Raw genomic sequence first — 72,089 nt, forward strand, 5'->3', positions numbered from 1 at the left:
GTGCGTTGTGGCTTCATAATAGTATCTAAGGATCTGATGCAGAAGATATACTAAAATGGAAGAGATATTTTTGGAAAAGATATTTTTGGAAAAGATATACAAAAAAGAAAAGAAAAATCAAAATAAATTTTGAACTCTTCAATAGGTTTTAAGTTAAACGGTTCAAAGCTAGGGCAACTGAAATAGCAATAAAAAATGAATCCTCAAAAAAAATAAAAGAAAAAGACCGAAAATTTTGTCAGAAGCCAGAAGAGATGTCTCAACTGTTTATCAAGACAAAACAAAACAGCATGTTTACAAGCAATCCCAATGAAGGCACCATATGAACACTAGCAAGTAGCAAGTTAATACTTGTGGATGACTTTAAGAAGCTATATAGCTCGAAATAAAATTAGAAGCAGCAAAAGGGTCCGACGTTAAATCACAACGTTAGAGAAACAAACACAACTTTGAATCACCAATTAACTGCAGAGCATCAAAAAAGTATACTGTATAACTCAGAGCTAGAAGTAGTCCGTCCAAGTAGAAGGATCTATGAAGACGGAATGAACTTAACCTTTCAAATTTTAGCAGACTTCACAGGGAAATTGCTCCGCAAGGTACGGAACATCAGATAAAAATTTACGTAAAACAAGAAATTCCAGTAAATAACTCTAGATTTCATTCAGTGTGCAGTCTCCAGTATAAAAAATCAAATTAAGTGCAAAAAAGAAAAGGATGATTCCTATATATCTGGGGAAAAGATTATCAGATCTACAGAACAGGAATTGCAAGCTGGACAACAAAATATTCGCTAACTCAAACAAAGACAGGAAAATGAAAATTTCAGGATAGTTGATACCTCCGTTGCAGTAAGTAATTTCTGAAACAGGAGCCTTAAAACTGGTAACTGAAAGGTCAGGATAAATGTCTCTCCGTGAGTGTACATCTACAGATGATTTGATTTCAGATGTCCTTTTGTCTGGGTATACCACATGGACTGGCTCAACCTCATATTTCCTTTCACAATACTCTGAAAACATTGTTACCTAATGAATTGACAATAGTTATGATCAAATATTGTAGACTAGGAGGTGAAACCAAACATAGAAAATAACAAGAAAGTAGCACATCTCTACACCTACCATTGTATTTAATACAATTTTTGCCTTTGTCAAGTCAGTGGCTGTGCATTCAATGAAAACATTTTTTGTCTTCAGATTGATTGCAGAATGTGCACCATTAATTATTGGAGGCAATGATAGAACGGTTCTACACTCAAAAGAACCAACGGTAAATAAAGACAAATAAGGATACAAAAGAAAGAGAACGCTCAAAAATTATATCTTTAACAATAGAACAGTTTTGCATAAAAACAAAGCCATACAACCAAAAATGAAATTCATGTAGTTCAAGAATCTGACTGACTAGTTAAAGATAGTAGTAGCAAAATACATTATCTCCTTTACAGACCTTGCAAAAAATTTTGCACAAACAAGATTTACTGAGAATACGATAAAATGTAACAATAGAAAAGTTTTGCATAAAAACAAATTCGTCCAAAGAAAAATGAACCTCATGTAGTGCAAGAACATGACAGACTAATTAAAGATAATAGCAGCAAAATACATTATCTCCTTCACAGACATTGCAAAAAAGTTTGCGCATGCAAGATTTACTGAACATACAAATAAAACGTAAGAGCATCAATTAAGTAAACTTCCAAGAAGTAAAAGAAATACACCAGTAAAAAGAAATTATTTTAAAAAGAAAAACGAAAAGCAAACCAAAAGATCACCTAGAAAAATATTTTAGAAAAAATAAAAAGGATACCAAAATATCACCTTTTGAACAAATAGCCAAAATATATAGCAATCAGAAAAGGAAAAAAAAAAGTATTTTCAGACTGAGAAACTACCATACCTGTTGCTATCATAAATAACTGGATAGACAGGGGAATCTTCAATTATATGCAAGAATTTCTTCAATTTCAAGTCAGACTGCATAAGAAAGTGTGAGAATTTAACATCATTTAATTTCATAAATATTAAATGGAAGGGGAATCTAGTAGGCTGTATAAACAAAGAATAGTGCTAAAAATGGCATTACCTCCATAAAGATAAAATAAAAACAAGAAAATAAAAGGGTGTCATCTCCAAATGAGCTAGAACTTATATGGGGTATGCTCAAAAGGAAAAGGAAAATAAAAATAACAAGAGAAGATATGATGACTTATCGTAGCATACTTTGTAAAATTCCATTAGCTCATCAGCTCTGAATTTTTTAACCTAGAGAAAAGGAAAAGGCAGACAAAGATGCCAGTTAATTGAAACAGTTATATTAAGTAGAAACAACTAGTGTTTGTTATTTTATCAATGGATTTGAGTATTTACAAAAAGATGGTTCCAGAATTACCACAAAAATCACTCAAGAAGAATTTATCTTCCCAAATATTAAAAAATATAAGGCAAAAGCATTCACTAACCTGCTTCAAAGGTACAAAATTTATCTCTGAAGGAGGCAAGGCCTGTGGAAGAAAAGTACACATAATACAAGGATATAATTCAGATCAACAATGATAAAATCTAAACTTCACATTGTATAGGCATCATAACTATAGTTCAAACAGCTATAAGAACAAAAACAAAATGTTGATAATCTCCCATGTATCAATGCACAAAGTACTACAGAGCCATGATCCTACTTGCAACAAACTGACGGTGAGACAATGTCACAAACCAAAGCAATTATTAAAAGAAGGATAGAGGCATAAAACTGCTAAACCATGGAAACTAATGTAAGGCTATCAACAACAACATACCTTTGGATGCATCAATCAGTTTTTTCACTTTACAACATAGGATTATCAACAGTTAATTCTCTTTTGTGTGATTTACAGGTCTGTTCTCTGAAACTGTTTTAAGTCATTTATTTCTCAGATACACCTTGAATGTGCTGGTGGACAGCAGCAGGCCTTTCAACGTTCTCATATGGGTCCATTTGTGATTTTGTTGCCTTTTTCGCCTGACAAGGATAACTACAACGGTGCTAGCCTTAGCTCTATTCTACTGTGTGTCAGAAAGCAGTGATACCTTCACATTATACATGGCTGTCGAGTGTCCTAGCATTTAATATGACTGAAAGATCGACTTGTAAACAGCAGGACAGAGAGACTGAACATGTGTATGTGTACCCATGCATGCATGTGTGGTAGTAAGGAGGGTAATTTGATAAACCAAAATTCAGATTCAGATTTTCCGAATGCTAAAATTCTGTATAAACGTATAACATGCAAGACAATCCATTGTTGTTGCTATTAAGTTGGAAGCTTTTACCAAAATGCTTCTAGGAAAAAATTGTTGGAGAGGTAGAAATGGAGGTGAAGGTTTCTACTAGCCACCGATGAAGCTTCCCAGAGTTTCAATCGAGAATTCTTTCTGGGCCTTTCTATATTTAAAAACGATAATTCTTTTTTCTTTTTTCCTTATTTCATGATAGAATACAGATTTGTCCAAGTGTTAAGAATGCCAGAATCTGACATAAAAAGAATTTGCAAAAGGATTATCTTGGAAATACTACCTGGAAGGCTAAGCAGCCTCCAATTCATGTCACCCAAAAGCACTAGGCATATTGACCAAGAAGATTAGTTCTTGCACACAAGGGACTCTTCTCATCAACTGGATTCAATCCCATTGCAGCAAGTGCTTCCCCACAACACCACCCGACCCCCAATCTCCATTTGTCAGTCCCATCTAACAGCTCACAAAATGTTGTCAGTCACTAGACTAATTATGAGTACTTGATGTTTTCTGGGGTATACAATAGAAGGCCACCAAATGTCATCTGGACCAGGTTCAACCTTGTCTAGCCTAAAGTATCTCCTATTCAAACAGACAAATGATGCTGCATTCTCCCTAATATCTGAGTAATGAAGCACTCTGTGTTCCTGATACTATATTTTATGGTTTTATCTCAAAAAACTGCAAGTTCCCATGAAAGCACACCTTTCCTCCAAACAAAACTTGCAAGGACGAATTTGACACACAACTGTGACAAAAATGCTTGCGGTGAAATGTGAACACAATAAACTACCAGCAAGGATGCTTCTATTAGGAAGGTAAGATTTTTCACAATAACTATGGCATGGAACTATACATTACTTGACAACAACGGATTCCGAAGACTAAAATCAACTGAACAATCAAATAACTATATAATTAGGTTTCTTCAGTAGGTACAAGTAAAACCTAGAATTAGTTCTAAGATCTACATTAGAACTTCAAACATAGTTTGGATATCGCTTACTAATCATAATTTATTGGCTAACTAGGTCTCGAGACTTTAATATTAAATACATGTAGTAAAATAGTGGAATGCATCCACTTTTTAGATCAAAGCAATATATAACTTCTTAGATCAAAGCTGTATAAAGCAAGTAAGCCGCTAGAGGTGGAACTTTAAGTAATAATTCACCTTATACAAGAAAAGGGTCAGAATTTATTTAGACAAAACAAACATAACTTATTAGCCATGGATTTTAGTATTTAGCTTCTTGCAAATAATATATGAGCCAGTGCAGTTGTTTTAAATATTACATTCAATTTAAACCACATTATTTCAGATGATGGCAGTAAAATAGCGCAGACCATTTAGATCATGATACAAATAAATCAAGGAAGTAATAAGAGTATGCTTTAATATAATGTTTTCACCTCATATGAGAAAGGAGCCTGAAGTGTGTCCAAATCATGAGTGCCAATAGCCACCAGAGTTCTCTTTCTGTAAAAGGAGAAATCCATGAGACCTCCAACAGAAAGATAAGGCACATCAAAGACACAGTTTTTGAAAAACATGACGAAACTGTACCGGCATATGTTTTGATGCAGCTTGTCTTGAAGGTCGATGAAGCTGTTGTAACTTGCTTCATTGAAAGTTATTCCTCTTAATACGGCACAAACAACAAACGGCCGAATCAGATTCGTCTGTTAAAACCAGCCCCGATTAGACATTAAAGTTTTTTACCCAATAGTAAAGAACTATAGCCTGTCCACCTGCCAGACAAATTGCTCAAGTCACAAAACAAAAATATTTTTTTTTATTCATATCACCTCGGGTTTAACATGCATTTTGAGCATAGATTCGATTGGAATATCAACGCATCTATAGACAGGTATCTTTTCCTTCCCGATAAAGATACGAAGGGCGCGTGCAATACCCTCAAGACAGAGCAAGTCATATCTACAAGATTAAACATAGGACTTTTATTGAACTTTTAAGCTACTCATCACTACTAACTTCTAAGCAGATCATCGTAAATTACATGTTAATCTTTCTCCTTTCTTATTACCTGTTAGCTGGAACCTCGATTTTGTAAATAATCTCCTCTCCATCTTCATCACCATTCTCCTCGCTCTGCAAATGCTTCTCCTTTCTAATTATCGCCTTTTCAGTGGTCTACAAACAAATTCATCGCAGATCTCATATAAAATTCAAGCAGCACAAACTATACAGAGCGATCAAATCAAAGGAGTCAAAATACTTACCACATCATCAAGTTCGATTCCGAACTCGAAGCAGAGCTCATCGAATTCCTCCTGCGCTGGAGATTTAACAAGAGAAAAAAAATGAGATCTTTTTACAAATTTTTGGAGAGGGAGGAATTAGGGTTTTCTTACTGTAGGCTTTGCCTAGGGCTTCGAAGAGGCGATCTCTTCCCACGCTGACCGTCGGCATTGCGGTGGCCAACGGAGGTAGAGGTGGCTGGTTTTGGCGGCGGCGGCGATGACCAAGAGAAGGGTTTTATGTATAAAACCTAGCTAGACACAGAGAGATGAATCGGGCGCTTTTTTTTTATTTTTTTTTTGAGTAACGGGTCGGGTGTAGATGCTTTTGGACTAGATTCGTATCCGGATCTAGAAAATAGGGCAACGCTGCAAATGTTTAGAAAATAATCAGAATACAAAATCAATATCAAATAATAAAAACTAAACAAATAATAAAAACTAAGCAAGACTTAACATTGAACCAATTTGAGTTAACAAACAAGACTTAACACTGAATAGGTTAGGCTTCATAATCTTCCTATTAGACTTAAGATTGAACTTATTAGACTTAAGACTACTTTCATTACAATTAACATTCTTTTAATTAAACTAAAACATCTTCAAATTAGCCTTAACTATCAACCGAGTAGACTTAATATTCAACTTTATAGATTTAACATTCAATCAATTATAATTAATAACACATAAATTAGACTTAACATACCACGCTTTAGACTTAACATGTAACTACTTACAGTTAACATACTACAAATTAGACTTAACATACAACGCTTTAGATTTAACATATAACGACTTGCAGTTAACATTCTAGAAATTAGACGTAACATATAATCTATTAACTTAACATTCTACCTTTAGACTTATTATTTAACCCAAATGACTTAACATAAAAGCTCTTAGACTTAACTTTCAACTCATTAGACTTAACATCATAATATTGAACTTAACATCAAAAATTGTCAACCAGAAATCACATTTGGCCGGTATTTCTTTAAATATTCCTTTTTCAACAATGTCCAAACAGGAATTATAAATTTCTTTTGAAAAAAGTCTGATAACTTACAAGTCTTATGAAGCTTGCTTGTTGTTATGTAAAGGCAAATCCTCTGTTTTTAGAAAAGCTTTCAAGTGAATTTCTTTATATCCAATATTGCATCGATGCTCCACCATAGACAACGGATCATTTTTGTTCTCAGTGGAAAAATAAAGTTGTCATTTGTTTCATCTTCATATGCCAACAATAAAGAATCGTATGGAAGTTTTAACCTCACCGACACATCAAATTTTTGTTCCATCATGGTGGTTGAAGGGTTAATTTTTAAGAAAACTGTTTTATCGCTGAAGGAGACCATGCAGATGATAGCCTTCTCAGTCATTAATGAAGGAATGGTAGAAGGAGTAATGGAGAGAATTTTAGGACGAGAGGAGTATTGAAGAGCAAAAACCTTAACAATTACGTAGAGAGTTATTACTCGTGATAGAGAAAAATGGGGGGTTGGGGGGATTTCCTCCAATTCCTCCATTAGATCACCATTAATGGAATCTGACGTTTGCGCATAGTTTGAATTGATGGGGGCGCTGCATCCGGGGAAGGAGAAGGGCATTTTAGGGTTTATTTGAAAATACAGTACATTTTCTCTATACAGGTGAAGTGGAGGGGCCCGAATGCATATAATGACTTTTTTTAAATCTGATCTACAATGGGAAAAGGTGGAAGGGTATGGTCACATAGCATTCTTTATATTGGGGCATTGACATAATTTTCCCTTAAATTTAAATTCCTCAGCATGTGGTGGTTTCCATAAATTCACCCCATCGATCTGCCTTCTCGATCCCTCACCAATCTCCCTTAAAATAGCTCTACATAGTTTATCAAGAAACTCAACTGATCTTGCTCACACATAATCTAAAGCTGGCAGACTGTGTTCACGAAGTAAGAACTTGTTACGATGGTTCCAAAGTAACTAACCGACTACACACAGAGTTGCAAATGAGAAGTGTTAGAATTAAGTATTGGGTTATCGGGTTAAGACCCAATAACCTATTATCTATTTGTACTCCTATATATATGTATCCATGAGGAGAAACCCTAAGTAAAGAATTCTGATTTACCATTTCAACATGGTATCAGAGCCGGCCCTAACCTTGATTCCCCAACCCTAGACGCCAAAAAAAAAAAAACTAACCCTAATTAGGGTCGGATTGCTCTCATCTTCTTCTTCGCGAGCGAGCTCAGAGATGACGGTGGAGGAAACCCCAACCCTAGCCACCAAAAAAAAACTAATCCTAATTCCTGCCGGATCCAGTGAGGATCGGACTGCTCTCATCTTCTTCTTCGCGAGCGAGCTCAGAGATGACGGTGGAGGAAACCCCAACCCTAGCCGCCAAAAAAAACTAATCCTAATTCCTGTCGGATCCAGTGAGGATCGGATTGCTCTCATCTTCTTCTTCGCGAGCGAGCTCAGAGATGACGGTGGAGGAAACCCCAACCCTAGCCACCAAAAAAAAACTAATCCTAATTCCTGCCGGATCCAGTGAGGATCGGACTGCTCTCATCTTCTTCTTCGCGAGCGAGCTCAGAGATGACGGTGGAGGAAACCCCAACCCTAGCCACCAAAAAAAAACTAATCCTAATTCCTGCCGGATCCAGTGAGGATCGGACTGCTGCCCCGATCTCTTCTTCACTTGAGCTGAACGAGAGGAGAGTTTTGGACTTGTTATTTTTTCACTGGGTTGGCCTACGGGTTTTATTGTGTTGTGTTGCCTTTTTCCGTTCTATTTGAAATTGTTGTTCAGCTGCTACTGATGTTGTTTTATCTCTTTGTTTATGTTTGGGCCTTCTGTTGTTAGGCCCGGTAGTTAGATTTTGAGTGTAGAGAGGTATGTATGCTTGTCTGATTTGTTCTCTTTCTTGACGAAAGAGTCTAGAGAAATTTAAACACACCAAAAAAAAACTAAAAACAAAAACAAAAAAAGAGGACAAAAAAAATCGGATTCCATGTTAACCTTCGGGTTTTCATTCTAACCTTTGGGTTCTAACCCGGGTTCTAATCTTCGGTTTCTATTCTAACCTTCGGGATTCTGTTTTAACCCTTTGGTTTCTATTCTAACCTTCAGGTTTCTGCTTTAAACCTTCAGCTTTTATACTAGAAGATTGTGATCCTCTTGCTACTATACTATCCTATTCTGTAACAATGACAGGATCTGACATCTCTTCTGCTGCAATTACTACCCCTACTATTGCTGATATTTCTGGCCCTAAAGTTGTATTGGGGACCACTGTGAAATTAAATGGCACAAATTATCTCCTCTGGGCACAGGCATTTCGCATCTTCATTGGAACTCAAAACAAATTGGCTCATCTTCTGGCCCCTCCGCCTTCTTCTACAGATCCTACGTATCCCGCATGGATCTCTGCTGACTGTTGTGTGATGACTTGGCTTCTTAATAGCATGGAAGTCCAGATTAGTAGCAGTGTTATGTTCTCAAACACTGCTAAGGAGATGTGCGATAATTTAAAAATTATGTACGGGAATGAGAAAAATATATCCCGTGTGTTCGAGTTGTATGAACGCCTTTTCTCTCTTCAACAGGGCGATCGCGATGTACCTAAATACTTTGATGAGCTGAAGAGTCTAATCGATGAATTAGAGATGCATCAGCCTATCGTTATGGATGCACCAACTCTGTTGGGATATCGTTGGATATCGTTGGGACCTTGCAGTCTCCAAGTTCTTATCAAGATTGAGCCCTACTTTGCAGTCTCATATACGAGGCCAAATACTCGGGGGTGATATTATCCCTTCCTTGACTGCTACATTCTCTAGAGTTATGCAGGTAACCCCTGGAGTGACTACTACATCTCCCACACTGACCGCTCCATCACTTGATCAGTCTATTATGTTCTCTGAACGTGGCAGAGGACGTGGTCATGGTCGAGGACGTGGCCGCGACACAGGGGGAGGACGTGGCACCTTTAGGAGACAGCTTGATTCAGATAAGACTATGCGTCCATGCAGACATTGTGGGAGGACTAATCATATCTCTGAAAAGTGTTGGGAGAAGTTTGGTCGTCCTGCATAGGCACAAGTTGCTGATATTACACCTACCTCTATTGATTCTCCGACTACTTCTGCTCCCTCCACTGTTCAAATTTCGCAAGATGAGTATGACCGGTTGCGTCAACTCGAGCCCTCTTAGAATAGTTATTATGCTACTTATGTATCCTCTTCAGGTATGGATGCCTACATTGTCTCTCCTCACAAGCCATGGGTATTAAATTCTGGTGCCTCTTCTCATATGACAGGTATAAAGGATCACTTTGTTTCTTTAAAACTGTCTGACAAGTTTCCATCGGTCCGTATTGCTGATAGTACATACTCTTCAGTTCTTGGTGATGGAGTAGTACATGCTACTTCATCACTAACCCTTACTGACGTCTTATATCTTCCAAAATTTCCTGTCAGTTTATTGTCTATCAGTCAGTTCACCAAACACAACAACTGTAAAGTAACATTCTTTCCTTCTTATTGTATTTTTCAAGACCTAGCAACTGGGATGACGATTGGTTCGGGGCATGAGAGAGGAGGCATGTACTATTTGGACGATAATATGCCCGCTACTAGTCTTGTTTCAAGCAAATATGATCATCCTTTACTATAGCATCAACATCTTGGTCATCCCTCATTATCGAAGCTTAGATCTATTCTTCCTATCTCATCCTCTATTTCTTCTTTAGGTTGTGAGTCTTGTAAACTGGGTAAGCACCATCGTGCTACCTATCCGAGTCGTATTGATAAACACAATAGTTCTGTATTTGAGTTAGTCCATTCTGATGTTTGGGGTCCTTGTCGTATACCTTCAGTGAAAGGTTACAAATATTTCATTGTCTTTATTGATGACTTCTCTCGCATGACTTGGCTTTATCTATTAAAAGAGAGATCTGAGGTTTCGACTATTTTTGAAATCTTTTACAAAGAAATCAAAAACCAATTTTCCACCTCTATTTGTATGCTTTATACCGATAATGCGTTGGAATACATGAAAAATGACATATCTTGTTTTTGTGCAAATATTGGTATTATCCATCAAACTTCATGTTCTCACACTTCACAACAAAATGGGGTTGCTGAGAGGAAGCATAGACACATTTTAGATGTTGCTAGAACCCTGATAATACATATGCATATTCCAAAGTATTTGTCGTCTGATGTTGTTCTCAGTGCATGTTTCCTGATTAATAGGATCTCTTCTCCTGTTTTTAATGGTACAATACCGTTTACCTGCATTTATCCTGACAAAAAACCTTTTCCTGTGATTCCTCGTGTTTTTGGATGTACTTATTTTGTTCAGGATTTATCTCCAAGACTGGATAAAATATCTCCTCGGTCTATTAAGTGTGTCTTTGTAGGCTACTCGCGTACTCAAAAAGGTTATTGGTGTTATCACCCTTCCACCAGGAGATATTTTGTGTCAGCAAATGTAACTTTTTTTTAGTCTGTTCCATACTTCTCCTCGACTGGTTCATCTCCACCTGTCAATCCATCTGTGCCTACTCCGTTTATTGCTCCTACTACTGTTCCATCACCCGCTTTCGTTCCTTCAGCTAATGGATCTTCTCTAGGACTACAAAATGCCTCTACTGTGCCATCTGCACCACCGTCACTACTGACGTATTGTCGCCGTCCAAAAATTTATGTTTCTCTCTCTGCTCTAACCGAACAGTCATCTCTCGTTGCAGGTCTGTCTCCTTCTAATATTTCTAACTCCTCTGATCTGGACATTCCAATTGCTCATCGGAAAGGTAAACGGTCTTGTACTAATCATCCTATATCTGATTTTGTTTCTTATGACCGTCTTACTCCCTCTTCTCGTCAGTTTGCTTTGTCCTTGTCCTCTATATCTCTACCCAGCTCCTATGAGGAGGCCATGTTAGTTCCTGCTCGGAAACAAGCCATGGATGAGGAGATGGATGCACTTGTTTCTAGAAGAACTTAGGATCTTGTATCTTTTTCCGACGGGTGCTACTGTGGTTGGCTGTCGGTGAGTTTATACTTTGAAGTATCGCACAGATGGTTCGATTGATCGATATAAAGCTCGTCCTGTCGCTAAGGGTTATATTCAAACCTATGGGGGTATACTATCTTGAGACGTTCTCTCCCGTAACCCATGTTAACTCCATTCGCCTACTTTTCTATATGGCCGTTAATCTGGACTGGACAATATTTCAGCTGGATGTTAAAAATGCCTTCTTGTATGGTGACTTGCAGGAGGAAGTCTATATGGAGCAACCTCCGGGGTATGTTGCTCAGGGGAAGAATATTGTCTGCAAGCTTAAAAAGGCTATTTATGGTCTCAAACAGAGTCCACGGACATGGTTTAAGAAATTTAGTACTACTATATCTGGTGTCGATTTCAAATGATATCAGTCTGATCACTCCGTCTTTATCCGACACACTACATCTGGTCTAGTGATTCTGACAATATATGTTGATGACATCTTGCTAACTGGGAGTGACTTTGCTGCCTTAGCAGAGACTAAGGAGTAACTTTCACGTTACTTTGTGACCAAAGATATAGGAAAACCCAAATACTTTCTTGGGATTGAGATTGCATATCAAAAGGACAATTTGCTTCTATCTCAAAGGAAATATGTATTGGATTTATTAGAAGAGATAGGCCTTTTGGGGGTGTAAGCCAGCAAACACCCCCATGGAGGTGAATGTGGATTTGTGGCGTGATAATAGTCCTCTCCTAGATGATGCAAGCCGATATAGGAGATTGATTGGCAAGTTGATCTATCTTACTGTAACTAGACCTGATATTACCTTTATAGTAGGAGTACTGAGCAGGTTTATGCATAAACCTAGAGAGGTTCACTAGACTGCTGCTCTGAGAATTTTAGGTTATGTTAAAAGCTGTCCGGGAAAAGGATTGATGTATAAAAAACATGGATATTTACACATCTATGCCTATTCTGATGCTGGGTATGCGGGAGATATTGGAGATAGAAAGTCTACTTCTGGATTTTGCACATTTATTGGAGGAAATATGATTACCTGGAGGAGCAATAAACAATATGTAGTATATCGATCTAGTGCAGAGATAGAATACAGAGCTATGGCTCATACTGTTTGTGAGATGATATGGTTACAGAAGCTGCTGATCGAGCTTGGTTTTACTCAGTCTGAATCTATGCCTATGCATTGTGATAATCAATCTGCTATCCATATTGCAAAGAATCTAGTGTTTCATGAGAGAACTAAGCACATTGAAGTTGATTGTAATTTTGTCAGAGATGCTTGGGAAAGAAAGTGATCTCTCTTCAGTTCACTTCGTCTTCAGAACAGTTAGCTGATATTTTCACTAAAGCTACTTCACCTAAGGTGTTTTCCATTCTGTGTAACAAGCTGGGCATGATTGATATATATGCTCCAGCTTGAGGGGGAGTGTTAGAATTAAGTATTGAGTTATCGGGTTAAGACCCAATAACCTATTACCCATTTGTACTCCTATATATATGTATCCATGAGGAGAAACCCTAAGTGAGAAATTCTGATTTACCATTTTAACAAGAAGCATCCAATCCATTCACGCATCAAAGAAAATAGTCACGGAAATATTCATATCAACCAATATGTAGGTGAGCATATCCGGATCCATCCCTCATTTCCTGGTTAAGAACACATGAATAGAGCGTGTTCTATAGTTTCGACCTCCTCATTGCACTAAAAGCACTATAGATTTATTAGAACATGACGAGAACTTATATTAGCAACCACCAGAAGAATCTCATGCCATGCACGATACAAAAAAACTCTTAATTTTATATGGCATTGAGAGGCTAAGGCCGAATGGATTTCTCCATATTACTACATTCTCCTCCACCATCTCGAGCCCTTTCTTGTTTAATATCTATAGCAGCGTGACATCCTAACTTTATTGAGAAAACTCTTGAACTTGTAAAATGCCTTATGATGTGGATTTTGTACAAGTTTGTCAAACATTTATTTTGTAAAAAGATAAAATTAAAAGTCTAAAACAAATGCATTGTAAAAATGTACTGTTCATGCACTTTCAAAAACTACACACACACATTCACAGCACATATGACTACTAGTCACATGTGCCTTTTCCCGAAAACTAACTGTAAAATGCACGAGACTACTAATCTGTGCGCTTTACAGCTAGCTTCAAAACTATTGTGTTTTATTTTTATTTGTTAAATGAAAAATTGTACAAGTTATAGAATTTTGTAAAGAAGAAGAAAAAAGAATTCATAGGCTCCATAGATTTGCAACAAATAATCATATTGATCCATTGAAAAAAAAAAATGAACAAGCTACAAATCTACACCAAGCATTTAGATATTTTCATACAAGCTAAAACAATTTTAACTAAGCATTCTTATTGATCCATTAGGGGAAAAAGTCATTCATGAAAAATAAGGACATAAAACTCTATACATTTCTATTGCATTTCCTTCAGAAAAATTACAAACCATCACATCCAAAGTTTTATTGATCTCTATTTCTCATTCCTTCCAAAACCATTCATAAGACACATCACAACCAAAACAATTAGAAAAAGCTTTAATAAACTACAACATGTACCTCCCATCCTCATTATTTGTATATCTTTCTTTCAATTGTAAATTCTCATCTTTAAATATTTTGTTCTCAAATGCCATCCTCTTTCTTTCTTCTTCCAATTCGACATACATCTAATCTTCTTCTCAAATATGATCATATTTATCATCACTTTTGGCCTACCGACGATCTCATCAAAACATTGCACAAAAAAGTCACATCTTTTGGTACTCATTGAATAATCATAGAAATGATAGCTATAAAATCTTCTTCTATGCTTTGTTTCATACACGGGAATGAGTGAGAATGGAATGTAATTCCTACTTCTCATTCATGCATAGTAAACATGATGTGTTTTTGGATACCAGAAATGTCATTCTCACTTCTCCTCTATTGCCACTTATTATGGAAACTGTTATTCCCAATGAGTTATCAAGAAATTGATATTCCCACTAAATAAAAATAATAAAATAAATTCTAGATATACCATTCTCAAAGATATTTCCACTTAATTCTTTAATTGCATCCAAACATGAGAATGAGAATGTGCATTCCATTCCCACATCAATTTCGTTCTATTTCTACATTCATTCCATTCTCATTTGACTCTGTTCCCATGTGTCAAACAAGGCACTAGGGTTAGCTTCAATTTGAGAAATTAGCAAAGCAGCCTTAAATTTGCTTTTGCAATGCACCTGAATGAAGTTCCACGAGAAGAAGACTAACCACTAGTAAAAATATCTTAGGAGAGTGAATTATCTGACATCTCTCTTCAACTTGTAGATAAAACCCAAAAATTTGCTATTATTTCTTCTTATTAGGAGAGAAATTTGTAGGATCTGATCCAATCACACTAAAACACTAGAGGGGGTGAATAGTGTTCTATTAAAAATTAATGCAAAGAAGATTATAATTTGCAAAGAAATAGCACAATCATAGAAAATAACAATCACAAACACAGAATTTTATACTGGTTCCACCTTCCATGTGTACATCCAGTCCCCAAGCAAATCCCGCTTGAGAGTTCCACTATGATTTTGAAAAACTTACAAAATCAAAACATCAAACCTGACCAATTTGCAAGTCCCTGCAAATTGCACCTAATCTCTTCACTAAGAGATTGCACCTCTCACACCCGAGAGAACACTTGTCTTGATACAACTTGATTCCTATAACCCTTGATAGTATTGTGATGTGTACCAGTGGCTAGGAATGTTTTGAATCTCTGAAAATTGCCTATCTTGATTGTATATTGAATGAGGATCAAAGACAAAATCAGAAAATGATTTTTCTCAACACTTAGTGAAAATCTGGAAATTTTTCTTTTGAAAGATGCACAAAACTTAAATCTTATGTATATGAATTCGTGACCCAAAATTCTGAACATATAACATATTTATAGCCTTGAAAAGACAGGTTTTCAAACCCTCAAAACATACACAAAACGACTATAAACTGTTATAAATTTGAATTCTAATATGTCAGAAAACTGTCTTAGTAGTCGACTATAATAATTATTAGTCGACTACTCTGTAACACAGAAAGTCTGGAATTCAAAAATCGAAGCTAAGTAGTCGACTACTCTGTAAAACAGAAGTTCTGGAATTCAAAATTCAAAATTCAAAGCTCAGTAGTCGACTATAATCAGTTGTAGTCGACTACTCTGTAAAACAAAAGTTCTAGAAATCAAAATTCAATACTGAGTAGTCGACTATAATCAGTTATAGTCGACTACTCTATAATTTTACAGAAACTTATATTTTGATCTTAGACTTCAATAGTCGACTACTAATCTAATTAGTCGACTACTAAGGGGTGAAAATGTCATGTATGAAATATTTTAGACTCAATGGTTAACTAAAAACTCTAATGATTAACATAGGGGATTTCTATTATTAACCAACATATTAAGCCTGTGTTAATGTATTCTAATATCTATGTGTGTGTATGTGTGAGTGATCAAGGCTTATACAGTATTTCTAAGTAAACAAAATGTAAAAAATTACATTGATATATAAGCTCTTCATCTTATTTATTTCTTGATGCCTTGAACTCATCTTGTATTTGTTCATGTTGATAACTACATTGAAATGTTAGTACATACACATAGTGATCGACATTATGAATAAATTGTTATCATCAAAAGTATATCATGGGAACATGATATCCAACAAAATTAATGGATCTAGGGTTTAGTAGTTGGGAAAATATGAATCCAGGGTTTGAGTTAAAAGGACGAATGATTTTTTTTTTTACTTCAAGAGAAGTGCAAAAAAATTGTTTTTTTTAAACTTTTCTCCATCTCTAACAAAATATTTTGCAAGTGAGTTCCATTTTAACTGGTTTGGTTGGGGGAGGTCACATGCAAAACACGTGAGCTCTAATGAGGATATTCTTAGAATTTGAGGAAAAACGTGGGATGAGGTAGTTGATTGGAACAAAAAGATAAATAGCAAGCGGTTTTGATAGAAATTGAAAACATAAGATAGTTATGGTGAGTTTACCCTAAACATAAAATGGTTTCGTGGAACCCCCCCATAAAATAAGACATGATATTATCTAAACAAATTACACATGCTTTTCGTTCATCCAAAATTATCCTACACTACTTAATGAAGATACCCAATGTTAAAAACCATCGTCCCACCAAATTACCCTACCAAACTATCCCCCTTCAAAAAATTATCCACCGTTAATCCACACTCATCCCATCAATTTAACCTACTCTCAGGAAATTATCCCGCTTCAACTATTATCCCATTGCTACATGAAAAGGGACAAATTTTCAAAACCAACCTATTTACAAATTTAATCGCAGAAAACAACCTATTTTAGATTTAATTGCAAAAACCGACCTGGTTTTAGCCTTGGAGCTGAAATCAGGTCGGTTTTTGAAAATTTTTATCCGAAACTTCACGGGAGTTGAACTCCCGCGAAGTTTCGTAGTTCAATTTTTTTTTTGTACTGGGAAACTTCACGGGAGTTCAACTCCCGTGAAGTTTCGAAAGTTTTTTCACAAAAACCGACCTGGTTTCAGCGCCAAGGCTGAAACCAGGTCGGTTTTTGCAATTAAATCTGAAGTGGGTTGTTTTCTGCGATTAAATTTGTAAATAGGTTGGTTTTGAAAATTTGTCCACTTGAAAAGTTTCCACTTGACTGACCCCAAAAGCTGGGCCGGACCTAGCCCCCTGAACCGTCACCCGGTACCCGCATGACTACTCCCCTACTCAAACTACCCCCTAAAACCCAACGCTCCCCGTGAAGTCTTTTCATGGCGTCATAACCCGAGATCGATCGAATCCCGTCTACCAACCACCCGAATAAAAATGCACCGCCGTCTCCTCCCCCTCCTCCCCCTCCTTGCTCTCCTCACCCCTCCACCACCGCTGGAAGAAAGGACGAGTTCCTGCACTGCAACAAACCCCCTCTCGCAAGCGCTCCCGCCACCGCCCGCCCCACTCCTCCCCCTCTCTCCGCCTCCGACGTCTCCATCTCCGACGGCCTCGTCACGCCCGCCTCCTCCCCTCCCGCCCTCAACCTCTCCCAGGTCACCGACCCGGCCCAGAGCCCGAGCCGACGCCCGCCCGAGCCCTAATCCTCCAGCTCTCCGTCTACACCCCCGGGTCCTCCGCCTCAAGAATCGAGACGGACTACTCCGATTCCCCCGTCCCTAAGCGCCGATTCGAGGTCCCCGACGTCCTCCTCCCGACTCGACGCCGGCCGCCTCTACCTCTCCCGGTTCCGCTCTGCGGACCAGTCCTCGTCGGTCTTCTTTCTCTCTGATGGATTTGAGGCCGTGATCAAGCACGACCCGTTCGAGCTCGTGGTTAGGTCCTCGGACGGGGCGAAAGATCCGATCTTGTCGCTGAATTCGTACGGGTTGTTTGATTTCGAGACGCTTAGGGTTAGGAAAGAGGGGGAGGATTGGGAGGAGAGGTTTAGGTCGCATACGGATACGAGGCCGCACGGTCCACAGTCGATTAGCTTTGATGTGTCTTTCCATGGGGCTGAGTTTGTGTATGGGATCCCGGAGCATGGGTCGGATTCACTGGCGTTGAAGTACACTAGAGGTCCAGGGGTGGAGGAGTCAGAGCCTTATAGGTTGTTTAATCTTGATGTGTTTGAGTATCTGCATGATTCGCCGTTTGGGATTTATGGGTCGATTCCTTATATGATTTCACATGGAACGAAATCGTCAGCTGGGTTCTTTTGGCTCAATGCTGCAGAGATGCAGATAGATGTTCTTGGTCCTGGGTGGAGTGGGGATGATCAGAGTGGGAAGAAGAGAGTTGATACTCTTTGGATGACTGAAGCTGGGATTGTGGATGCATTCTTCATGGTTGGCCCGGGACCAAAGGATGTGATGAGGCAATATGCGAGCCTCACTGGGACTCAGGCGATGCCGCAGGAGTTTGCGATAGCGTACCACCAGTGCCGATGGAATTATAGAGATGAGGAGGATGTGGCTAATGTAGATAGTGGGTTTGATGAGCATGATATTCCTTATGATGTGTTGTGGCTTGATATAGAGCATACTGATGCAAAGAAGTACTTTACTTGGGATAGAGTGTTGTTCCCTAACCCGGAGGAGATGCAGAAGAAGCTGGCGGCAAAGGGGAGGCGCATGGTTACGATTGTTGATCCTCATATTAAGAGGGATGATTCGTATTATATTCATAAGGAGGCGACGGAGAAGGGTCACTATGTAAAGGATGCATCAGGGAAGGATTTTGATGGGTGGTGTTGGCCTGGATCATCATCGTATCTTGATATGCTAAGTCCGGAGATAAGGGAGTGGTGGGCGGAGAAGTTTTCATTGGAGAATTACAAGGGTTCTACTCGCTCGTTGTATATATGGAATGATATGAATGAACCTTCAGTGTTTAATGGCCCTGAGGTATTTGATTTTGTGGTTTCACTATTCTTTGTACCTATTTTTATTATGACTTGTGATTACAACTTACCACAACTTTTTAAACTTACCAAATCAATAAGCAAGGAAAAGTTTACATTTGGATACTGTTGACTTGCTAGCCTGGAACTCGTATGTAAAACAAAATTGACATCAATGCTTGTCTAGGTATTAACTGCATATTGTATCTGCACAAACACGAATAGTGAGAGCTAACCTTGAGCTATAATATATTTGCTTGAGGAACATAAGGTCACAGTGATGCCAAATAGAGGTGATTCCGGGACTTGTACTAGGCTTAAGTTCACCACAAATAAAATCTGGTCAATGGGTCTTTTTTTCATCATAGAAACCATTGAGATGGTTTACTAGACTATATGATCTGCTGCTTTACTGTTAGAAAGAAGATTTCCTGTCCTTGTCCTTCATACTTAAGTTAACTGGCTTTATTGTTTGTCGCAATTGGAGTTATTTGTTCCATTATTTGTTCTCTCTGTCACCTCCCACTTAGAATTTTGGACTTATTTCTCTTTTTCCACATTTGTCATTTCGTATTATATTATATGTATTGAATAAAGCCACATTTCAATAGTAAAAAACAAGGGTTTAGTGACTCCATTTTTAATTTGCTTAACATCTTTAATAGGTAACTATGCCTAGAGATGCTATCCATTATGGAGGCGTGGAGCACAGGGAGGTACATAATGCCTATGGATACTACTTTCATATGGCAACATCTAATGGGCTATTAAAACGAGGTGATGGAAAGGACAGGCCTTTTGTTTTGTCACGGGCTTTCTTTGCAGGAAGCCAACGGTATGGTGCAGTCTGGACAGGAGATAATTCTGCAGATTGGGACCATCTCAAAGCTTCAGTCCCAATGGTTTTAACCCTTGGACTTACCGGCATCTCATTCTCTGGTGAGAATCCTTAGTACACCTTATGCCATCAATACTTCCTCTCTTTTTTTTGACTTATTCTGATGTATAAATGTCATGCAGGAGCTGATGTTGGTGGTTTCTTTGGGAACGTAGAAACTGATTTGTTAGTGCGTTGGTACCAATTAGGAGCTTATTATCCTTTCTTTAGGGCCCATGCCCATCATGATACAAGGAGACGAGAACCATGGCTATTCGGGTATTCTTTCTTGTGTCTCATTGCTCAATATCAATTCGGGTTGTCTCTCTTTAGCAGATTGCTTTTATACTTGGACATTAATTTTCAGTCTGTATCAATTATTTGTATTAAACAATTTTGTATCGAGTGTGTCAGTTCCCTTATCCTCTCACCTTTGCTTGTGCTCCCTCTTCTTGACACTCTTTGCTCCGTTATTCATTATAAGACGGTTCGAGTTCAGTTCAAGATTCGTATGACACAATTTTATATCCATGATTGCCAGCTCCCTTATTTGCTCATGTTTGCTTGTCCACCCTCTTCTTGATGCTATTCTTTATTGCTGCTTTATTCATTTTAAGATAGTTATAATTCAATTGCCCACATATTCTACTTGGTTTACCAATTACCATTAAAAGGTTCCTATTATTTGCTAGTTAATGTGTAATCAAACATACACCATTATTGGGCTTTTAAATTTCTAAATGTTGTCCTGGTTATTCTTAAAACTCATTTATCTTATATTCATAGCTTCTTTTTTTTTGAAACCATTTATGCGTATTTTTCAGTTGGCAGCTAATTGTTTACGCTATCGTTTTAGTTTCACAAAAATAAAGAAAAATAGATTACAACCACAGATAATTTGATGCATCCCTATAGCTGTCTAGTTCGTCAAGTGTATAACAGTCTAAGTGCAACTGATAAGTGATAATAATGTTTATTAAGAAGTTTTGTTGACAATCAACATACTAATTTGGAGGAAGGAAAATTCAAGATAAAATATAAACGCCAGGAAATGGCATTGTGAGTTCTTTTACACCTCCAACATAATGCAAGGGCCTGCGGTTCCATTCACATGTATTGCATTGGTAGATGGTGTATTTTCCTCACCTGTTTAAGAAATAGACCATGAGTTAACTAGCTTTTTATTGTTAGAAGGAAGACTTTCTTTACACCACCATTGGTTGTGGGACTATACGAAGATAATTAAGGTTAACTTGCTTTTTATTAGATTAGGCTAAGAGCTAAACAGGGAGGTGGATGCCGTGGCTATAATATTACATTAAGACTCAGGCCAGATATTTTTGTCAAGAATTGCGGTTATGGCTATGTTATACAATACGAGGTGTGTTCATGCTGAAATAAATTGTATTATTTATAGTGTATTTAGGCATACATGCATGGTATGCTTTGAATGCACCGCATTCTTGAACCAATGTTTTAAAAAGCCTCTGTCTAGCCCACCTAGGCGGTACCTGGGCAGCATGCCTAGCATATAGGCGGTAACTAGGCTGCAGCCAACCTAGATTTTGGGAGTGCCTAGAGGAGTGTGGTCTGCTTACTTAGACTGCACCCTTTAGGCCTTAGTCGTGATTTCGTCTGTTGCATTCTCCACATCCTCCAACCTCTTCCAAACTCCTCCAGCCTCCAAGTATGACCACCACTTAAACGAAGGAGGAAAAAAATCCACCCAGACGCTAGTTTGGCGCCTAAGCTTTCTATAACATTGGCATTTACTATCAATTATTGTAATTAGAAAATAAAAAATAGAAAAACTGCCTAGGCCCCGCCTAGGCTCTAGGTGTGGGGTTCAATGCCGAGGCCGCCTAATGCTTTCTGTAACCTTGGCTTGAGCATATAAACATTTTGTAGATATATGCATGATATTCTTACATCATCAGTTTTTGGATTAGAATAAAGAGGTTAAGTTTACAAGTATTTTATATGGAGGAGCTACATAGAGAGGTGGGAGCCATGGCTTTTAGGACCCATAGCAGATAAGTCTGCATTACTCTGGTATGCAAACAGTTGGAACACTTTCTTGGATCACTTATATTGTAGCTTCTGTAGTATACATGTTTATGCATACAAGCATTGGGTGCTTGTACATATAGATATTTTATCCTCACATACACAACCAGAATTGGAGAGGAAGAGAGGAATGCAACCGAATGTATGATTATATATCTCCATGTGCACGTGCATGAACACATAAGAATATACATAATTTGACTAGATTCCTACCGATAGGGATTTTGATATTTGGATCATATCAAATGGAAATATTTTTTAGCATCAAAATTTATACCCATCTAGTTTCCTTTAATTGCATTCTGATTATTGTGCAAGCTAATCCAAAGTTTTATTATGGGGTCTGTATGATTATTTGAATTGAATTTTTTGTTTGATTCATTTTGTAAAGTAGAATTGCAAGTCCAATTCATGCTATTTGGTTACTTGAAATTGAGATACTGATGCCTTCTAGTTCCAATTTGTATCGTGTTTTTAAATGTATTCAGAATCTTATCTTTGCTATAGATAGATGCAACTTTAAAAAAGATAGAATTTGAGTTCATGCATATCATATTGAATTCCGACCCAATAGAAGGCTTGAGTTGCATAACATAATTGGAAATACCAGTGAGGTAAGAGACCAAGATATCTACATTTCCCTTAAATCTTGAAATTAAAATTCTGGACTTCTAACTACTGATAACCTGCTGTGCACTAATACATCTTAGATTTATTTTATTATCTCATCCTTTTTAATGTAGAAAGTCTGTAAGGCAGGTAACGTTGGTAGTCTGTAAGGCAGGTAACGTTGGTTGAACATAGTTATTTATTCTGATAATGATGAATCCCATCTTTCTTGATGCATTTATGCAGAGAAAAGAACACCGCTTTGATGAGAGAGGCTATACATATTCGATATTCACTGCTACCATATTATTATACCTTGTTTAGAGAGGCTAGTTTGAGCGGTATCCCTATAATGCGTCCTTTATGGTTGGAGTTCCCTGATGATAAGGAAACATTTAACAATGGTGATGCCTTCATGGTTGGTCCAAGCATATTAGTCCAGGGGATTTATCAAGAGGTATTATCTAATGGCTAAATAACACTTAAATACCTTATAGTTTCACTCATTTAGTACTTATATACCCTCAATTATTTTTTTAGCAACTATTTACCTTAAGTTGCTTAAAATTGGCACATTAGTACCCTTTATTATGCAAACATGTAAATTTTCACATGTTAATTTTAGAGCTTTTTAATCATTAATACTTGTTAAATTTACAATTAACCCTACCCAAATTCTAATTTAAATGTATACCAATTCTATTTTAAAAATAGAATTTGGATAGATTTAACAGTAAATTCAACAAATTTAATAGTTAGAAAGTTATAAAATTAGCACATGAATGTTATATGAGAACCTTTGGACAAAAGTTTTCATGTTTGCATAACGGAGGGTGCTAATGTGCTGATTTTAAACAACTGAGGGTTTGTAATGCTATGAAAAACAATTGAGGGTATATAAGTGCTATGCGAATGAAACTCTTAAGGTATTTAAGTGCTATTTAGCCTTGTATAATTCATTTTTATTGTATATCACATTGTGTGCCATCAGCTTTAATTGTATGTGAGTTGACCTTTTCTTTTGGCTTTTCTTTTAATGTTTGACAGGGGCAAAAATCTGTATCAGTTTATCTACCTGGCAAAGAGTCTTGGTATAATCTGAGAAATGGCCTTTCTTTTGCTGGAGGTGTAACCCACAAACTTGAAGTTTTAGAAGACAGCATACCTAGTTTCCAGAGAGCAGGTACAATTGTACCAAGAAGAGAGAGATTCCGGAGAAGTTCAACTCAAATGGTGAATGACCCCTACACTCTGGTATGTTCTTATGCTTCAGCAGCTTTCTTTTCCTGCTCAATCTCCATTCTTTACTTTAAGTAGGGGCTGAGGTTGAATGAGTTGTTATCAAATTGTTCCTTAATTGTTTGTGTGGTTATATATTGACATTTGATTCAGATGTTTATTTTCATGAAAACAAATAGTTTTTAGTACATGTGTTCAATTCTTTTTCTTATTGAATTATTTGGTCAGGACATATGTATGTAACCCCTTAAAACTCTAATGTGTTGCACACTTCACATATTCTGTGCATGTGCACATTCTAACCCCTTATATTTCCTAGTCAATAGTCAAATCTAATCATCTCATCTTTTTTATATTATTGAATAGTTATTTAATACGTATATATTCTACCTTGTGAAGTTTATTTTTATCACATATATTCAAGGGTTTAAATGTCGGCCGACATGTCGGACATGTCGGCCGACATATCGGTTTGAGGGCTTGACCGACACGACATGGACGTTTTCAACTCGTATGTCAGTTTTCAGGGCCAAATCAGAAATATCAGGGTCATATCGGGCATATCAGTCTATTTTTTAGCTTTGAAAAATCGACCGATATAGTATTTTTTTTTAAGATCTGTTTTTTGTTATCGGGTTTGGGTTTAGTGATAAATACCCAAACTCGTTTGACTCGTTCTCATGTTTAAGGGTTTCTTATGAACCCGATAGAAAGAATTTATGAACCTAAATCCATATATTATTTACTTTTTTATATGTTTAGTCTATAGAATTTATAAAGTATGCTTATATTGAATTTATGAATGCTTAGATTATATTTAGGACATGATATAATACATATGCACACTACCCGATATGACAATCTGATATTTAGTCAATGTTCCCCGATATATCCCCGATTTCCGCTATCTGACATGGATTTCCATCCGACATGAACCCGACATCCGACATTTAAAGCCTTGCATATATTAATATTATAATGCTGTGCCGAAAATCACGTGAAAATATCAAAACAAGATGAAACGGATAATTACTGGTTCAAAATTGTGATCAGGTTTTCAAACTATGTTCATTACATAATACCCAGAAATAAATAATTTTGACTACAAGGTGAAACGCATAATTACTGGTTCAAAAGTTGTTATCAATTTGTCAAACTATGTACATTACATTATAGCCGGAAATAAATGATTACTTCGAGAAAATATCAAAACAAGGTGAAACGATTAATTACTGAGTTCAAAAGTTTTGGACAAAATTTCAAACTATGCACATTACATCATACCCAAAAGTTAATAATTTCTGACTACAATTTCAATACTATCAATAGAATTGGAGTCTTTAGTCAAATTGAAACAATTCTATAGCTGAGTAATTTTGAACCACTTGAAAATTGAATCAAGTCATAAAAATACATTTTAGCATTCAAGAAAGATGAGTTTGCTTGGAATTTGTGGGAAAGGAAATTCCAACTTGGATCTGGGATCTGGATCCTGGAGCAAACTCAGATTTTGAACTGAGAACTTTTAGGCAAATTCAAATACGATCACCTTAGTATTCAGTTCAATTTCAACCTAAATTTTAAGTTTCTCTTTGTGCATGTATCATTTAATTCAGCAGATATGAGATTCTGATCTGCAAATTATATAGCCAATTGCGTAGCTATGGAATCATGGTTTAAAGCTTTATATTTTATACAGCAAGGAATGTAACCTCTCACACTAATAAATCAGATGCTAGATCGGGAACTATATAGTATTTTAAGTTAAATTTTTGTGTTTCCATTCATACAAGGAAAAAAGAATCACCCTGTTCAGCAGCCCACCCTCTCCCTGCTTGTTACTTTTATTTGTCGATCAATGTACACAGGATTTATGGATCGGTACGCGGTGCTTTGGATTGGATGTACTTAGATGCTTGATAGCTAGCTGTTAGTTACACTACAAAACTTGCATTTGAGGTGCTTTCTTTAAACTAGAAACAAATACGTAAGGCCACTACTTGCATTGTGTGGCACATCTTTTCTACAAATATAAAAGCAGTCTTTCATATCGATGCACCTACTCTGTAAGTCTGTATCTTAGTTGTGAAACTGTCAAACTAAGTTTTTTCATGGCCCACCTGAAAATCTTCTGCCTGTGGACAGGTTATTGCTTTAAACAGTTCTCTTGCTGCCGAAGGTGAGCTGTATATTGATGATGGCAAAAGCTATGACTTTGAACATGGGGCATACATCCATCGCCGCTTTACTTTCTCAAATGGCAAGCTGACATCATCAAGTTTAAGGCCTAGCAATCTTGATATGGAGTTCTCTTCAAACTGCGTTATTGAGAGGATTATACTTCTGGGATTACCTGCCGGAGCTAAAAAAGCAGTAACTGAACCAGGAAATCATGAAATTGAGATAGAACCAGGCCCACTTATGCTACGAGGTGGGGCAAGCTCAGTAGCCCTTGTAGTTCGCAAGCCAAATCTCCGCATCTCGGATGATTGGACCCTGAGGATTTTGTAGAACTTCCCTCTCTTAAATGAGATATTCTGAACCAATGAGCGGATATATGTTAGCTTATTCGGGTTCGTCGTGTAATGGATGGGAATTAGGCCATCATTCAACTTTTAGATAATTATGACTTTGTTAGATTCTTCGATTTTTGGTACATGTATAAGCACTGCACACCGAGAAAACCTCCATTGTGCTATCTATGATGAAGTGATGTGTTCCTCGCCTACATGTTTTATTTGGGATTGTTGGTCTTGGGACATGACAATGATTGAAGCTCTCTGCTTGCAGGTGTATGATATATGCTCATAATTTTGGGGGGAAATTGTTCCCAGGACTGTTGGTTGAAAAGGTTGGCATGTATAATAATCTGTCAGAAAACTGACTTCCGCTGAACGACCATCCTTTGATCTTTTGCTATCTGCTGCTGAGTTTCGAACCAACTGATGTTTCTTGTGGTTGGTTTCGATGTGTACTTTATGTTACGCCTTAGTCAACAAAGGTCCGCTATGCTAAAATCTTTTTCGTAATCTGACCATTCAAATCTTTCTTGTTTCTTTCTTTAATCTTTAATTATCAAATCTTGTTTCAAGATTGTTCATATTTTTCCAGTACTTGAGGCCCAAGAAAAACGATCTCATGTATCTATTACGCTGACACAAGATAGTTCTCCGCTGTCATAGGATGCTTGCTGAAACCAACTTCAGTCTTATTTCCTGCAGACTAGTCTGAAGTCTTAAAACTGATCAATCATTCAAATCAGGGAGTTTCTGGGTACAAACAGCCTGTGTTTTTAGAGTGTTTCCAATGAAGTTTTCCTTACAATTTCTGTACATGTTGGCCTCAGATTCTCAAGCCCCAGAAACTTAAATTTTAATATTGCAGTGAGTATTCCTCCAAAAAAAAAAAAAAAAAAAAAAGGCAGAGGNAAAAAAGGCAGTGAGCATTATTATACTCCTCTAATTAATTGGAAACCTCATACAATATGAAATTATGGAAAAAATTGTGTGCCACAAAGTGGGACTGTTAGATGTGACTTTGACTACAAATGCAAGTCATTGTAATGCTAGTTGCAGTTAATGAACCTTTTTCTTCTTCTAGAGGTATCTGGTTCTGAATTGAGGCTCTCTTGCTGTCCACTAGATATTTAAAGATAGTGGGTTGATGCGATTTGTTTACCATCTTTTCACCTTTTAATTACCAGTATTTTCTAATAACTTGTTATCAATATTAATCCTTCTAATTAGTTTTGGTTTTCAAATATTCTGATAACATTGTTTTTGGGAAAAAGGCTTCCTCCCCCCCAAAATCAAAAGGCAAATTCTCCTCACCCCTAAGACATGGTCAACAAGTCAAAAGCCCCTTAAATCAACTTTTTTTTTGGCTTCTAACCCCCAAATCTAGTGTCATCTAAGCAATACTTTCCCATTCTCAACTACTCCCCTTATCCCATGTGGGCTGCTCTCTTTTCTCATCATCATCATCATCTCCCCCATCTCTTCTCTTTTCTCTCTCCAACTCCATGGCCATTACCAATAAGCTCTCATCATCTCATCTCTTTTTTCTCTCGCCATTGCATGGCTGTTACCAACAATCTGTCTCTCCCCCCTCCCTCTGACTTCATATTTCTATATTCCCTCCACTACGCGCCCTCTCCTTTCCACCCCTCCTACCTTGTTAGCTTCCTCATCTCCTATGCTTGGGCCCACCACCCCATCATCACGCTCAAACTCGTCCCCACCAAGTTCCTTTCTTCTCCATCTTAATCTCCTTCGAGCCCACCACTATACATCCACCTCTTATCTTTCCTCCATTCCCTCATTCTCTTCCAGCAGCATCATACATCCATGACATACCTCCCATCCCTTCCCTCCTCCTCCTCCTCTAACAACCCTACGTCGGCTTCTTCGGGCCCATTATTATACATCTACCCCCTATCTCCTTTGACAACCTCTATCTCGGCTTCTTTAGGCCCACCATCATACACCTACCCCCTATATATCTCCTCTCCCTTTCCTTCTCCTCTGACTTCAAATCTCTGCATCCCGTCTGTTGCGTGTCGGCGGAAGCGTGCGCACGAACCAAACGAGTCGGCGAACAAGAGAGAAGAACAATCAACGAGTGCAATTCATAAAAGAACGACAAAAACCAATCACAAACACAGATATTTATGTGGTTCGGCAAATTGCCTACGTTCACGAGGAGAGGATTGTGAGTTTTTACTATATGGAGGAGAAATAATAGGTTACAACTCTCAAACACTCAAAATAACCATCACCAAAAGATCTCAACTCACCTCTCAGAAATCTCTCTCTCAAAGTGCTCAAAACAACCTCTCTTTCTCTCTACTAAAACGTTCTATATATATTGAAACCCTAAAACCAAAACAGACTAGGAATCCAACAATTCTAAAACTAAAATCAAAACAGACTAGGAATCCTAATAATTCTAAAACCAAAACCAAAACAGACTAGAAATCCTGTTTGGCCTAATAACTTGCTATCCAAAAATTCTTCACCTCGGCAAAGTGTTTCTAAAATTGAGCCGACACCAACAAGAGCATCAATGTGTCGTCTCTCCAATTCCGGCTGTACCAATGTGGTTGCCTGCATACCCCCTCTCCTAAGGGATCAAGCCATCCGTAGTTCATCCAAATGGTCTCGAAAGGCCTCAACAAGCATAAATCCGCAATAAGTTTCTGCAATGATCGAACTTATTGATCGGGACCACCTTGTGAGCATATTTGCTGGATTGTCTTTTGTGTGGACCTTCACGAGCTCCACATCCTCATCTTCAAGAACATCCGGGACGAAGTGATAACGAACGTCAATGTGCTTCGTCCGCGCATGAAAAACCTTATTTTTCACCAAATAGATAGCACTCATGCTATCACAATGAATAGTGACGGATCACTGCGAAACACCAAGATCCTCCAAAAGACCTTGAAGCTAAATCGCTTCTTTAACAGCCTCCGTAATAGCCATATACTTTGCCTCTGTCGTTGACAAAGTCACCATAGACTGCAAGGTGCATCTTCAACATACCGACGCACAAGTCAAAGTAAACACATATCCCGTCGTCGACCGGCGCTTATCCAAACCTCTAGCATAGTCCGAATCTACGTATTCAATACATAGCTGTCCATCACTAGTGTCCCGCTCAAACACCAAACCAACATCGAGAGTACCTCGAATGTACCTCAAAATCTACTCCACGACATCCCAATGACCCGGACCCGAGTTGTGTATGTATCGTGAAACCATGCTAACTGCCTATGACAAATCCGACCTCGTACAAACCATGGCATACATCAAGCTTTCCATTACGCTCGCATATGGAGTCTTCGATATCAACTCTTTATCTTTAATTGTCTTCGGTGAAAGGTTAGCTAAAATCTTCAAATGGGTTCCCAAATGTACACTGACTGGCTTCATCTCCATGCTCACATTGAATCGCTGTAAAATCTTCTTCAAATAAGCTACCTGTGTCAAACTAATTCTACCCTTATCTCTGTCTCTGTTGATATTCATCCCCAAAATACGATTTGCTTCACCCAAATTCTTCATCTCAAACTCGCTCGAAAGCTGAATCTTTAATCTATCTATGACGGATCTGAAAATAGAAGCAACTAATATGTCATCGACATAAAGCAATAGGTAAATGTACGTACCTCCATACAACTTACGATAGTACACGCAAGGATCAAAATGGCTCCTAATATATGAATGGCTGATCATGAACCCATCAAATCACCTATACCACTGTCTCGGAGATTGCGTCAACCCGTATAGCGATTTTTTAATCTACACACCAATTTCTCCTTTCCAGCAGTTTGAAACCCCAATGGCTGAGTCATATAAATTTTTTCATCAAGATCACCAAGAAGAAAAACTATTTTCACATCCAACTGATCCAATTTTAAATCATACTGTGCCACCAAAGCTAGCAAGATCCAAATTGAAAAGTGCTTCACCACCGGAGAAAAGACTTTATTGCAGTCAATGCCTTCTTCCTGTGCATAACCCTTCACAACTAATCTAGCCTTAAACCTCATAGGAGTGCCCTGAATGCCCTCCTTCATATACACCCATTTACAACCAATAGGCTTCCTCCCCTTTGGAAGCTCAACAAGCTCCTATGTGTCATTCCTGTGAAGAGACTCCATCTCCTCTTGCATAGCCTCCTGTCACAAATAGTCTCTGAACTCTGCTCAAACTCTCTAAATATAGTAGGAACCATCTCGTTGACACTCTCCACTGAAAGTGCATATGCAATGACTGTGTCTGTATATCTCGCTGGCAACCGTATGTCTCTCCTCGGTCTACGAACTACAATCGAATCCTGAACCTGAGTCATCAGTCCCTGATCCTGCTCTGTCATACATGTATCCTCCAAATCATCACCGTGCTCGTCTGACGTCACCTCAATCAGCACTCTAATGGATATGGTCCCATCTGGACTCTATGGAGCTACATCAATCTCCACCACCTGCGATATCTCCTCTGTCGGGGTGCTCTCCACCTGATAAGAGCTGGTAGGCTTTAAGAGCGAAGCCTCATCGAATGTGACATCTCTACTCAGCATAATTTTTTTCTCAACTGGATCCCAAAGCTTGTATCATTTCACACCACGCTTGAATCCCACAAATATGGTCTTCCTAGCTCGAAGTTCTAATTTATCAGTTCTGACATGATAAAATACAGGGCATCCAAATACCTTGAGCTGATCATAGTTGTGTGCTGGCTCTCCCGACCACATCTCCATAGGGGTTTTTCCCTCAATCACAGATGAAAACAGCCTATTAATGAGGTGACTTGCATATGAAAGTGCATCAGCCCAAAAGATCTTCTCCAAACCACTCTGCGATAACAAACATCGAACATTCTCCAGTAAAGATCAATTCAACCTCTCTGTCACCCCATTGTGCTACGGTGTATGACTAACTGTGAAGTACCTCTATGCCCTCATCTTGATATAGTTGCTAAAAGGGGTCTGAAGTGTACTTATCACCGTTGTCAGATCTCAACGTCTTGATCTTTCTTCATGTCTGCAGTTCTAATCTTCTCTTCTACTCCACAAATATCTCTAGGACTTTACTCTTCTTCGCCATATTGTACACCAACAACTCCTAGAATAGTCATCTACAAACATGACAAACTAATATCGGCCACCAAGTGATGTCACCATGGTGGGACCCCAAACATCCGTGTGCATATAGTCCAAGATGCCTATCGTCCTATGAAATGGTTGTCCCGAACTTTACTTTAGTCTTCTTGCTAAGAACACAGTGCTCACAGAATTTAATATTCCCACTCTTGACTCCCTTTAATAGCCCCTGCTTGCACAACGCCTATAGTGACTTTTTACCTGTGTGCCCTAATCTGTAGTGTCAAAGTCTGCTCGTGTTCACCTCTGAAACTGCTGAAGCTACCTGACCAATCTCGGTACTTCCCTTCAGATAATATAGATTCCTACTGTGGATTCCCTTCATCACTACTAAAGATCCCTTAGTAACTTTTGCTACAACGCTCTCAAAAGTCACATTGAATCCTTTTGCCTCCAAAACTCCAATGGAAATAAAATTCTTCTTTAGCTGAGGAACAAATCTTACTTCATTCAACTCACGAATAACTCCGTTGTGCATCCGAATCCTGACAGTACCTATCCCACAAATACCACATGACTGATCGTTTCCCATGACCACCACACCCCCATCGAGCTTCTCGAAAGATGCAAATCAATCTCGTCGGTGGGTCACATGATAAGTAGCATCAGAATTAAATATCCAATCCGTTGCATCAGCATAGTTAACCTCTGGAGTAATCAATAGAGAAAAACATGAATCATATGAATTGTTATCACTCTTAGCAACATTCACCTAGCAAGCCTTCGAGCCATTCTTCTTGCTATTCTCCTTCTCTCTGAGCTTCGAGCAATCTCTCTTTTAATGTCCTTGCTCTTTGCAGAAAGCACACTGGTTCTTTGTTAATTGATAATGGCATCTTGACTTTGTCCTACCTCTGTTACCACCTCTCGGATAGGGACTCCTACCTCTCGTCGACAAGGCCTCTCCTGAAGTGCTAGATCTGAAAAATTCTTTATCATTCCTCCTCAAGTCAAAATTCGTCAACGCATTAGTCACTTCACTATAGGTGATGGAAGATCTACCATTCAACAAAGTGAGCACAAATGTATCATACTCCTCATCGGGTAAGAAGCCTAATAAAATAATCGTATTGTACTCATCCGATATCTTCTCATCCACATTCGCCAAGTCCGACAATAACTTTGTGTAGTTGTTCACATGAGCTGCAAGTGAGGTACCCCTGGACATTTGGAATCTAAACAATATTTGTAGCAAGTACAATCGGTTCTCAACACTCTTCGTAAGATATTTATTATTGAGAATCTCCCACATCTTCATCGCAGATGTCACACCGATTACATCGTACTTCAACTCTTGTTCCAAACAAGATCTTATTACCCCACAAGTGTTTTTGATTCATCTTGTCCCATATAGCCTTATCATACTTTGGTGACCTCTCATGGATCATGATGGTCTCCTCTAAGTTCTGAGCATTCAAAGCATACTGCACATCACTCATTCACAACCCAAAGTTGATCTTGCCGTCATACTTCACAACACTGATCTTCGTATTCTGAAGTGTAACATGAACTGTACTTGCCATAGCCTTGCTGCTTTCACCACTATCTTCTGCCTGCTTGCTAACTCTAAATTGTTGAGAAAATTTGAACAACTGATAGAATTAAGAAATTACCCAACTTGAAACCTAGATTGGATTCCAACACGAACTCCCAACCACATGAGGAAGGCGAGATCTCCAACTGGCAACTCCGCAATGCTATCTCCACTGAAGCCTAGATCTCCAAGATCCAAGCTTCCAATAACGAATTTTCCTCCACCCAAAATAAACCCTATGTCTGAAACCTTAGAGCTCTGACACCAATTGTTGAGCGTCGGTGGAAGCGTGCGTACGAACCGAACAAGTCGGCGAACAAGAGAGAAGAACAATCAACGAGTGAAATACATAAAAGAACGATACAAACCAATCACAAACATAGAGATTTACGTAGTTCGGCAAATTGCCTATGTCAACAGGGAGAGGATGGGGACTTTTCACTATATGGAGGAGAAAAATAATGTGTTACAACTCTTAAATACTCAAAACAACCCTCACCAAAAGATCTCAACTCACATATCAGAAATCTTCCTCTCAAAGTGCTCAAAACAACCTATCATTCTCTCACTAAAACGTTCTATATATATAGAAATCCTAAAACCAAAACAGACGAGTAATCCAACAATTCTAAAACCAAAACCAAAACAGACTAGGAATCCCAATAATTCTAAAACCAAAACCAAAATAGACTAGGAATCCTGTTTGGCCGAATAACCTGCTATCCAACACCATCCCCTACATCCTCTCCCGTCCACCCATTCCTGCCCCGTCACCTCCCTCATCTTCTCTGCCTAGGCCCATCATTCCTCATCACCCTCAAATTTGTTGCCATAATTTTCTTAATTTTCCTCTTAATCACTCAAAAATTGAATACATGGATGTCTACAGCACGACTTAATAACAAAGACATAAAGTTAACAACTAACGAGATAAGCTTAACACCAATAGCTATGCTAAACAACCGATGAATAAGCTTAACAACAAACACATAAGCTTAACAACCAACACATAAGCTTAACAACTAATACAAATTTTTACAAGCAATGCATAAGCTTAACAACAGACAAAAATTCTTACAAAAATCATATAAGCTTAACAACTAATAAAAAACTAACAACCAACCTATAAGCTTAACAAATAAGGATAAAACTTAACAACTAACATATAATCTTAACAACCAACATAGAAGCTTAACAACTAACACATAGTCTTAACAACTGACGAAAAAGCTTAATAAATGCATAAAACCTAACAACTAATGTATAAGCTTAACAACTGATAAAAAACTTAATAACAATAAGTTTAACAACTGGCACATAAACTTATGTAATTGACGAGTGCTGGTTGTTAAACTTACATGGTTGCTGAAGACCACAATCTCCTACACTACCACCCTCCCCTCCCCTAATGACGGGTTCTATATTGATAGGAGCAAGAGCACACTGGACCTCCACCAGTGATGGCTATGAACTAGGCCCATGAATTTTAGAGGTAGGGTCAATGAGGGAATCGAGGGCCCACTTGGTCATCTTCAGCTTACATAACTAACGAGCATTGGTCATCTTCAGCAACCACATAAATTTAACAACCATGCTCATGCATTGGTTGTTAAGCTTATATGCTTATTATTAAGTTTTTTTTGTCTTTAAGCTATATAAGTTCATGAGTTGGTTGTTAAACTTATGTGTTTATTATTAATTTTTTCATCGATTGTTAAGTTTATATGTTAGTTGTTAAGCTTATGTGTTGGTAGTTAAGCTTATGCATTGGTTGTTAATTATGCGTTTGTTAAGCTTTTCCATTAGTTATTGAACTTATGAATTTGTTGTTAAGCTTTTTTGTTAGTTGTTAAGCTTATATATTGGTTTTTAAGCTTTTCTATTAGTTGTTAAGTTTATACATTGGTTGTTAAGCTTAGCTTTGTTGTTAAGGTTTTTAGTCTGTTGTTAAGCTTATACATTAGTTATTAAAGCTTATGGGTTTGTTGAACTTTCCGTCAGCTATTATGCGTTGGTTGTTAAGCTTAAGCATTTGTTATTAAGCTTTTTCATTAGTTGTTTAACATAGGTATTAGTTGTTAAGCTTATCTTGTTAATTGTTAATTTTATATATTTGTTGTTAAATTGAGCCGTTGCTATCCCTGTACCCTAGTTTTGAGAGATTAAGAGGAAAATTAATAAAATTCTAGGGACAAGTTTGAAGGCTGTGTGGGATGGTAGGAGAGGGTGGATGTGAGGTGGTGTAGGGGAAGGGATGCAGAGATTTAAAGGATGTCGAGGAGAGGAGAGAAGGGAGAGGAGATTGGGGAGTGCTTGTCTGATAGTGGGCCAAAGAAGCTGAGGTAGGTGTTGCCGGAGAAGGAGAAAGAGGGAAGGGAGGGGAGGTGAATGTATGGTGTTGCCAGAGGAGGAGCGACGGAAGGAAATATAGGTGGTGGGTGTATGATAGTGATATTCCAAAGAAGATTAAGAGAGAGAAGAAAGAAACTTGTGAGGATGAGTTTGAGGGTGGTGTAGAGATGGTGGGCCCAGTGGGGGAGAATGAAAGGAGGTGATAATGTAGATGGGGTGGACGGAGAGACGTTGGGGATGGGATACCAGAGAATGAAGTTTTGAGGGTGGGGGGGTGGTGGGGGGAGTGGGGGGAGGACGGGCGGGGGGGCGGGGCGTGGAGGGGGAGCGGGTTGGTTGGTAGTGGCCACAAGAGTGTTGCGAGAGAAAAAAGAAAAGGGAGGATGAGAGCTCATTGGTAATGGCCATGGAGTGAGAGAGAGAAAAGAGGAGAGTATGAGAGCTTGTTCGTAATGACTATGGTGTAGGGAGAGAGAAAAGAGAAGAGAGGAGGGAGATGATGATGAGGGAAGAGAGAGGGAGAGCGAGAGAGGAGCTCACATGGACATTAATTAGGGGTATACTGAGGAATGAAAAAGTATTGCTTAGGTGGTACTAGATTTTGGGGTTAGATGCCAAAAAGATTGATTTAAGGGGTTTTTGACTTCTTGACTAAGTCTTTTGGGTGTGGGATATTTGCTTTTTGATTTTAGGGGATGGAACCATTTTCCCCTTTTTTGTTTTCTTTCTATATTAGTCTTTCAAATGTTCCCGAAAAGCACATTTAAAATAGAGTTATTCTACAGAAACTATCTTTGATTGTCAATTTATACACGAACTATTTTTAAGCAATTTTTTGTTGTAATCAACCGCAAGGACTCACCTTTAAGTCAAGTTTTTTGATTTTACTATGATCATTAGTTGTTTAATTCCAAGTATATTAGAGAGATTATTCTTAATGTAGGTTAGGTGGGATCAATAACTGAGAAAAATTAACCGAAAAGTGAGCCCAGGTGGTTGATTGCATCAAAAAAATACTTTAAAGATGGTTTATGCATATAAATTAGAAGTCGAAGGTGGTTTTTATAGAATGATAATAGTTTAAAGGCGGCTTCTATGAAAAAACCCTTCAAATTATCCAAACTGCATCAACAACTAAAGAAGCAATACAAAATATCAGATAAAATATATTAAAAATATATATCATTAGGACCTTGTTACGTATTAATCTTATTTCTTCCGTCTAAAACCAACCAATCTTTTTTCCCCCTATAAATATCATTTTAAACATAAATTGTACCTCTATCTTCAAATTGGAAGCTTCTATGTATCAAATCACATTGCTGAACTATGTCTTTAGTGACAAAAAATGTGATACATAACGACACAAGCAACTGGTGGACGAGCAGAAGAAAAGTCACTTGGGTTACTTTTTTTTCCTCCTCCTTCTTTAAAGCGTTCATAATGTGATTCACAAACATTTATTAGAGAAACCAGATATAAATATTATGTGAAAGGCTACAACAAATAGTTACGGTCCCATAGAAGAATTCTACTGCAACTTTTGAGGCTTTTGAGGTTCTTGTAATAAACTAGGTGTTGAAGCCATTAAGGCTTACTGAGGACAGGCTACAACAGAGCCAGGTTCTTCTCATGTTTTCTTCTGCAGGCTTATTTGCACCTCCTTAGCTGGTTAGTGTGTCCTCACCCAAACACTCCCAACTGTACTTTTGATGCTTTGCTATAGAGATAGAAACAAGTACAAGTAAACCTCTCTCTCTCTCTCTCTCTCTCTCTCTCTTGTTTGGCATCTTGAGGAGAGAGAAAGCAGAATTAGTTCAAAGGTGGTGGTGATTCTTTATTCTTGTCTGTTCATCTGATTCTAGTGTAACTGCAGTTGTAATTTGCTAGGAATTTCAAGCTGGGCTTGATGGAGGATATCCAGTGATCATGGCTGCCTTGGATGAGTCGTTAGTTCCCAGTTCTTTATTGATGTCTAAAGAGCAGTCATCATCCCCTCTTCAAGTTTTCTTCAAAGATGCAAGGTACCCATTGATCAAAAATTGATTCTGTTCTTTAAAAATATAATTTGGGTTTTTTTAATCATTATTCTTACTGAACAAGACTTGGGTTTTGTGGTTTTGTGTATAGGAATGTGTTTAAGCTGGATGAATTGGGGTTGGAGATTGCAGAGATTGCGTTTCCTGCAGCACTTGCTCTTACTGCTGATCCTGTTGCTTCCCTCGTTGATACTGCCTTCATTGGACAGATAGGTTTGGTTCTTTAGGTCCTTTTCATTTTTATATTAGAATTTTTGTGATTTTCATAGAACGTTGGTTTCTTAATTGTTATGATTTTATCGGATCGATTGCCTATATGTATTGTAATGAGTTTTTTTTTATAATTTTTTTTTATCATGGGGGTGTTGATCAAGAGAAGTCAGTTGAAAATTGTGGTATTTTTATGAATTTTTTTCCATGATCTCAATTTCTTTGTTCCTGAGTGCAAATAGGCCTGGAATTAGTGGTTGATCTATAATAAAATCAAGCCTTGTGTCCTTATTGTTGTGGTTGGTTGTGTGAATAGTTTACTCTACCCTTCTTTGTGGTAAATTAGTATTTTCTTTTTTTGGTTTGACGAGGGAACCTCTCCATGATCCTTCGGATCATGGGTATCAAACTCCTGAGCGTGGCTAAGGGGCACCTCCGATGCACGTTTTTGGGTATTCTAAAAAAATTAAATTCTTGTGGGTGCTCCCCAGGAGAGTCGGACCTGAGACATTTGAGCGCTACTCATAGGCAGCTTATCAACACGGCTAGGCCCTCTTGGGTGATATTTCTTGTGGTTATCTATTCGGCATGAATTAAACAGCGAGAGATACAAACAACTTAAATAGCATAATTAAGCATATAAAGATATTCATACCACATTCAATTCACTTAAAAATGATGGTCCAATTACCAATATAAAGATCTAATCAATTACTAGGGAAAAAGCCCTTTCCATGTGCACTTTTATGAAGGAGCAGAGAAGCGATGAAAAAAAGTCCATTAAAATATATTCAACAATCCGTGTCCTGCATTTTCTTTAGCCAACGAATAGATTGATAATCTTTGTTCATCAATTGCAGGCCCAGTTGAGCTTGCAGCTGTTGGTGTGTCTATTGCAGTATTCAACCAGGTATCAAGGATTGCAATATTTCCACTTGTTAGTGTCACAACCTCCTTCGTTGCTGAGGACGATGCCGCTTCAAAAATGGCTACTGAGCTTGAAAGTGGAGATTCAGAAAGGTGTTCTTCTGAAAACAGTGAATTAAAAGAATTAATTCCGACGAATGGTATGAACAATTCTAAACACATTTTACTTGCAGTTAACTTGGACGGTTAATGTTTCTTTGAACTATTTTTGCAATTGGCTGATTAGATACCGAGAAGGGAGAAAACCACTCATCATTTTCCTCCGATAATGTAACAACTGTGGCCAAACTTGAGTCTGAGCGAAAACATATTCCATCGGTTTCGTCAGCATTAGTAATTGGTGGAGTACTTGGCCTTCTCCAAGCCCTTTTTCTTATCTCTGGAGCGATACCTATATTGGCTTTCATGGGAGTTAAATCTGTGAGTATACTGCAATCCCTTAATCGCAGGGTCTCTGTTACTTAAACTTCCTCGCATCTTGGAGGATGCATCTTAAATAACGTGTCTTTTTGTCTCAATAGGATTCACCTATGCTGACCCCAGCACGTCAATATTTAACATTAAGGTCCCTCGGCGCTCCTGCTGTTCTCCTCTCTTTGGCCATGCAAGGGGTCTTTCGAGGTCTCAAGGACACCAAAACGCCATTATATGCAACCGGTAAGGAAACAAAACTATATATTGTGGGAAAATGTTTTGTTTTCTTCTGATAGAATCAGATTCTTATGTTTTCATCTCAGTAAATTATATAGCATTGTCTAACAGAATATATTTTTATTTGATAAATCAGTGGCTGGAGATGCAACCAATATAATTTTGGATCCGATCTTTATGTTTGTTTTCCATTTAGGCGTCAGTGGTGCAGCAATTGCGCATGTAATTTCTCAGTAAGTTGTACTTCTCTTACGACCACATCTTAATGTCTTTATGATGCAGTCATAAGTAATTACTGTATTGTTCGCAATCCTAACATTAACAACATTGTCTGCAGATACTTGATTGCATTAATTCTACTATGGAGATTATTGAGACAAGTTGACGTGCTACCTCCTACTATTAAAGATCTGCAACTTGGCCGCTTCCTTAAAAATGGTACTTGTTACTACTTCATTTAAACGTGATGGAACTATTATGCAGCGAAATTCGCACTTTCATCAGTGAAGATGTACTCACTGATTTTATCCTTTTTATATTTCAGGTTTCCTCTTACTAATGAGGGTGGTAGCTGTAACTTTTTGTGTGACACTTGCAGCATCAATGGCAGCAAGACAAGGTTCAATTCCGATGGCTGCTTTCCAAATCTGCTTGCAGGTTTGGTTGGCAACATCTCTTCTCGCTGATGGATTAGCTGTTGCTGGACAGGTTCTAACATTTCTCTCTCTGTTGATTGGTGAAATACCATCATCTTAATGGATCAAGACATATTTAAGAGAATTGATCTCATTTGGGTTCACATAACTGATTCTGACCTATCTCAACTTAGGTAAAAAATAAAAAGAAATTGTAATGATCACATGGTTGTACAAGTACCTCAAGGAATTCCTGTCTTCGGACTTTTATTTCTCTTTCTATAGTGTCATTGGTTCCAAGTGTTAGAGCATAAGCATTATAAACCACAACCCTACCTGCAACTTTTGAGTTTTAGTGCAGTGTCAGGGTCCTTTGACATTGTATCGAAGTAATCCAGGTTTAATGCCCATCGGCCACAAATTTAAATTGGATTTTAGAAAAGGACACTGCCTTGTGATCCAGTTTTTGGCCTAAACAAAGGGGTGCAGGGGCATGTTAGAGTATAAATATTTTAACCCTTAACCCTAGCCACACTTTGGAGTTTGGTGCGGCGGAAGGGTGTCCTTTGACACCAAGCATTTGCATAGTTGTATCTTATTTGGGTAATGAAATAGGCCATCTTTAGAAATACCCATTCCCTGGATCTTCTCCTTTCACTTTGCCAGCACATGCTGGCTTTGCCCATAAAATGCACATCTCAACTTGTCTAAATATTTTCGTTACTAAAACTGTTGTCTATTTTCATGAATTTTTTATTTTGAAGTCCAACACCACACAACTGGAAGCATTTAACCTGCACACATGCATGCTTGAAATCTGAATGCACACACAAAATATCATCCTGACGCAGCGGCGAAAACAGAAGAGCCTTGCCACGAGGACTTCTTCCACAAACTCAATAAAACACACCAATACTTTTTTCAGGAGAAGTTTTATTTAATTCCAAGATATTCATCTTCGGGTTACATGACTCATCTTAAATAGAAAAACAAACAAGACTCCTAGTAAGACTAGAATTACAAAGTAAAAAAAAGTATCAAATCCTACCCTAAAAAGACTCCCTATAATAGAGGAAACAAATCATGAATCAAAATTGAATCTCTTTCCTAATCTAATTTGACTCTAGCATTGAATTTATTTCCTAAATTGACTCTAACTCGGAGACTTTGATTTTTCGAACCTACATAGCTTTTTGTCCTACATCACATCCTCACTCTCTTTTCTAACCTTGTATATCTAGCTGCGCTTTGTTTAGTTCATTGCAATGTCAATGTCCTGTCTTAGCAAAATCTTGCATATTAATGTGTCTTGCCACCGGTCCGCTCATGATAACTAAAATAAAGTACTAATTTAATACATTTTCCATATTTTTCTTGCATATGTTAATTAATTTCAGGTTCATTGTAGGCAATACTGGCAAGTGCGTTCGCTAGAAAAGAACACCACAGGGCAACAGCCGCTGCATCCCGTGTTTTACAGGTTTGTATCCAGCCGTGAGATCATTTATATTTGAATATTCATATTTTAAATTTTATTTATTTTCTTTTCAATTAAGAAAGTTTTCATGAACTTTGTTTCACAGTGGGGTATGGTTCTGGGGTTGGTCCTTTGTGCTGTACTTGGAATTGGTTTGCAGTTTGCATCAAGACTATTTACCAAGGATGTTGACGTGCTGCATCTCATTCACATTGGAATCCCGGTACTTTCTCATTTTGGCAAATTACAAATATAATGCTTATGTCAAATAATGAGCGAAGAGCAACCTATAGTCCTAAATTGAGGAGTCACAGTTTCACGGTGACTAATTTTTATTCTGTACTTCCAGTTTGTGGCGCTCACTCAACCAATTAACGCTTTAGCCTTTGTTTTTGACGGCATCAATTTTGGAGCATCAGACTTTGCATATTCGGCATATTCAATGGCAAGTTAAAGAACTCCGTATTCTTAGATTATACAAAAAAAAAAGAGTTGAATTATGATTCTCATGTGAATTACTGACGTGCTTCTCCATCCAGGTCCTTGTGGCCATTATTAGCATCATTTGCTTAGTTATCCTCTCTTCAAGTCATGGCTTCATTGGACTTTGGGTGGCTTTATCGATCTACATGAGCCTAAGAATGTTGGCTGGTTTTTGGAGGTAATTTAAATTGCAATCGTAGTTTTTCTTCTTCTTCTTCTCTATTTTAAGTAAAATCATAGAAGTAATTTGTTGCATGGTGATTAGCACCAAAATAAAACTCTACTCTGATAGTCTCAGTCCTTGGCCTAGATGAAGAACAGCTATCTACAACTCACCCCAAAAATTTGGGATAAAGGCTTGTTATCGTTGTTGTGTGATAGTGTTATGTTATACAACTTCTTTCTTTGTCTCGATGTTGATGTGGTTATGCGACTAAATATTGTCTTTGCAGGATAGGGACAGCAAGGGGGCCATGGACATTCCTTCGAAATCAATTCTAATTTTCCATTTGGGTTATGTCCTAGAGTGTGTTTCGGAAGTTCATAGTTTCAAATTGCAGCAACAATTGTATTAATTGGCATCTCCTGGCTTAGGTGTGCTGTACATAATTACAATTCACAGTCACCTTCCATGAGTACGAGGTCTATATATTTGTATCCATAAAAGCCTTCTTGAGCTGGATGGTTGCTTCTTGAGCTGGATGGTTGCTTATGTTATTTCATTGGAGGCGGTTGCGATGTATATGATAGTGAAAGAGCGAGTCAACTTTTCGTCATCGCATAAGAGTACTTGCATCTGTTGAGATTTTGCCTAGAAGGATTGTAGAAAATGTAACGACTTTGATTTATTATTATTGCGGATATGTAGCTAATTAATGTCTGCAGTTTTGGTGTATTTCCTCTGTTTAGTGTTGGCAAGTTTGGTTATTTTCCAAAGTACTTCATGTTGAACGCACAATATTTGAACCCAGTGCAGGATTCAAGCCGATAAATATTGTTAGACAAGAAGCCTTTATGATCTAATCGATTCTATCATCGGCTGAACCCCACATACCAAGACATTGACAGGAGGCCACACTCAAGCACAAACATAACTGAGAATCTGCTGTAAACTTTTACAAGCTCAGCCCTTACACACTTGATACTACCATCACCAGATTCCAAGAATAGATGCTTGATAACTCATATCATTAAACTGCCAATTCCATTGACAATGAAACAACACGTAGTAAGGATACATCACATATGTTAAGTTTCAAGTGACATGCTTGTCATATACCATACAGGGTGCAACAAACTAAAAAAGGTACTGCATTGATCAAAACAAGGTCAATGCCTTGCGAGAACATCATAATCACAGGTCTAAATTGAAATTAGAGCAGATAAAAAGCTGCTTACATGGCATCTCATACTCATTAAAAGTTTACACGTAACAGAGTTCTTTCAAGCCCTTCAAGACTAAACTCCACATTATGACATGACAATAAGAATCAAGAAAGATCTGATGTACACTTAAATCAATTCTTTGCCTTGACAGCGTTGTTCTCCTTTATTCTTGATCGGTTATCAAGCTTAACAAAACGCTTTAGGTCCTCATATGGAAGAGTTTCAACGTTCACTCAGTGGAGGTCGTTTGTCTAGCAAGTGAAACAGCCAGTCAGGGTACTCAGAATCTGGCAGTATTTTAGGATCAGTGCCCTCCTTCAAGATATTGGCTCCAAACACAGTGGTACTTTTCATTTCTTTGGTCAGGACAGACTCCTTTGGAGCATCGCCAGCTCCTTTTCCACTCTTTTTTGATTTAGGACCAGCAGCGAAACTTCTGATGGCAATCATATTAATGGCCTTGTCAATGGTATAGATGTGTTTCAGTGATCTTGTGCAATTCATTGCCATGTTCTTAGGACTAGTGTATCTACTTCACTGCATTTATTTATCACAAGAAAAAGGATGTCAATTGGAATCTTTAAACAATTAAAATTAACTGTGGCATCTAATTGCAATATAAAGGTAACACTAAAAAAAATCTAGTTATCTATTCAAATGATTATTATCAGAGAAAAACAAACATATGAGACAAAATTTTATTCAAAATAATATTTGTACACCAGAATAAGGAGCTTCCCAGGGATACTGAGAAAAGAAAGCCAGTCATATAAATTAAATAAACACAATGAAATAGTTGTTATATTATAGGAAATTTATGAGTAAGAAATGAGGTATAGCAACCAAACACAAACAACCATGATTTTCTTTGAAGTTCACAGCTTAAATTGTATCAAATAATCCCCATTTGTGTTCTTTCCAGGATAACTGAATGGACTGATGATAAGATGATATTCAATCCCTTGGCAAGTTTTCTTCACTAATTGTGTCATCCTATATTTAGCAATCCCACTCAATCTCGCCTACATTACATAATGTATCAAAAACATGTGTCAATATCTAACTTTCATGATGTCTATTGACAATGTCACCCAATAACATGCTAGGTTGCTTTCCACATTTCCTGTTCTAAAGCAAAAAACTTGAGTAGCAAAACATGTCTGAAGAATAAGCCTACAGAAAGAATTCTCCATCCATTTACACCCAAAGCATCTGTTGCTCAGTTATGGTTGAGAAAGATGAGATCATTGCACTATAAACATGGTTCTAAATATCACATTTCAGGTACACATTGGATGGCAAAATTACATATCGTTACTGCAAATATGAAGGATATTCAGTAAATATCAGAGGGTCATATTAGATAATGTGCATACATATCACAAATGTCGGAAATGAAATCTAAACAAATAAAATGTCAAATCGTGTAAATAAAACATGGTTAGGACCCCTGACCATTTGCAGAAGAGTATTGCAGCCTTCCTATAAATTGATAAATTGACACAGGTTGAACCCAATAAATCGTCCATCCTCTTAAGCCACACAGTCAACAAGACAAAAATGCCACACCTCAGCTTTAAACATCCTAGACTCTTAAAATGAATCTACAGAAATTTAAAATCCTGGTCCCAAAACTAATCCCTTTCTTGTTAGATTGTTATTAAATATAAGGAAAATTTTTAAAAACAATGCTTATATTTGATAAAGAGATGCGGTCTTAATTAAAAATCAAGCAAAAGAATTCCAGTACAAAAACTACATGAACGCCAAACAGAAATAAATTACAAAAAAGTAACATGTAATTGAGTGAGTTAAATATGCATAAATAAAAAACCAATCTTCAATTAAGAAAATGAAACAACTCAGCAAATTTCCCGAAAACCAACCCCTTTAACTGAGTAAAAGCAACAAAATCCTCTCAAACCCAACTGTAAAGTTCTCCATTACAGTCGCAGTCTCCACAGATCTACCACTAGATTGTGAAGAGGGAGAGAGAAGAGAGTCCCTCGATAATTAACGAAATGAATGAGAGAGAGAGAGCGCTAGGAGTCAACGGAGAAAGAGGCGTCTCCAACAATAGGCATAAAAAAGAAATACGCCTCAAAGAACAGCGGAAGAGAGGGATCAGATTCAGGTACGAATTGCCCCAAGTCTGAGAGGATGTTTCAAGAGTTCGGGATTGTCTGGCAACTGACTCCACCTACTTACATATCTAACCAAAGAACCGAGAGGCTCATACAACTTGGGCTGCTCTGCGTTGAGCATTTACCAACGAGTTGTAGAAAAAGAATATCAGCCTTACACCCAGAGAGTCTCATCGGCACAACCATGCTGAAGGCTTCTTCGAATTTTGTCACGTAGGCGGTTATATACATAATGGCGACATTTAGGTTGCAATCATTAGCAAACACCATTTCAGAGCCAATCACCCCTCATCTTCCCCAACACAGAAAGCACTAGGCGGGCTGCGCGATTAAGCCTGCGCCTAGCACCCAGACGTTCGGCTATTTCTTAAATTATATAATTATAATAATTGATTTTCTTGCAATGATTAGTTCCGCTCGGTTGGAATTTTTCAGGTCTGCAGCATGAAGATTTGTTTCAGTCGAACCGTTTCTATATTATATCAAGATTGGATCCTCAAACCGCGTAAAAGATCCGACAATTTCATCGACAAAATCTCACTGAACTCCGTATAACTGTATTTTTCTTTTCCGCAGCGAAGAGGTTCAATTTGTATCATGCACATATTTGTTTACCAACAAGTAAATCACAGTGGGAGAAAAATAAAATAAAAATAAAAACAGTGAAAAAAAGACGAAAAACTTACCTTGAAAAGAGAAGACGAGGGCTGGCGGCGAAGAGGAAGAAGCCTCCAGAGAAGAAGAGGAGGCGGCGGCGGCGATCGGTTTCAGGGTTTTGGGGAAGGAGGAGGCGGCTGCGAGGAACGAGAAGCGGCGGAGAGTGGGACGCGGCGGCGATGAAGGGGTTTTGGGAAAGAGATCGGGAGGAGAATTGGTTTAGTTAGGGCATGGATTTGGGCTTTAATGAGTTAACGGGTCGGTTTTGGGTTTGCGGGTCGGGTTTTAACTAATTTTTTTTTTAATACTATCACTTGTTTGGGTTGGGCTGGGCCACTTTTGACTTTCATACAAAACGGAGTCTGTGATCGCCGTAGAGTGGAAACAGAACGGCCTCAATCAATTCTTTTCCAGGGTTGCTCATTTAACACCTTGCTTCACTAAAATAAAAAAAACCCTGAACTTACGGACCAATCGACATTAAGCTCTAATCAACAAATGTTCCAGATCAGTTAACTAAAGCTTATAGGGGACGAAGAGGATGAGAGGACATAAAAAAGAGAAAAGAAGAGCTAAAAAAGGAAAAAAAAAATTACCTCGATGAACCGACGATGATGCGGAGGCGGAGCTAGGGTTTGGATCGCTGGGGTCGGCTGTCGGAGAGGGGCGAGGCCGTTTCAGGTTTTTTTTCGCGTAACAGGTTTGGGTTATGGGCCAAGTATCGAGTGGGCTTCTCTTTTTTTTGTTACCGCCGGTATAGGGAAGATGGACGAACGGCTTAGTTGCACTTAAATACCCTATAGTTTCCCCTACTTGCACTTATATGTACCTCAATTGTTTTGGCAGTACTCAGATGCCTTAAGAGTTGTTAAAACTTTCATTTTTATGCCCTCCCTTGTTTATGACAATATTTATATAGCCTAAAGTTTTTAAAACCTGCACTTAAATATCATGAGGTTTTCAAACTTGTAACTTTAACATCTTAAAGTTTTTTAAACTTGCACTTAAATGCTGTAAAGTTTTCAGGACTGAGGATATTTAAATGAAAGATTTATAAATTTTTGGGTATTTAAATACAAGTTTTAAAACTTTAAGGTATATAAAGGTTGCCAAAACAGGCGAGGGTGTATAAGTGCAACTTTTAAAAATGGTGTATAAACGCTACCAAAAATAAGCTAGGCTATATAAGTGAAAAGTAAAGGAGACTATAGAGTATCTAAGGGGGTGTTTGGTTCAATTTCTAGAAATTATAGGAAATGTTTTCCACCTAAAATATGATTTCCTTGTATTTCTTAAAAAAATTATAAGAAAAGTTTTGAGAAATCAAAAAATACCAATTTTCTTGTTTTTTGTACTTTGCTTGTTTGGTTCAAAACAAGAAAATAGCTCATAACTTTATAGAAAATAACAAGATTTGATAGGTTTTTAATTAAATATGGTATGTATCAGATTAGATTTCTGGTGATTTTCTCTCATTTTGAGAGGAAATTGCTTTTTGTAAAATTTGGTAGGTTTTGATATTTTATAGAAAATATTTCTGTAAATTTTTTGTTGAACCAAACACAATTTACAGAAATCTCTGAAAAACTTTTAACTATAAATTTGCCATTGTCAGATGTTTTGAGAAAAGTTTTCTCAAAAAGTGTGCAACCAAACAGCCCCTAAGTACAATTAAGCTGAAAATGAACCACCCAATTCCTAACCCTAAACTTCCATCTATTGTTGGCGTATTGGGCGGGCAACCGCAAAGTAATAAATGGAAAGGGAAAGTGAAATGAAAATACCTTCAAAAGAAAGGAAAATTATCTCTCTATATATATAGATCTCACACACACATATATATATATATGACAAAATTTTTAGATGAAATATATACATATATATTTTCTGTTATAATGTAAGTATTAATATTTTAAGGTGCTATATCTTCTAAAAAATAAATCACACCAGAAAAAATTTTTATGAGCAGAAAAATTCATATCAAACTCTAAAAACCTTCCAGGAAAAATTGACTTAAATGATTCTCTACATGTTGTAGTTGTCTTTTAAATTATTTATGCATCAGTTTGTGCTGTTCAAACTCCAACCTCCATTATTTCAATAGAATATACCTCTACATATCGACAATGAGGCAACAATTTTTAATCTTTCTATCAAAATATGTTTTAATTCATCTCCAAAATCTATATATATAGCCTAACTGCTATAACTAATGTGCATAATTGTAGTTGAGAAATATAGGTGTCTCCATAGCAAACTTATTTACCATTAAAATTATTGCAAGACTACATTTTTCAAGTTATAGTTTTTCTTTTCTTTTATATTTTTTATTTTTTATTTTTTATTTTATTATTATTTTTTGCTTATTCTATAAGAAAAAAGATACTTGTCATTAATAAAATGTAGGTCAGCTAGTATAGAAGAAGAACACCTTACGCCTCGTTTGGTACGTGGGAATAAAGTCAAGTGAGAATGGAATGAAAATCTAATTCCCATTCTCTTGTTTGAGTGCGTTTGTAGAATGAAGCTAGAATGAAAATCTAATTCCCATTCCCATGTTTGGTATTACTAGTTCACAAGTGAGAATGAACTCTCATTTTCTAATAATGCCCTTATAACAACATAGATTTTTAATAAGATAAAAATAAACATTAATGATAATAACTAAAAAATTTATTTATGCATATGTTATATTAATCTAGGCATGTGTTATACTAATGCGCATGTTATCGATCAGGTGTATGTTTCGTTTATATTTTTTAAACAATTCTCACTATTTCTGCATATATTATATTAATCTAGGTATGTGTTATAATAATGCCCTTATACCTCTATATATAGTCTAGACATGATATGATTTTGATAATTTTAATAATTTGGCCAATTTCTCAGCGAGAGTTTTCTCTTTTCATAAATATTGGGTCAAATATTTTTCAATCAAAAGTTAGATTTATTGTTGTGCATGAACCACAATCAAACATGTACGCAATGGGTACATATAGTTCTCTATGGTGGGAAAACAATAGCAAAAGTTCAAAAAGAATATAATATGCTGGTGAAAATAACAGACTTTAAACATTGGTGAATAAACAAAAAAATTTAATTGACCAAAAAAAATATTGACATGAAAGAATTTCAATCGGCAAATAATATATAGTTTCAGTTGTATCTATTTATATATTAAATTGTGTTGCTCCTATGTTGAGCAATTGTGATATAATAGGCTAATGAAATATGTACCGCTAGTTTTAATATGCTACTGAAATATGTACCACTAGTTTTAATCCCTACCCCGCAAAAAATTCCTATTGTTTGAATATAATTAGTAGCTGAGAGAAATACCACTAGTTTTAATCCCTACCCCGCAAAAAATTCCTATTGTTTGAATATAATTAGTAGCTGAGAGAAAATGAGAATACGCAGTCAAAAACCATGATTTTTAAATTGATTCTTATTATTATTAGGGGTATAATTGAAAAAAAAAACTAATTTGATTCTCCCCTTGAATGGGAATGATCATTCCCTATCTTCTCACTTGGAATGCTCATTCCCACAAAAAGTGGGAATGGTCATTCCATGGGAATGGTCATTCCAACATCTAAATACAAGTTTTGTTTGGTATGAGGGAATGAGAAGCGAGAATGACATTCCATTCCACCCCATTCCCGCGTACCAAATGGGGCCTTAGTTCTCAGATTTTGTTCACGAGCATTTTTTTAAAAAAATTCTCTATTTACTGTTCGTTATTGTTGGGTTTTATAGGTGGGACCGCCCAAAATAAGTGGACGGATAGGATTCTTATCTCTAATTCGATTAGAGATAATATCATGTACCTTATATGTATACAAGTTAGGGTTTTACATTGTGATGACAGAAATATGCCATAAAAGTCGTCATCTCCTTCTCCCTTTGAATTCATGATTTATATGCTGCAATTCCGGTGATATATGTAGGCTTCTCGCCAGTTGCACAGTGTGGTCGTTCTTAGTCATTTGATCAAGACAGTTGTAGTAATCCTACAGAAACGATCCGTTTGGCATACATAAACTTATTGTTTACGTTTCCTAGATGCATGCTAGTATTTATTTATTTTTTCTATGCATAATCTAGATATAGATTTAACCTATTGCATGTGTGTAGTTACTCAGATTCTACATTGGTATCAAAGCCAGATCTAGAATTTTTCGTTAGTTTTTTAATGGTGATTTTGACCATAGAATAGGAAAATATGATTTTTATTATGTAAAGGTTTAATTTTTATGAAATATTCAACTTTTGTCATTAAAAAAAATCCAATCTTTGACATCCTGAATGTCAAATCTATGAAAAAGGCTCAGTTTTGTATGAAATTAGTGGGCTTTCTTTTAAATCAGTGATTTATAATTTTTTGATAAATAAGGAATTTATCAAAATTCTTTTTCAAATATGTTAAAAAGGGAAAAGAAAGTTTTTTTTTTCATTTTTTGGATTGGAAAAAAACATAAGCCAAGCCTTAGCTACAGCCGACAAGTTCTTGGGACGCTGGCGAGGGGCGAGGGTGGCAAGCTAATCCCCAGCTTTGGCACCAGAGGCTTCCATCTCGATGCAGGGTGAAAGTGGCTAGGGTTCGCTGGGATTCGAGGCGGCATACTAGTTGCCGTCGCGGTCGCCACCTCCTTACTATGATTCAGTCCCCTAGGGTTTTGAAACCCTAAGGGAATAGTTATAAATAAAGTATTTTAATTCTCTAAAAATTGATTTTGATTTAAAATTTAAATTTAAAATCTTAAAATTCAGGGAATTTCCTAATATAAACTTTAAATTAATAAATGTTTGAGCTTTCTGTGTTTTTTTAAATTCCAAAAATTTTATTTTGTTTTTTAAGAAAATTTTGAAAATTATATAGAAAATAATAAAAATTCTAGAAATTTTCAAAAAAGTATTTTTTGTTATTTTCTAATTTTTTGTGAATTTTTAAGAAATTTTAGAAATTTATTATGTGGGCCCACTAGATTTCTTAATTAAAACTTTGTGGAGTTTTGCTAAAATTTTGTGAACTATGGAGGGTGGGAAAATTCATTTAAAATACCAAAATTTATTTATAAAAATCATAATAAATCTTGGAGACTTGTGATGGGTAGTTGTTCAGGGAAGCGCCCTGGGCGCGATACTCATTTCATGAAAAATAAAAAATCCTAATAAAATTAACAAAAGATGGGCACCAAGACAGCTTTCTCCTTGAAAACTAGAAAGGAGATTAATGCGGATCGACTTTTGTGTTTCAAAGACAAGGGACTTGAGCAAATGATGCCTAAGTTAAATAGCTCTACCGAATGACTTGAAACAATATTCCAATGTGCAGTACTTATTCGGTTATATTAGATCATATTGTGCTATGGTTTCATAGTGATCGATGAAGACAATTGTGTCTAACTACACAGAGCTGATAAGAGTTTGAGATATCATCATCATTTATTGATGACATATTGCTGACATGGCACAATAGGGAGAACACTGGGACTCTGATCATTAAGAGTCAGACTATAAGTATAGAGCAATGTCCCAACACTAAAGCAAAAAATAAGTGAATATTGATTATCCCTTATAGGAGTGTAGTCGATAGTCATATATGTGTACAAAACCTGATGCATCCTTTACAGTAGGATTTACGGGTATGTGTCGATCTAACACTAGTATGACTCATTAGGATGAGCCAAGAGGGTCCTCAGTATTCAAGTGAGATTGCATTTATGCATTGTACTTTGGCAGACTTGACACTCTCCTAAGGATATATTCATATGTCGATTGGGTCAGTGATCTAAATGAGAGAGTGTCGACTTCTTTTTATATTCTTATTATATTTTCTTACTGAATGACAATGTTATTTTATGGAGTAGTAAGAATCAGTACTATATAGGCTTTTCCGCTTGGAGTGAAATATGCGGCGATATACACTATAGCACTGGAGGCGCTCTCGCTGTGCAAATTCTCAGAGAACCTGGCCATACATCAACATGTAGAGAATGATTTGACTCTGTTTTGTGATAGAATATCAATTGTTGGTTATTCAAAAGACCAAAATTAATTTGGAAAAATCAAATAAAATCTAGATCATGTACCATTTCATTAAGAACTAAAAGAAGGAAGATGTCATGTTGAGGGTATCCATGCGAGTCAGATGATCATGAATCTACTGATAAAGTGAATAGCCGAGGGGCGGCTAGTGCAAAATAGTTGAGTCTTAGAGACTACGTCTTTAGTGATGATATTTTATTTTAGTTGAGACCTCAGACACTTAGGATGGTATAGAAGGTGACTTTTTAAGATATTATATTTTTTCCTCATCTATATGCATATCTGGGATTACGTATATCTTATTATTGCTTGATTATTTTGGTGTGGAGTATATTTATGTGTAATGTGTATAGGGTACACAAAGGGCATTGGGTGCTCCGTTAAAAGTTATATTCATAGGTAGGAGCTCTTATCATAGAAGAGATCCCCTTCAAAGCTGTGATAGTTGCCGAAGCTAAGATAAAGTGCCAGATATCATTTGGAGCAATGATAACACTGTCTTATTATTGGGTACGGCGATAGTGGAAGATCTTTATTGGTCGCCTTCACTTAGTTAGGATGAGGTTATTATATACATATGTTGAAGCGAACAAAGTGAAAGCCCCACATTCACTTCATCTCGGGTGAGATTCTGTTTGTGGAAGAAAGAAGTGGTGACTACATAAAAAAAAAAGATATTTCTAAAAAAAATGTTGGCTTCTCTTCAAATCGCATAAATAAAGACTGAAGAGTATTGCCTAGAGAAGTTTGAAAAGCTAGTTAACATTAGAGAATTCAAAAGAGGAAGCTTGAAGGTCATGCATAAAGATGGAATAGTGTATTGNTGCTAATCTAATCCGATTAAATGCCAATTAAAATTAATTAATGAGTTATCCTAGCAAGTATGAAATACAACAAGATATATGAGCTAGGATAAGCAATAAGAACAACAAGATATATATCCTATATGATAAATATATGCAAGGATATATAAACTAGCACAAGATGATATATCCTACCAAAAAGATATACAAGATATATGCAAGGATATGTAAACTAACATAAGGGTAAACAAAAAGAACTAGATAGTGGATCATATAAATGATAAGACAATGGCGATATGAGCAATGAGCACAAATATAAATAAACGACAAAGCACAAACACAATCAAATGATCACGGAGTTCGGACCTTCCGTCCTATGTCTCCGCTCCCCACTCCTGGGGACGCTCACCCGAATAACGTTTACACCTCACACTCGGTTTTCTAGCTAACCGAAAACTTTACAATCAACACTCTTGCAATCACACTCTACACCCTCACAAGTGTTGGACCTAGCCGTGTCTCCCTCAAGTGCTCGGTTACAACCTCTCCCTAGGCTCCTCAACCGACGCCACTCCTCTTGGAACGATCCCCGACTCTCACCACACACTCCTCTCGATGTACAAGTATATTACAAAGTGAATGTCACAATTAGGCTCAATAAATGTTTGTTCTCTACTATGGATGAGAACACAATAAAAGCTCACACTCAATGTTACAACTCTCACAACCCCAAATATATTATGAATGCAAATACAATAAGCTCAAGTGGGTGAGTGTAAACAATGAGTGAAATCAAAATCAAACTAAACTCAATTAAAATCTAGCATATAGAAATTATAAAAAAAATAATAAATAGCTAGAAATAAGTTTAGAGATTCTTCTCTGAATAACAAGATGGAGAGATAGAGATTGAAGCCCAAACAAGTAGATGATCTCCTCCACTTGTGAAAACCAAAACAGTTTTAAACCAAACTCAAACCAACCATAAACCTTAGTTAAAAACTTTCTTAAACTTGTTTAAAACACTCTCATGGTTAACTAAGATAGAAGGGGGTTTGGGGGTTTATATATGAAGAGGAAACAACAGCAAAAAACCCCAAACAAATGACAAAAAAGCCCAAAGCAAACAGCTCAGAAAAATAGCTGTTGGAAACCAACGGTCAAATCAGCGGTCGACCGTGGAAAACTCGCGGTAGACCGCGAGGCACAAAAAAGGCTGAACAGAGGGTTTGAAAGCTGGCGGTCGATCGCGGCGGTTGACCGTGGGAAATTCTGAACTCACGGTCGACCGTGGCAGTCGACCGGGAAACTCTCTGCTGCCCACTGACGAAAGATCTCAGGCGCGGTCGACCGTGGCGGTCGACCGTGAACTGATATATGAAAATCTGATTTTGAAACCCTGTTTAAAAATATCAAACAAATTCCAAAAAATATAAAACTTTGGGAAATGATTATAGACATGATAATAAATATGCTACAATGATTGGTTTCCAAAAAGGACTTCCCAAATGAAAAATATCATTATTTTGCAAAATAGTCCAAAACACGAAAATATAAACATATGAATTTTGACATTTAGGCTAAACCATGTTTTGAAACTTTGCACAATGATTTTGTAGACTTAACAAAATATGTATATGATTGTTATTAAGTCCAAAAACTAAGAATACAATATTTTTACAAATACAATATAAAATGAAACCATTTTGCTTTCACTAATACTCATATGTTTCATATCTAAGTAGTTAAACCAAATCACAATAATAAATATAAAATATGTAATTTCATATTTATAAACATGAAAACCAAAACTTGTGTTGTATATATATATGACTACATATATATACAAGGAAACCAATAAAATGTGTGTGCATATTATATTGAGCTTAAAGTATCTAACACACATAATATAAATCCTAAACTAGATTACCCAAGCCGATCTTGATCTTCAATAAGCTTGACTTGGTACACTATACGGATGAAGCTGAACTTAGATCTTGAACTTGAATTTCATAAGCTTCACTCCACAATTCCGCCAACCTCCATTTGATATGATCGTGAATGCTCGATTCCATCCATCCTCTAACTTGTTGTTTGCCTAGAATAAATACAAAACACAAATACTAGACAAACAATATTAGATGTAAATTATTTGTTAAACATCATCAAAACAAGAAGGCCAACATTGGTAAGTGCTCATGATATTTATAAGGGAGCTTAGTGAACTTCTTGTAGAATTGATGAAGAAATTGGAGAAGAATAGGTTTTGGAAGCAGGGGAACAGTTTTGGTCATATTCGGTCGACCGCGGTGCTATGCCGGTCGACCGAATACGTGCACAGACCCTGGGTATGATTCAGGGCTTGGTGCGGTCGACCGTCACGGTCGATTTCCACGATCGACTGCCAAACCCTGTAATCAAACCCGAGAGTTTGGAGTTGGGTGCGGTCGACTGCCACGGTCGACCGTCGAATACTATAGTTAATTTTCTAGTTCTGTGTTTGTCGCGGTCGACCGTGTATCGGCTCAGGCCCAGTCTTTGTTTCTTGTTCTGATTTGGTTTTGAGTTTGGTATAAATACCAAACACGATTTAGGGTTTGGAGAGCAAAAAAGGGGGATATTTGGAGCACAGAAAAGAGCCTTTTCTGGAGCTATTGGTTAGGGTTTTGTTTGAGAGATTGAGAGCTTTGTGTGAAAGATTAGTTTGTGGATTTGTAATCTCTATTTGTATTCTTCTTCTCTTTTAGTGAAAACTCATCCCCTTTTTGCCTCGTGGACGTATGCAACTTGTCGAACCACGTAAAATTTATTTTTTTGTGTTTGTGCCATTATTTTTGGATTGTTTTGCTTTCTCTCTTGGCATTGGTATTTGTTCTCAGCACCCTATCGGTTTGACCGCCACACACAACAAGTGGTATCAAAGCCCAACACTTTTCTTTGGAGCCTATAAAAGAGTGTGTGCTAGTGTTGAGAAAGTCATCCTTCAGGCGAGAGGGATGATCATCTTAGGGCTTGTGAGCGATCGGTGCTCTCAGATTCTTTGAGTAGTGTGATAATAGGCCTCTTGAAGCTCTTGAGTGAGCTGTGTTCTCAGGTTCTTTGAGAGATGTGAGATGTGCGAGGGCATTCAAGCTTGTCCACTCAAAATTTGTACTGTGTGTATTAATTGTATTGATTTATGAAGATAGTGAGTTTTCCAAGTGAGAGAATCATGGATGCAGGCATGTTTGCTCGAACCATATAAAAATACCTTGTGTTGTGTTAGTTCTTGTGCTCCTCATTTCTGTGGTGTTTATTTGTGCAACCAACAGTGGTATCAGTCTACCTTGTCAAAGTTTATGAGAATAATAAAGCATAGTGTAGAGAGGAGCTTGTCAAGCATGATGGATAGGTAGCTTGCATTGTAGAAACTTTAGATGCTCTAAGCGGAATTGCAGGAAACGTTTTCCTAACATCTAAACGAAGGATCTATTGCATAAATCAATTGGATTAAGAAAAAGGAAAAACGATTACCTCTTGATGCGTGTTCAAAGCCTTCTCTAATGGAGAGATTAAGAGTCTCACTTGAAAACTCCTCTAGTTGATCCACCCGAGCAAAGATCTGGATCCTTAGAAATCAACTGCTAGGTTGAAGATGAAAGGTTTTTGGGAGAGAAAGTAGTAACACTTTCACGTATATAGAAAAAGTAGAATTGGATTGGATTTTCTAAAAGAAAAACCACTCTTATTTATAATCCACAAATTAAAGTCATATTTAATTCTATAATTAAATATTATCTTTTATAACATTTATAAATAAATTTATCCTTTATTTAACAATAACTCCTTATTATTAATAAACTCTATTTTGAAGTTATATCTTATATAACTTTATATTATATACTTTATATAATAATTCTCCCAATATATCCAGTCCATAAACTCTTAGGGTGTGACCTCGTAGGACCCAATTATAATAGCAATGAACTTTATAACATAAAGTCCATAAATCATAGTTGGCTTCTAGCAAAGCACTATGACTACCTAAAATAACCGGATTGTAAATCTCCATTAAATGTCCCATTCCATAATTAGTAATTACACATTCGATTAAAGGATACAATTCCTTCAATCTCCCACTTGTCCTTGAAACAAGTGTGCAATGTTAAAATTCCTTTGTCACTTAATGTCTTATTTGACTATATGATGAAACTCATCTTTATCGCCAAATATGTTTCTTGAACTCTTGAGATCGAACTGTTAGTACAAATGATTACTAATAATCCATCTGAGCATGGCCATGCGTTTTTCACAGTTCTCACTCTTCAAGTGGTCGAGACACCGTTCCTTTCCAAATGTATCATGGTATACATGGAATAGGATGACATATTCAATCTTGTAAGACTATATCTCCCACTCAACTTTTGGCAATCCCAATCACTACTTTTATAACTGCCTGTTACGGTCAGTGTTTAGCAGCGTCAAAGACATACCAGCAGTCAAATGATGACTATATCATACTCATGTCTAAGGAACTCACTAATCATGAATAATCCTAGAACTCTGCAGAAAGAACCCGAAGAGTTCTATGATAGGTCTGTCCGATATGTATCACCATACATACCTATGTAATCGATTAGACATCTCCATGTCCCTATAACACATGAAACCCGGTGTTATCAATCAATCTCACAATATGGTCTTGAATAAGTCATTTGTATCCTAGTTAATGACTCAGACCATGAACAACTAATAATTTTATAATATCAGTTCACTTAATGGGGTTTCATTTACCAAAACAGTTTTGATGAGCCCATTTGATAATTATTAAATTATTCGGATACTTTATCTAATCCCAAGCAGTGATTAAATAATAATATGATACTCATATATATAAATCAAGCATAAATGTCTGTAATAACGAAAATATTTCAAAATATTTCTCCAATGTGTCTGAGCCCTTTGGCCCGAGTGTGACTATCATGCTTGGGCCTAGGCAAGGGCTTGGTCAAAGGATCTGCAATGTTGTCGTCAGTGTGCACTTTGCACATCCTCACGTCTCCTCTATCAACATAGTGTCTGATCAAGTGGTACTTTCGTTGGACGTGTCTAGATCTGGAGCTAGAGCTAGGTTCCTTGGCTTGAGCAATGGCGCCATTGTTGTCACAATAGACGTCAATTGCTCTAGAAGTGCTAGGAACAACACCGAGCTCAGCTATGAACTGTCTAATCCAGACCGCCTCCTTAGCTGCTTCACTAGCAGCAATGTACTCTGCTTCCGTTGTAGAATCTGCTATTGTCCCTTGCTTTGAGCTCTTCCAACTGACGGCTCCTCCATTCAGAATGAAGACATATCCAGACTGAGATTCAAAATCATCTTTATCTGTCTGGAAACTCGCATCAGTGTAGCCCTTGACGATCAGCTCGTCATCACCTCCATACACTAAGGCATTATCCTTAGTTCTTCTCAAGTACTTTAGAATGTTCTTGGTTGCACACCAATGTGCCTCTCCAGGGTTTGATTGGTATCTGCTGCACATACTCAAAGCGTGCGCAACATCTGGGCGAGTACAAGTCATAGCATACATGATGGATCCTATGGCTGAGGCATAGGGAATCCTACTCATTTTCTCAATTTCACCTGGTGTTTTAGGACACTGGCTTTTACTGAGACGTAAGCCATGTTGCATAGGAAGGAATCCTTTCTTAGAATTCACCATATTAAATCTAGCAAGGACCTTATCTATATAAGTTCCTTGACTTAGACCAATAAGCCTCTTAGACCTATCTCTATAGATCTTAATGCCTAATATGTACTCTGCCTCTCCTAGATCCTTCATTGAGAAATACTTCTTAAGCCATTCCTTGACTGTCTCCAGCATAGGAATATCATTTCCAATGAGTAATATGTCATCCACATATAGAACCAGGAAGGCCACTTTGCTCCCACTAAACTTCTTGTAAACACATGGCTCTTCTTCGCATCTGATGAAATCAAACTTTTTGACCACTTCATCAAAACGAAGATTCCAACTCCTGGATGCTTGCTTAAGTCCATAGATAGACTTCTTAAGCTTGCATACTTTCCTAGGATTCTCTGGATCCTCAAAACCTTCTGGTTGCATCATGTATACATTTTCTTCTAAATATCCATTTAGAAAAGCGGTCTTGACATCCATTTGCCATATCTCATAATCATAATAAGCGGCAATTGCTAGGATTATCCTAATGGACCTGATCATAACAACCGGTGAGAACGTTTCATCATAGTCAATACCATGAACTTGTCTAAATCCTTTGGCAACTAATCTTGCCTTGTAGACAGAAACATTTCCATCCTTGTCTGTCTTGATCTTGAAGACCCATTTGCATCCAATGGGTTTTACCCCATCAGGCAAATCTATCAAGTCCCATACTTGATTCTCAGACATGGAGTCCATTTCGGATTTCATGGCTTCAAGCCATTTTTCGGAGTCGGGGTTCGCCATTGCTTGTTTATAGGTAGCAGGCTCATCATTCTCTAAAAGTAGAACGTCAATGCTAGCATTCAAGACGAAATCCTCATATCGTCTAGGTTGCCGCCTTGGCCTGTTTGATCTCCAAAGTGGTCCAACAGCTGGAGAGACTTTAGCAGGAGGATTGACCACATCAGTATGTGGGACCTCGGGTGCTTCATCTACCTGAGGAATTGCATCTTGAATATGGGTGGTTTCCCTTTGAGAAGGTACGCCTCCAAAATCAAGTTCCTCTGTGACATCTTCTATGTCCTCATGCTGTAGGGTTTGTTGCTCAGGTTGAATCTCATCAAGCTGAACATTTCTCCCACTTGACTTCTTGGAAAAGAAATCCTTTTCCAAAAAGACACTATCCCGAGCAACAAACACCTTGTTCTCAACGGGATTGTAGAAATTATAACCCCTCGTTTCCTTGGGGTAACCTGTAGGCGTCGAAAAATGCCTATAGGTATCCACACACAGCTCGAGACGGAGAGAAGATGGGAAGAATCAATGAATGCATATTTGATGGCCGAAAAAAATGAAAAGTTAGGTACCTGGAAGAAGTATAAGTTCAGGGAAGCAGGTACCAGCGTATAGACAGGTGATATGTCCTACCACTGAAATTTCCTTTCTTGAGAGGTCATTTCTGGAACTAGTATTGCACTGACTTCTTAGATGTTATTCCCTACTAGTGAAATCCCCTCAAGGATCTAAGGATCTAAGGAGCTAGCTTTACAATCCCTTATCATGGATGGATGCGATGCTCCAGTTTTGTACAAGTGCTATAATAGATGTATGATGACATTTGCTTTATCTTTTAATTCTCTCACTATGATATTTGCAACTGTCTACTTTTGGTTTTGAACCCTCAAACCTTGAAAATTTGTTGCTTAGAATAAGCCCTTGCCTTGGTGGTTAAGTGGCTTATTGATTCTTATGACCTGTATGAAGCCTATTTTTCCAAACGAATACCCCTGTGCATTTGCCTATAAACTCCTATGGCTGTGACTATCACATAACTCAATTTACAATGTGAGCCTTTTTAGTTGTCAACTGCAAACGACAACAAAGACTTTCATCCTTGTACTCGAGAACGCCAACCCGTAATGAGAATAATTTGGTCTCCTGAATATGGAGAAAAGGCGGTGTACTCCATAAAGCATCCTTGGTGAGCTATGGGTCTTTTAAATAGAATTGTTTGAGGAGCAAATGTAAATCAGTGACAGTTGTTCCGGTCAAGATCATAAATAAAAGTTACATATGCTTCATTTATCCATGATTCGTCCTACATTTCCACAGCTGGCTTTGGAAGACTCCTTTGTAGCTTGTTTTTGCTTCTTATGGGCTTCTTTTAGTATATAATATTTTGAATGCCGCTTATGTTCTTATTATTGTTTAGAATTTGAATGCATAAATTATGGTGAGATTTTAACTTCCTGATTGGAATACTGGTTGATGTTTTTGGTCAATGAGTCATCAACTTAGATAGTTGATGACTCACCAATAATGAGTTCTATGTTGGAAATATTTGATTTCAAAGATGTGACCTTGTGGAAAATATTTAAGGAAAGTTCTGCTTGAACTAAGAGCAATCTGACTTGGTAGTAGAGTTCCTCGTTTCATCACAGGCTTTGTTGTACACAGAGATTAGGCTATATTGGAAACAAGCAACACTAGCTATTCATTTTGTATTTGTTATGATACTGATGTTTGAAATTCCCTTCTTGAGGGTCACTTCCTAGATATCCCCTTCTTATTATCTGAGGCAGCAATATAAAAACCAACAAATGCATCCTTCTCTCTCTTGACATCTCTGTGATCCGTTGGAAATGTGGTATGTCTCAGTTCAGTTTTAAGCCTTTGACATTTTTCTTGTTATCAAGGACATGCTTTATGTGTGTTTCCCATTCATTTCATTTACTTTGTTGGGGATGCTTTTACTTCAGTAATAGTTATTCAATAACTGCACTGATTTGATAATCGTCTCCATATGAGAATAAAAGGATTGTACTTATTGTAGATCATTTTCTAATTCTAGACTAATGCATAAAATCAAAAGATATATTAAACTATTTATCTATCATGAAAGGTGACAGCATTGCATCTCAAAAAGGCACAATTCTGTGTATTTTTAATAATCTGCATTACTGCAAACATGAAATACAATCTGATTATTAAACATGTCAACACTTGCGGCTTTTCTTTATTATTCACATTGCCTTCATGCAGTTTCTAAGATATCTGATCAGTGATTTAAATTTTACATTCAGGTGAAAACCCTGCTTCGAATTAAAAGTGCGGATCGGCAAATGTGGCTTCTCACCTGTACATTTTTACTGACGGCAACTGTAAATCTCATGTTGTTTTCATTTAAGGCCAAAAATCTCTTTTTAGCAATCTGAAGATTCCGCAATGATTAGCATTGCAGTCATGATATTGCCAGTGTCAGTGAGTGGTTATATTGTCCACACTTTCATTCTTTGAACAAATGGTAGTGCAGAAATTTTACGTTTGGTTAGATATCTCGTACACTTTTTTGTCTGTGGGTGTTTAAGGATGACAGAATCGTTATGGGGCTATTTGGCATGCTGCAATTGTAAATGCAGATTGCATGCAGAAAATTTGCAGGCGACAGTTATTATAGAAATTAGCTCCCAGTCTTATCATTTGCATATTTGCACTTTGTTGTAGGAAATGTGTTTCCAAATGCAAATTCAGTGTTGTTGTTGGATTTGCATCTTTTGTTACAAGAAATTCCATTACAATTCAAATTTATTCTGGTGGAAGTTTAAAGTCTTACAGTTTGCGCGTTGGACTTCACTAGCTTGATGACATGACATTAAGTTTTTAAACTTTTTATTCTTATTTTATAAATTGCAGCTTAGTTGCAGTGAAATTGGGTGCTGTAAATATTGTATATGTTTAAAAATAGAAATCTAATTACATTTCTGAAAATAGCAATTAGGTTGCAGTAGTTGATAGATATTATTTGTTATTGCAAATTTATTTCTGTCACTTAACACTCCTACGTTGGGGTGGTTCGTCCCTCGCATTTTGGATAATCACAAGAAACTGCCTTTGTACAGTGTATTTTCTTTCTTATTTCTTCTGTCGTAAGTTGTAACAATAGCTTAAAACAGGTGAGAATCTTAAGATATTCTCCAGGAATGAAGTTTCAGTAGCTTTGTTACTTTTTCAGGGATTAATGAGTATTATATGTCATATGAGGAAATTCATTTAATGTACACAGCCTGTTTTTGGCATCGTGGGAAACTTGCTGGTATGCTATTAACATTTGAACTCATTTGATGTCAAAATGGAGTTATCCATCTGTTTTATATAATTTTCTAAATAAATCCATTCATATTTTTTTTCTAAAAATAGACCCTCTTGAGTTTTATTTACAAAAATAGACCTATTTTATCTTAATTCGGTTTCTAAATAGTGAGGCAGTCCCGACTATTTAGAAGGTTGTAAACCCCCAATTATAACCATAAACCCTAACATTTTATGTACTAAATAGTCGGGGTTGACAACCCGATTATTTAGAAACCGAATTAAGACAAAATTGGTCGATTTTTGTAAAAAAAACTCAAGGGGATCTATTTTTAGAAAAAAAAAATGAATGAGTTTGTTTAGAAAATTTCTTCTTTATATAAATGCATCAGGTTTCATGTTTAATGCCTAAAAGAGAATAGCATGTTAACACACTGAAATATTAGGAAATCTCTCTTTTAACATATTGACGTTGTATAACTACTACGTCGTAGATACGATAATGGGGAGATAAATCCCTTTTGGCATCAGGGTGTCCGAGTGTTACTAAATGACGTTTAGGGGGGGTTAGTCATCTAGAACTTAAAACTGGAACTGAGATAATTTGTGGGATAAATTTTTAATGTGTTAGTCACATAGAACTAGGAAATGAGATATTTTTTTATAGTGTTAGTCAAGAAGAACTTTTGTAGAACTAGAACTGTATTATTTTTTTGGTGCGTTAGTCAAGTAGAATTCTACTAGAATTAGAATTAGGATAATTGGTCATAATTATCCCACAAATTATACTACCTATATATATAACCATAAGTTCTCCTCTCTCAAATTATCCCACACATTGGAAAGAATACAATTGGGAAAAAAAAGTAAAACGATTGGGAAAAAAAAGTGAAACGTCGCCTCCCTCCCTTTTGGTTAAAATTTCTCTGCCATGAAGTCAATCATCCGTTCATTTTTCTGTCTTTACTTTGTTTTTGTGATGATTAGATCTTTTATTATTATCTTCAAGATGTATTACTTTATTGATAGCTTTTTGACGTTTAAATTATTTTATTATTATTTGTTTGATCTAAGTTTTCTCTCCACAACAGTGGTTTAGGTTAAGACTATAGTGTTGGTGGGTTAGTGCTAAAGATATGCGGGCTATTTATGTTTTTTTTATAAGTTAGAAAGCAACTTTGCGATCACATTGATGATTAGATGTTGAATGGTTAATGGTGATATCTATTATTATTAAATCGGCACAGTAAATTGATTGGGATATTTATAGTTCATCTGTCGATCATCTGTTTAGCGGCCACGGATGATTCCTGTATACATTTCATTTATTTGCTGATTTGGTTTCAGCGATCATGATGAGATTGGTTCAAAGGGTTAACGGCTGAAAAATGCTTATTTTTCTTTCTTTATGATGTTATGACATTTGAACTTCGACATTTATGATCCTCCACTAGAAGTTCCATGAAATGTTGCTGATACAGACGATGACTCCGATAAAGAAGACGAGTTACAGACTCAACGAACAGCTGTAGGAGTTTGGAGAAATTCTATGGCAGATACCATGTGGGATGATAGAAGCCATGTGGGATGATAGAAGTCGAGTCATTCTAGGGATTTAGATTTTTATTTATTTGTAAATTATTTTATTATTTGAGACGAATAGTGATGCTTTATTGCATTATATTTTATAGTTATCACTAGAATTTACTTATCAATATTATATTATTTTTAATATACAATTATTAACAATAGTAATTTATACCCACCATTACCTCCACCAAATTATCCTACCAAATTATGCAACTTCATAATATTATTCATCATTATCCCACCAAATTATCCTATCAAATTATCCCACTTTAAGAATTACCCATCATTGTTCCACTAAATTATCCCAGTGTTAAAAAATTATCCCACTTTACCAATTATCACAGTTCTACTTAAAAAGTTCTAGGTGACTAACCCCCCGGGTGTGACCTCGTAGGACCCAATTATAATAGGAATGAACTTTATAACATAAAGTCCATAAATCATAGTTGGCTTCTAGCAAAGCACTATGACTATCTAAAATAACCGGATTATAAATCTCCATTAAATGTCCCATTCCATAATTAGTAATTGCACATTCGATTAAAGGACACAATTCCTTCATGCATATTCGTTGCTAATTAGCACATTTTATATCATTTTTATACTCTTATTTATCTGTATATATTTTCTATTATTTAAAATTGCTATTCAGATATTTTAATGCGTTTTTAAGGAATTTAATTTTTACTAAAGAAGAGCCCAAAAGATGGCCAATGAGCCAAAAAGCCTAATTTTTAGAGGCTTCAATTAAATCTCCAGCAGTAAATCATGAGCAAGTTGATAATCGATGAGCAAATCTTCTCCTTGAGCAACAAAATAAAGCCAACATATTCACATGTGGGCCCACTAAGAATAACTAAACTCGAATAGAAGACTCCGATTTGGTTTAATGTGGGCCCCGCCGGATAATAAAGAATAGAAATGTTAGGGGCACACCCCCAACCACACCCTCCACCACACCTCCTCTCCCTCTATAGTGCATTGGGCCCCACATCAAATTTTTTAAAAAAATTTGATGTGGGGCCCAATGCACTATAGAGGGAGAGGAGGTGTGGTGGAGGGTGTGGTTTGGGGTGTACCCCTATCACCACTCAATGGAGAAATGATTGTACGTTTACAGAAAAATATTTAATAATAATAACTCATCTTGAAAGCTCTCACCCGCAAGAATTTTATGGTAGAATATTCAAGGTCATGTGTTGGGCTTGCCTCACAGGCACACACGATGTTTTGATACCCACCGTCTAAAGGATAACGCGGAAGTTCCCTCGTCAAACTAAAAAAAAAATCTTGAAAGCTCTCTATATAAAATCATGGATTAATTGTACTTAAATACCATATAGTTGTTGGAATTGTATCTTTGATTCTTTGTATAACTTCATGAGAATTAGATAGAGTTAAAGATCTATCATGATTAGGAGATTGAGTCTCATCATGATTAGAAGTTTAAATCCTATTCTAATTAGGAAGTTAGGATAAAGATAGAGTTTTGGTTTCCCTATATATATTCTTCTATTGTTTGAGGAAAAACCAAGGAGCGGAGAGAGAGAGAGCCAATATTCTTGTAATCTAGGGTTAGCAGAGGGCTTAGTCTGATTCAAGAATATTGTGCAAGAGGTGAGGGTTTCGTGACCTTTATTTGTGCAAAAGATTACAATGTTGGGAGATGGTTTCACAGTTTTTGTCCATTCAAAAGATTGTAAGAAGTGAGTTTTGGAGAGAGTATGAGAGTTGATTATGTATATGAGGTTGAGAGATTGAGAGACGAGAGTTGAGTGGTTCCTCTTGTAGTTCTCCCTGATACGTAGTGAATTTCTCGTATTGTTGCTCCGTGGATGTAGGTCGAAGTTGGTCGACCGAACTTCGTAAATCGTTGTGTTCTTTCTTCTTCTTTCTTTTTCTTCTTGATTGCAGTTGTTTTTATCTTATTAATTGTGAGTTGGCTTCCAAGTTGCAGATATCGTAGAATGCGGGGTGACTAAAATTCCCCAACAATAGTTTCCCCTACTTTGCATATATATACCCCTCACTTATTTTTTGTAGCATTTACATATTCTAAATTTTTAAAACTTGGACTTATATACCCTCACTTGTTTTGACAATGCTTAAATACCTTAAAGTTTTTAAAACTTACACTTAATTTCCTAACAAATTGCACTTAAATATCCTCAATTATGCAAACTTGAGGGTATCTAAGTGCGAATTTTAAAAACTTTAGGATATTTAAGTGCTTTTTTTAAAAAAAACTTTAGAATATTAAAGTGTAAGTTTTAAAGACTTTAGGGAATATAAGTGCTTTCAAAAACAAGTGAGAGTACATAAGTGAAAGATTTAAACAAGTGAGAGTATATAAGTGAAAGTTTTAAACAAGTAAGAGTATATAAGTGAAAGTTTTAAAAACTTTAGGATATATAACTGGTGCCAAAAAAAAGTGAGGGTATATAAGCATAAAATAGAAGAAACTATAAGATATTTAAGTGTAATTAAGCCCATATTTATAGAGGAAGTGGCAATTTTAAACGTGTAAAAATATATTTGAACTAGGGATGTTTGTATCGTTTGAAGTGACTTAGGGTTTGTTTGGTTGATTTCCTAAAAACCAAGAAATGGAAATGAAAAGGTGAAAATATCAAAAAGTGTAATTTCATCCATTTCCATCCTAAAACTCACCCACAACATCCAATAAAATATTATTTTCATCCAACAACTCATCCACAACATCTAATAAATAATTATTTTCATCCAACAACTCATCCATTACATCTAATAAAATATTATTTTCATCAACAACATCACTCAACTCATCTCATCTCATCATTTTAAATCACTCACATCATCCTATAAGATGATGACAACTCATCTCATCTCATTAACATTTTATTTCCACCCATTTCCTCTCAAAAAGCTAGAAAAATGATTTCCTTAAGTGTGTGTCATATCATTCAATAATATAATGACAACTCATCTCATCTCATCTATTTTCTTATTTTTAAGAATGAACCAAACAAAAGAAAACAACCTATTACAGGAAATATGTTTCTTATAATTCATTTTATTATTTTTTTCGCCAACCAAACAACATCAAAACAAGTTTTCTTAAAAAATCACTCACATATCCAATAATAAGGTGACAACTAACATTATCTCATCATTAATTCTTTGATTTCCTTCTTTTTTTAGCCAACCAAACATTCCCAAAACAATTTTTCTTAGAAATAGTTTTCTATTTCTTTGATTCCCTCTTTTTTTAGACAAACAAATAGCCCCTTATATTTGTAAAAGTTTACTAATAGAGATCATTTGTAACATAAGTTAATTATATTTTCTATATGGTTTTTATTGAATCATTATTATTTTGTTTCCTTTTCTTTACAAGTTTCTTCCTAATCCTAACCAAACAACAAAAATAACTTTTTCTTTTCTTTTCTATTTCTTTCCTCTTCTTTTCCTTTTCCTTTTCTTTTCCCTTTCTTTTCCTCAACCAAACATAGCCTTTTTTTAAAAACTTTTTAAGGCAATGTAGGCTGTCAAAAATGACTATTTCTTCCTCATCTATGGTTGACGAGAAAACAGGCAATAGCTCCGAGAGGATGATAAGCACACAGTAACAAAGTAAGTGAGAGCCAAATTAAATCACGTGAGGATTTCTTGAAGTTCAAGAATTGATAACTTTGATTTATTCTATGTACAACACATAAAAAGAGCAGTGACCTGACAAAATTAACCACTCCGTCAAAGTGATTCATGTACTGATTTTACTAACTTATTTGTTATTTTATACAGATATCACTCAAAAAAAAATTAGCTTAAAAGTAGCTATAAAGAAATTTAACATTATTAGCCAAAGGCCATGAATATGCTCTTCCAAATAATTACAGACTCCACAATAAGTCAATAACCCCACATACCTATAATTATGCAACCTAACGCATAACAGCTATATGATGTTAATTAACAACTCAGTGGGGAGGCACTCAATTCCTCAACACATAAACAGCTAATAATTGTAAACCTCTTACCTTCTAAACTAAGCATCTATATGATTAAAAACCACTCTCTTCTATGATCATGATTTCCATGAGTAGAAATATCGCTTATTTTGTGAATTTTTCCGTGGGTCCTACTGGAATAATGCCTAATGAGTTCATAGCCAGAAAAAATAAGAGAACAAATTGTAGTCCGTCATAAATGAAATGAACACTTGCGACTGGACAAACACTAATACAAAACACGATAGTCCAAATGGTTAGAACAATTTGGACAAGTGCAGTTCCAAACGGTTGTAACTGTTTGGACGGACAAAAAAAAAAAAACGTTTGGGCAAAAGCCGTTGAAGATGAGTCTACCCAAATGGCCGCCCAAACGGTGAAAGACCTCACTGTTAGGTCTCATGTTTATGAGCCTACTATCTAATCTAGTTTTGATAATTAACAAACAATTCCTAACAACGTTTGTTGAGTGTTTATATTTGAATGTTAGATATTCTACACAAAAGATCCTCTGTTGGAGGCTGGATGGAATTGAGCGTAAACGATCATATCTATTGGAGGTTGGCGGAATCGAAATGAAGCTTTGCATTTCAAGTTAAGATCCAACATCGCTTCATCCGCAACCAAGACAAGCTATATTGAAGTTTTTCATCTTGGGTATATTAGTTTAGAAAATTTACTTTGTGTGCTTATACTTAAAGCTCAAACTATACACACACATTGCTTTCCGTTTTTATTACTTTCAAGTTTAGCCACATAAATATGAAACAAATGGATATAATCATATACACACACATTTGTTTCATGTTTATATGTGCTTGAAATGATTTCATTCAAATTAATTTTTAACCATTTCAAATCAATGAAATCATGTTTACTATTTCCATTTTTTTTGAAAGATTGCATAATATGTGTATTTTTGATATAATATTGTGTTATTGATTTATGGAGTAAATAATCCTAGTTTACATCTTTTCTTATGTCTATAAATCAATTCAAAAGTTTTCAAAACTTGGTTTAAGTCATTATGTCAAAATCAAGTTTTTAAACGAACACGTATTATTAAGATTTTGCAAATGATGAGTTTTCACAAATGGGAAATGCAATTTAAAAAATTCTTTTTCTAACATGTTCATATTCATGTTTATAAATATTTCTCAAAGTTTCATAATTTTTAGAATTTATTTTTTATTTTTAAAGGGATTCAAAGTTTATTTTTACTGTTCATAACTGACCCTGTGCACGTTATTAGTCGACTGATGAGAATCATCAGTCGACCGACAAAAGTGGCTGGAAAAACACAAAAGTTTCTGCTCAGTCGACTGATGAACCATCAGTCGACTGATGCAGGTTATTAGTTGACTGATAAGTTCATCAGTCGACCGATGACGGATGAGCGGCCTGTAACGGTCAGCTCATCAGTCGACTAATGAACAGTATCAGTCGACTGATGGCCTGTAATGACTAGTTTTCTAGCCTTGCGCAAATTTTGGAATTTTGTCTTTTTCCTTGGTTTCTTCTTGGTTTTGGGGTTTGTTTTGTAATCCTATATATACCCATTGGCTTCTAACTTCTGAACTAACTAAGAAAAATTTTAAAACAAGTTTACAAGGGTTTAAGTTTGTTTCATTGTGTTTTCTAAGTGTTTATGTGAAGAGGTTTTCACAGGAGGAAGAGGAGATCATTCTTTTCGTGTTTGGGCTTCAATTTCATTCTCTCTCACTCTTGTTTTTCAGAGAAGTTTTCTCTAAATTCAATTTCTAGCATTTAACAACACACACACACACACACACGACAACTCACACCACACACGACACACACACCACACAACATATATATATATATATGATATATAATATATATATATATATCATATGTATATATATATATATAATATTATTATGATATATATATATATATAATATATTATATATATATATATATATATATATATATATAATATATATATATTATATATATTATGATATATGAGGAGATTCTTTTCGTGTTTTGGGCTTCAATTTCATGTCTCTCCTCACTCTGTTTTTCAGGAAGTTTTCTCTAAAACTCCTTTCTAGGCTTTACACCACACACACGAGCGCACAGGTCACACACCACCTCACAACACACAACCACACATTCACACATATATATATATTTATATATATATAATATATATATATATATACTAATATATTATATATATATAATATATAATATATTATATATATATACTATATAATATATATATATATATAGTATTATATATTAGTATATATATATATATATATATATATATATATATATATATATATATAATATATATATTATTATTTGTTGATTAACCATTTCATTAAGTTAGATTTCATATTGAGTTTAGTTTTGATTATTGCTCATTATTTACACACACACACACACACACACCTTGAGCTTAAATATTTTCACATATAGTATAATTATTGGGTTGTGGGGTTGTAACATTGAGTGTGAGCTTAATTGAGTTCTCATCTTGTTAGAGAATAAAATAATTTGTATTTGAGCTTATTTGTTGAGAGATCACATTGTAATACACAAGTACACAGAGAGGAGTATGTGGTGAAAGACGGGGTCGATTCCAAGAGGAGTGACGTCGGTAGTAAAGCTTAGGGAGAGGTTATAAATCCGAGCACTTGAGAAAGACGATACGGGCTAGGCCAATACTTAGAGGGTGTGTTGTGGGATTACATTGTGAGTGTTGTAAACGTTTATCGGTGAGGGTTGAAAACCGATTGTGTAGTGTGAGTTATGAATGTTGAAAACCGATTAAGATAGTAGAGATTCTCCTCGAAAGTGAGGAGTGGAGACGTAGGTCGGGAGTGACCGAACTCCATAATCATATTGTTTGTTTGTGATTGTCATTTGCGCACTATCTCATTTGCATATTATGTTCATGTTTATTTCGCCATTGTTTAATTACATATCCTTGCTCATATCTTGTTGAATATCATATTTGCTAGGATATATTGTTAATAAGTTTTTAAATTGATATTAAATCGGATTAGATTAGAAAATACCCTATTCACCCCCCTCTAGAGTAATTTTACTCACTGGAAATTACTCTAATCAATTACCATTAGAAGCTAATTTCCAACTCATATCCCAATAAATTAGTCAAAAATCACATCTTTAATGAATATTAGAACTCACTGGAAGATTTGGGGTGTAAGCTGTCAAATGAGGAATTGTAGGATGTCTAAAAAATTACTACAAATAGCTGATCTCCATCAAATACCGATGATACAAGTTACAATTTGACGGCTTCCAGAAGGTTAATTTAAAAACTTTCACGTAGATAGATGAATGTTACAATCTGACAACCTTCCCAACAACCGATGAAAGCTCTAATTCAACAACCTTCACAATCAACATCGAGAGTTATAATCTGATGACTCTCATAATTTTAAGGAGCTAAGACGAAGGTTACAAGATGACGATCTTTGCAATGCTTTAGCAAAAGAGACTACAAATTGACGGTCTCGTCAAATCAAAACGCAGATATCTCTCAAACCGTAAGAAATTTGGTGAAATAGATGGGAGCAAACCAAACCCTTTGGGTTGGTTTGGTCGGCTCCGTCTCGTCAAGATAGTCGATTTTTATATATAATTCGTTCAATTCCGACTTACGGTTTGAAAGTTATGACATGTTCTTCGCAGTAAGTTATGTTCTGAAGCCCGTCTGCAAGACTGGAGACTTCGCCTAAACATTGGACTTCGCCTGAAGCTCGTCAAGCTTGCCTGAGGCTCGCCTCTGCGTTCCAGAGTCAAGACGCAGAGTTCATATTTGCGTCCCAACAACAAAACACAGGATTCATCGCTGCATTCCAGATCCAAAAGGCAGTGTTCACTACTACGTTTTCAGCTCGAAACGCAGGGTTCGTGGCTATGT

General features: G+C 36.5%; 4 protein-coding genes and 1 long non-coding RNA gene across 9 annotated transcripts in view; 3 read left to right on the forward strand and 2 right to left on the reverse strand.

The window, feature by feature from the left end:
* Positions 1-5,814, reverse strand: part of LOC109851193 (phenylalanine--tRNA ligase beta subunit, cytoplasmic) — a 21,204-nt gene extending 15,390 nt beyond the window's left edge. Inside the window, exons 1-12 of the mRNA XM_020421229.1 lie at positions 5,655-5,814; positions 5,523-5,578; positions 5,327-5,433; positions 5,088-5,217; positions 4,846-4,961; positions 4,692-4,758; positions 2,465-2,506; positions 2,226-2,267; positions 1,903-1,979; positions 1,125-1,251; positions 842-1,028; positions 151-177 (exon numbers count right to left, since the gene is read on the reverse strand). Of these exons, the coding sequence (XP_020276818.1) occupies positions 151-177; positions 842-1,028; positions 1,125-1,251; positions 1,903-1,979; positions 2,226-2,267; positions 2,465-2,506; positions 4,692-4,758; positions 4,846-4,961; positions 5,088-5,217; positions 5,327-5,433; positions 5,523-5,578; positions 5,655-5,712 (1,036 nt within the window). The 5' untranslated portion in view covers positions 5,713-5,814. The remainder of the gene's footprint in view (positions 1-150; positions 178-841; positions 1,029-1,124; positions 1,252-1,902; positions 1,980-2,225; positions 2,268-2,464; positions 2,507-4,691; positions 4,759-4,845; positions 4,962-5,087; positions 5,218-5,326; positions 5,434-5,522; positions 5,579-5,654) is intronic.
* On the forward strand, positions 12,255-12,860 carry LOC109820971 (uncharacterized mitochondrial protein AtMg00810-like). The gene is made up of 2 exons (XM_020387168.1): positions 12,255-12,394; positions 12,461-12,860. The coding sequence occupies exons 1-2, from the start codon at positions 12,255-12,257 to the stop codon at positions 12,858-12,860; spliced, it is 540 nt and encodes a 179-aa protein (XP_020242757.1).
* On the forward strand, positions 17,727-26,577 carry LOC109822879 (probable glucan 1,3-alpha-glucosidase; the record flags this gene model as incomplete). The annotated part of the gene is made up of 6 exons (XM_020389140.1): positions 17,727-19,028; positions 19,690-19,963; positions 20,045-20,180; positions 22,824-23,034; positions 23,625-23,831; positions 25,962-26,577. Coding segments are annotated over 6 exons (2,496 nt in total), but the record flags the coding sequence as incomplete, so codon positions are not given.
* Positions 36,849-42,684, forward strand: LOC109820610 (protein DETOXIFICATION 42). Of its 5 annotated transcripts, none has more exons than XM_020386781.1 (14): positions 36,849-37,038; positions 37,244-37,391; positions 37,498-37,619; positions 38,477-38,683; positions 38,770-38,963; positions 39,065-39,200; positions 39,331-39,427; positions 39,532-39,632; positions 39,739-39,902; positions 41,238-41,309; positions 41,413-41,529; positions 41,656-41,751; positions 41,846-41,967; positions 42,242-42,684. In XM_020386781.1, the coding sequence occupies exons 2-14, from the start codon at positions 37,297-37,299 to the stop codon at positions 42,288-42,290; spliced, it is 1,572 nt and encodes a 523-aa protein (XP_020242370.1). In that variant the 5' UTR covers positions 36,849-37,038; positions 37,244-37,296; the 3' UTR covers positions 42,291-42,684. The 5 variants fall into 5 exon arrangements, with proteins under 5 accessions (XP_020242370.1, XP_020242372.1, XP_020242371.1 ...); XM_020386783.1 differs by having other exon boundaries at positions 37,258-37,391; XM_020386782.1 differs by having other exon boundaries at positions 37,003-37,111.
* Positions 43,403-46,733, reverse strand: LOC109822434. The gene is made up of 3 exons (XR_002242121.1): positions 46,573-46,733; positions 46,006-46,416; positions 43,403-43,712 (listed from the first exon to the last, which is right to left on the reverse strand). It is a non-coding gene; the product is annotated as an uncharacterized LOC109822434 (long non-coding RNA).

The sequence above is a fragment of the Asparagus officinalis genome, chromosome 8 (genome assembly GCF_001876935.1).
Source record: "Asparagus officinalis chromosome 8, Aspof.V1, whole genome shotgun sequence".
NCBI lineage: Eukaryota > Viridiplantae > Streptophyta > Magnoliopsida > Asparagales > Asparagaceae > Asparagus > Asparagus officinalis.

Bases quoted from the DNA above. Each gene is read 5' to 3' on its own strand.
- LOC109820610 (XM_020386781.1), top strand. From the start codon at position 37,297: ATGGCTGCCTTGGATGAGTCGTTAGTTCCCAGTTCTTTATTGATGTCT. The intron at 41,310-41,412 runs GTTTGTATCCAG...TTTGTTTCACAG, and splicing joins CTGCATCCCGTGTTTTACAG to TGGGGTATGGTTCTGGGGTT. The intron at 41,752-41,845 runs GCAAGTTAAAGA...TTCTCCATCCAG, and splicing joins CATATTCGGCATATTCAATG to GTCCTTGTGGCCATTATTAG.
- LOC109820971 (XM_020387168.1), top strand. From the start codon at position 12,255: ATGGAGGTGAATGTGGATTTGTGGCGTGATAATAGTCCTCTCCTAGAT. The intron at 12,395-12,460 runs GTTTATGCATAA...TTATGTTAAAAG, and splicing joins ATAGTAGGAGTACTGAGCAG to CTGTCCGGGAAAAGGATTGA.